General features: G+C 44.1%; 1 protein-coding gene across 4 annotated transcripts; it reads right to left on the reverse strand.

Moving 5' to 3' along the window:
* Positions 1-5,071: 5,071 nt before the first annotated feature.
* Positions 5,072-59,031, reverse strand: GUCY2F (guanylate cyclase 2F, retinal). Of its 4 annotated transcripts, XM_056329741.1 has the most exons (20): positions 58,565-59,031; positions 56,829-57,631; positions 54,789-55,090; positions 52,911-53,265; positions 48,263-48,347; positions 44,085-44,181; positions 43,153-43,287; positions 41,596-41,676; positions 40,391-40,567; positions 39,316-39,472; positions 37,811-37,960; positions 35,505-35,653; positions 34,107-34,270; positions 33,622-33,814; positions 33,307-33,481; positions 28,292-28,390; positions 25,876-25,970; positions 24,741-24,826; positions 15,140-15,231; positions 9,745-9,857 (listed from the first exon to the last, which is right to left on the reverse strand). In XM_056329741.1, exons 2-19 carry the CDS (start codon positions 57,565-57,567, stop codon positions 15,147-15,149), a joined length of 3,324 nt encoding a protein of 1,107 aa, XP_056185716.1. In that variant the 5' UTR covers positions 57,568-57,631; positions 58,565-59,031; the 3' UTR covers positions 9,745-9,857; positions 15,140-15,146. The 4 variants fall into 4 exon arrangements, with proteins under 4 accessions (XP_056185714.1, XP_056185715.1, XP_056185713.1 ...); XM_056329739.1 differs by lacking the exon at positions 15,140-15,231 and having other exon boundaries at positions 5,072-9,857; positions 56,829-57,628; XM_056329740.1 differs by lacking the exon at positions 15,140-15,231 and having other exon boundaries at positions 5,072-9,857; positions 35,517-35,653.
* Between the last annotated feature and the right edge of the window lie 13,058 nt (positions 59,032-72,089).

The raw sequence follows: 72,089 nt of genomic DNA on the forward strand, positions 1-72,089 counted from the left end.
TGAATTGCACCTTGAATCTGAGTGTTGCAGATGTGAGTAGTAGTTAACTATTCCCATTGGCTGTAGCTGGTCTTTTTAATGCTGAAGATTTTCCACCTTACTGTGTTTGTGTTAAAATTTAGCCCAGTTAAAAGAATCCAACATGAAAATAATAGGAGTATAGTTAAATCTTTGCTCCATGTTGGAGAGACCAGTGAGCTCTTCACGTGTCCTTTTCCTCTCTATAAATAAACTCTGCTGAAACTGGGTGAGCTGTACAAAATCAAGAGCAAAATGTTTTTCCAGGACCAGTTCTTACAGCAAATGCAGGACAGCATAAAAATAACTGCTGCAGTATGGATGTGCTTTTCCCTACACAATGCCGGACTGGGTCAGCAGGAGAGCACAGAGACAAAGGTGGCCTTGGGCTGAAAGCTTGGAGGAGAAATATTCCTTCAGTCCCTCAGTGGGGTTCAACATCATATTTCCACTCGTTTCCCCTTGTAGTTGCAAAAAGCGGAGGGGTTTGCCCTGCAGTCCTCCACACCTCCTGCAAACGTGTCCAGCATCTGGGCATGAGGTAGTGAGGATAAGCGTGTTCAATGTTGCAGCTCTCAGGACTTGTACAAATCTAAGAGGTGTTGCCAGAACACGGCGTTCTCAGCCTTTTCTCTTTGGATGACCTATTACAGTAGGAAAGGGCAGCAGAAGTGTCTTCTCAGGCTGTATTCGTATTGGTGGGGTTTGTCTATACCTAGAGGGAAGTGAATCAGAGAAGCGTCTCGTCTCAGCGCCTTCATGCACCACTCAGCATTTCCTAGTGAAACCACAGTCTTTCTCCTTTAGGAAAACAGCCTTCATCCCTTGGAGCCCTTGAGATCTGCAAGCCCTTCAAACAGAGCATTATCCTGATTTCCTATTTGCCTTGGACTGTGTTTTGAAGCTACGCACAGGGATGAGCACACCGTGTCCCTGGACTCGTGTAGCCTTATGCAACATGGAGGCGATGTGCATAGAGTCCAAACCCACCATTTATAGCACATTTTCCAGTGATGGTGGCAGTACTCATCTGCCTTTCTGTCTCACGGTAACTCCATCTGAACCCGTGACCAGTTCCTGGGTGGTGGATTCAACTGCTGATTCAATTGCTACCACCAGTGGTCCCTAGGCCAACAAGTACCACCCCAAACAATCTCGGGGCCAGGGATATTCCCACTATGTTTGGGTGTTTGGGAGGGGAAGGTAGATGATTAGCTAACTCCAGTGCCAGGGAAGGGTGTCATCACATGTCATCTAATCATGCAGGTATGTCCCTTGCTTTCTGAGGAGCATTCCTTTTGTGCTTTTCCTTTTCTAAGAAGCACCATGCAAGGCTGGTTGCTCTCAGTGCTCAGAGCCTCCTGTTGTTCCACATGTGGGGAATGATTTGCTGGAGACCTCTCAGGATGTGAAACCTACTGTCGAACCACAGCTGGAGGACTCCCATCTGAGGAGATTCTTCACTCAGTTCCTTTCCACCCATCCTTCTTCTGGCTGGGCACATGTGGACTACAGTGCCTGAACATACAACCAAGGCAGGTTCATCCCACCTAAATGAAGAACTTTTTGTCTTCTAACCTCACCAGGTCAGGACATTATTATTCTTATGTCCCCTGTCCCCCTCCACACACACACCACCGTTGGACAGTCTGCACCCTGCCTGGTGCTCAGCCACCAGGACAAAGCTACAGCAGCAGAGGTAGAGGAGAAGGTTTAACGCTTTCAGGCTGATCCTTCCTCTTCATAATGTGAGAAATAGCATTCACTGGGTCACCCTGCAGACTGGACCTGCAGCTTGGACCCACCATGAGTATCAGGTCATATATCCCTCTTGTCCTGACCATGTTGCAGTCCTGACAGGTGTAGTCAGCCAGAGCAACCTCCATGACATCTCTCCATGAATAAACTTCGGCACCTTACCTGGATAACAACCTGTGCTTATTCCCTCCGGTGCTTTCTGTGTGATGATGGTGTTTGGGGAGCTAGAGTCTGGCCGGGCAGACAATCACCTCTGCAGGGAGCCCACACAAGTAGGTTAAACAAAAGCTTTATTTCCACACAGTGTTCTCAGGACACGGTGCCAAGATTTCACAGACGGCTCAAAACAAGGATTGGCAAGGAATGCTCTGCTCCTGTGATGCTTTCTTATTGCAAACAGCCCTGAGAGTCACAAAATGCATGTTCAGAGCCAAGCCTGAACTTCCTTTAAAATCAGAAGTGTTCAGATTAACAATTTTCAGGTTTGTTCTTTAAAGTAATAATGTAATAATCACATGTAGAGGACTATGAGCAGCTTCTACAGCACCAGGCTCTCAATGCATGGTGAAAGCCCTCTGGTAGTACAGCAGAAGAAATATGCAATAAGCCACGGTTATTAAGGAAATTAATTGCAATACATCTGCCATCAGGTATTATTACGTGCTACGCGACGTTCAGACAGTGCATTGCTCCTGGTCAGCAAAGACATCAAGACTGGCGCTTCAGCCGTGCAGAGTCTGTTTGCTGCCTTCTCTTCCTGCCCACAGTTTTATGACTAGTGTGAAGAAAGGTCAGTTGGTTTCCTGCAGGATTTTGCTATTTTGAAATGTTATTTCAGTTCCAGCTTTTGAATGAAAAAATAAATAAAGAAGGAAATTGGATGTGGAGGTTGGATCTGAGACATCTGCCTCCAGGGTTGCTTTGCAGCGAGAGGCTGGAATCGGTGACTGAGGTAGCCCAGCAGACGGGCAGCTGAGGGGTCTGGCAAACAAACTGTTAGAGACCCAAACCATTTTCTATTTGAAAACTGCAGAACATTTTCAACTTGGCAAATTCCAACAGCAACAGCAAAAAAAGCTTCAATGCTAATAAAAGCCTTCTGTTTGAGACCAACTGGAATTTCATGCATCATATTCTGGTTTTCATTTGGACATCAGGCCTATGTAGACATCACTTATTTCAGCATTGGTCCTTGGCCCTATATTGATTTTTCCTGAGCTTCTCTGCATATGTTAATGAAAAGCATTTCAGACATCTAGCTTGGAGAAAATGAGTATATTTATTTGCAGAGTCTGTTCTACAGTTTTTTTAGCAGTGCCTGCAGTCTGTACTATCTAGTTTGGTTCCTGGACAGTCGCAAGTTGAGAAGAGATAAAGGCAAATGGGGGATTTAATTCCTTTGAATAAAATAATTTTATTGTGTCAGTGAAAGAAGTCAATAAAAGAGAACTGTCTGATATTTTTTTTCTGGACTTTCAGGAGATCCTAATCAGATCCTGTGAAGAAAAGGAGATCGTATTGCACCAGTTATTGACAAAGTGAAGGGCAAATGTCATGAATCAAGACTGATGTGGAGGCAGGAAGCAAAAAAAAAGAATTGCATGATCAGGAATCATTGTGCAACAACTTTTGTGGGTGGTCCTTGCAGTTCCCCACTGTGTCCTGTGCTGTTTAGCAGAATTTAGAGGTTTAGAGATGTTGGTCAGGGAAGGAAGGAGAATGAAGGGGTACTGACATCTGCAGATATCATGAAGTCAGGCTTGGGTGAGATTGTGAGGAAATCTAGTGAATGAGGAAAAGGATGATGAATGAAATTTAATATCAACAGCTGTAAAGTAACGAGCATCAGAGGAAAAGTGTTAGGTGCTTCTTACACTGCACAGCACACAGAGCTGGTTTCATCAGCTCAGGGAACCCTCTCCTGTTCTCATCACAAGAAGACTGGGGGAGTACCCTGGTGTGGGATGAATACCGAAAAGCTTCAGCTGCTTGCCTGTCTCAGCAGTTGCTGGCCCAGGAGCACTGCGTGCTGCTGCTGACCCACCAGCTGCAGGAGGCTGGAGGAGAGGATTGCAGTGACCCAGGGTCTGGAAATCATCCTGAATGCAATGGCTCCCAGTGCATTTTGGGATGTCTGGTCTGACTCTGCGCTAACCCAGCCTCCCCTTACATCAAGCTCTCTGTATACTACAGCATTGTCCCCACAAGCTGACCTCGCAATCCTACAGCTCTTCGTTAGGCTGAGTTTTGCCTGCCAGAGCTTTGTCTAAGTCTCTCGTTTCACACAGCTTCAGTTTGAGTGTGAAAAGCTGTAGCTCCTCTGCCTTCTCCCTCCTATTCTTTTATTCAAACAATTATTTTTTAAAGCAAATGAGGTCAGTGGTGAGTGTCACACTAGGGTTTTCTGGTACAACTGCAAGGGAAAGCAAGGATGTGTGGTTACAATGGTAGGGAATCCTTAGCCCACCTTCACCAGCAATGCCCATGGACTTGCAGCCAGCTGACAACCACTGTTACTGTGTGTGAGTGGGTGGGTAAAGGGGGCTAAGGGTCTGCCTGCGCATAGGACCTTGTGAGACCACGTTCTCGATTGCATGGATAGAAGGGAGCAGGTTGCCCTGATGGCTCCCATGCATTTGACAAAGGGGGAAATCTATTGCTGGTGTGAGGATGGAAGGTTGAGAAGGGAGTGCTCCTGCTGCACTGACCGTGGAGCAGTCCCTGACCTCACCACTGAAGGACACATCTCTACAATGCCAAGGGAAATAACCAGTGCTTCAGGGGAGGCGGACGTGCTGATGTTTTTGCATGAGGATGTCAGGACAGAGACAACATAGTTTCATGAGTTCAGAGAGGGGTAATGCTGCAGAAGACCTACCCACAGCTGAGCTCCTGCCTTCACCCAACTGCAGTCCCAAGGCCCAGAGATGCATCTTGATATTTTCCAATGAAAAATGTGCTGTGGCAAGTAGTACCACCCCCTCCCTGCTTTAGTGTCCCCATGTCATGGGAGACTTTTCCCAAACATAGATCCGTGCAGCTGCTTGGACACTCATCCATGCTGTGGAGCAACCATCTTCCTTGGGTTCTTCTGTAACTCCTGATATCTCCTTTGTCTGGCCATCCTGCTGCTGGCTTGCATATTTTGAGACCTGCCTCTAAAATACTGAATAATGGAGTGACTGTGGGAACAGGAGTCTCCATAGGTGCCTTATCTGCACAGAATGCTGAAAAGTAAGCTGAGAAGTAAGCTGAAGGTAAATATACAACCAAGAACAAGACTTTCAGGTGGAGGGATAGGTCTCCAACGATCTTTATTGGCATTTGGTTTTAATCCACTCTTAAAAATACTGTATGAAATATGAACTATATTCAGACAGTGTATATTGTGCATAAATAGTCTGATGAGGAGCAGCTGAGGGAACTGGGGTTGTTTAGCCTGGCGAGGAGCCTCAGGGGGAACCTTCTTGCTCTCTACAACTGCCTGGCAGGAAGCTGTAGTGAGCGGGGGTCGGTCTCTTCTCCCAAGTAACAAGCAATAGGACAAGAGGAAACAGCCTCAAGTTGCACCAGGGGAGTTTTTGTTTGGATATTAGGAAAAAAAATTGTTCACTGAAAGTGTTGTCAAGCATTGGAACAGGTTGCCCAGGGATGTTTTGGAGTCACCATTCCTGGAGAAATTTGAAAGATGTGTAGATGCGGTGCTTAGGGAACATGTTTTAGTGGTGGACTTGGCAGTGATAGGTTAACAGTTGGTCTTGATGATGTTAAAGGTCTTTTCCAACCTAAATGATACTATGACTCTATGATCCTATAAATACATTTTCTACAGGTCTCAATAGGTTTGAACAATTACATTAAAATTCACCTTATAACATCAGCAGTAAAACCTCCAGCAATCACGTGGTAGGTTCTTGTTGATAGTGGTTTTTGGAGTGTGTGCCTCACTATCTGAGAAGTCCACCAAGTGACTTGTCCACAATCACCTGAGAAGTCTGCTGCAGAGCTACAAAAATTTACATTTGCTGCTTCCAGCCCCCATCTTCCTCATTACAACATGCAGACACTAGTTTTAGGAGCAAAATAACAAGAAAAGAGCCTGATACAGTCACAGTTAGTATGGGAAGAAATCTCATGAGTAAACCTAAACCTGTCTAAACAGAACAATGCCAGGAAAATATAAATATATTTTCTGGCTTTCTAACAGTAGAGGTTATCACACTCAGGGATGAGTCCTTGACTTTTTCCTGTTGAAATTAAGAGCTAAAAAATACCACTGGCTTCAAAGAGAATTAAGAATTATCCTGGGATTACTAAAGTCGCCAGTGATTAGAACTTTGGTTCTCTGCTACCCTTTCCCACAGATCTACTATTTTATTTTTTTTTAAATAAATTCAAAGAATGTTGTTTATTTTAGAAGACTACAAACTGAAGAAAGAATCCAAAAACTGTGTGCAGAAGGGCAGATTGAAATCCTCTTGTTTAAAACATCTTCAGATGGAAAATTCAGGTTTTGGCTACCCAATATTTTCTTAAAATTATCTTTTCTTGGACTAACAAAAATACACATTCAAAAGATTATTTCTTAGTGAGTAAGTGTGAAACAAAAAAACTGAGTACCCCAAAACTGAAATATATATGTGTCTGTAGATATGTGTAGATTTTGAAAAGGCGAATATGTGCGTAGTGGTAGTCTGAAGAGGTGTGTTGTTTTGCAGTTTTCTTCTCCTGCATTTACTAATGTTTAATATGATATATAGCAGAAATAGAAGGTTACCATGCCTCTTGCTCACTGTCTCATTACCAGCTAAATGGATCTATGGGCAGTTTCTTGTAGCGAAAGTTGCTTCACAGATTTTATACTTTCTGCTCATATATATCTTCCTTTACCTCCATTTTGTCTGTGTGCTGGGAAGAACAAGTGTTTCAGAGAGGGTTAGCCCATCTAGAAAGACCAAGTGGCAGAGTTTCCAGACCCAGGGAAAAGGTCAGGGAGTCCAGCACCTCCTCTGAACCAGTGATGATAATCTATGTGGGAGTGAGGTTCATCCAACTTGAGTTTATTCATCCACGATGTAGGTTTCTTCACCTGAGCTGGCCATCGGAGCTACTGTTAGAGTCAATGGCAAGCACTTTTAGGGCATGGTTCATCCATCTGAATGCAGATATCCAGGATAGGATTCACTTTTGGGTTAAGGCACCCAACTTTAAAGGTGTATCTCATTAAACATACCTGTCTAGTATTATTTAGATCTTAGGGTCTGCTGTCTGGCCTCCAGCTGCCGTTGCAAAAGGATCTGGTCCTGTGTCTTATTTGTCAGCCCTGTTTGGATGCTGTAGGTACTCTAGGGCATCCTAAATGCCATTGAGCACCTGTGTTTCAGCAGGTGTCTCTATCTGGGTATCTCTGCATGCATCAGACTCCCATGGTTTGAATGGAGACCTTGCCAATAGTCAGTGAAGTTTAGGGGTGACTGTGCTAGCCAGATGTAGGCACCTATTTTAGGCTCAGCTGAGTCATGAAGCTCCTTGAACTTTTTGACCTGGTTTCCACTAAGTGCAGTGGGAGCCAAGTCACCCAGCACACACAGAGGTATTCACCTGTAGGAGCCTAAGAAACACTCCTGGGAAATGCCTGTTTCCCTTCTCTGACTGTTAGGGGACCTGTCTGGGTGACTGTCTCAGACTGCAACTTACAGGGCTATATTTAGCCAGATGATCCTCCTTTTGCACTTTGTGGGTATTTCTCTTCATTTGGAGGCCAGCCTTGACTACACATAGGCTTTTCCAAGCAAAACCCATTGATGCAAGTCTTATTTTCATGGAAATACCACACCAAGAGGAGAGGGAGAGATCACCTGTCCCCATCAGACAGGACGTGCTTTCTGTCTGCCACACTTGCAATTCTCTTTAGCCAAGTCTTAAGGTCATGTTGATTGAACCTGCACCACTACCTAACAAAGCAGCACTGATCAATGTTTTTAACATGGGAAAATAATGGAAAAGATATGAATTATGTAGAAATTGTTTGATTTTAAACTCACATTTGCGTAGACCAATCCAGATAACGTCTCTTCCTGGAACTGTATATGGATGCATATTGTGTCAGAATTGCCTGGCCCATGTCTCTTCCACAGGACTTTATTTCTAAATGAATTTGCAATCAGAGCGTGAGCACAGTGTGGAAGGTGAAAGCTTTCCTAAACCCTGTCTGACAGCTCAAGTGACAGATGTCTTTCAAAGCCCAGCTTCTCTCACCTGGAGTATCAACTCTCATCATTAAATAGGCAAAGGTTTCTTTCACAAAACCAGGTGCCACAAAGTAAAATCTCATTATACAAGAAGAATAATGAAGTTCATTTCTATTTTCACTTTTCAGATGTTCATACTCCAAACAGCTCTTACTTTGACAGTACAAGTGTTTTATACTTGCTACGGTGAATTAGTTGTGAAAATAGTATCTTCCTTAGCTTTGTGGAGTTGGGCTTGCCTCATTTCATAAATATATTTGCAATAACCAAGGAAGGTTTGGTGAGTGGTTGTTGACTCTTATTTATCATCTGAATGATGAAAATCTGCTCTGGTGGCTCTGATGAGAAGAATTCAAACTGAGCTTGAGAAAGGTCTCCCTGTTTCAAATGAGCACCTTCTGATGGCAATATTGATTAAATTACCATCTCTGCTGTTCTCTTCAGCCTTGCAGAAAAGAGAACAACAATTCCCAGAAGTCTGTTAGATGTTGAACATGAGTAAAAAAACCTGGGAGAAGAAGTGGCCAACAACAAAATTACCTGACCTTGATGAAGTGTGCTCTGTGAGAAGTGCCTACAGGCCAAATGCTGGCCCTTTGCAGAAAGGTATTTTTACCCACTGGGAGGCTTACTTTGAAGACAAGTGCCTCTGAGACCACTTGGAGATTAGAAAGGAAAAACAGTGATGTATTTTAGGCTTTGCACTGCTTAAGTGATGTACTTTTCATTCCCTTAGTCCCACTTTTGCAGGAAATAAAATTTGTATCTTATTAGTATTACTCAGCTAAAGGAACTGAAGAATGTCATTCTCTGCATCTCAATTTTACAGTATCTTGGCATTTAGGTTTTCATCCTGCTTTAGGATGAAAGCGTAAAATGTTTCAGATATGCTATATGTGTGAATGTATAAAGCTAAACAAAATGTTCTTCCAGTTTAGATCTGGAGTTGCAAAGATGACATATTTTGACATTTTAAGCAAAATCACATTTTGGCATTTGGAAACAAATATTGATTCATACCAAACTGTTTCATTTCAAAACTGCCATTTCAGTTTGAAAATAATATTAAAATGGCATTTGCAGCCGAAATGTCAAATTAAAAGAAAATGTTTCAGCTTAAATTGACATACAGGAACAAAACATTTTGCTTCAAAATTTCCCCTTGTGGGGGAGTAAAAAATATTTTTTGTTGTTGTCAGAAACATATTCTTCTGAATTGTACTGATTTTTATGAAACCAGAGTTCTCTACAACAACAGCAACACCCCACCCCACCCCCTAAATTTAATGCAAAATAGTTAAATCGGTTTAGCACTTGGCATTATTGTTCAAATCCAAGCTCAAATGCAGCTGGACATGTTTGTGCTGCCATGCAGACCTAGGTAAAATATTTTTTGGGCTTATCTTTGTGACAGATGCTGATGAAAAGCTGGTGCTACCATCAGCATCACTTTTCTCCCCAGTGGACCCCTGCCAAAAACGTACACATACAGCTCGGAGCTGGTGCCCAGTTTCACAAGAGATGATGGTCAGGATTCATCTGCCTTCTTAGGTTCACCCTCTGCAAGAGCTAAAAGGCTTCATCAATTATACTGCTTTTGGCTGGAAGGGGATTAAATGGAGGGTGAGCTCCTCTGCTGGGTGGCTTCAGGGTGTCCATCCTGATCTTACTAGTTCTTGGTTGTGATCTTCTCAGATTTCATCCTCTTCAATACTTATTCTGGCCTCCTTCATGCTCCCCAGCTCTTTAAAGGTTGCTTTTGTCAGTGTCCTCTTTGTGTCACTCAGGACAGATTTGAGTTTCCTGGTCAGTGCATCTGACCATTTGTGGCTGTAGAAGAGAAAAGAGAGGAGCAGTTAGCAACCCCACTCTCTAAGGAATAGCCTTTTTTTTTTTTTTTTTTTTTGCACCGTTTTGTCAGACAAAGCAGAAACGTTAGAAATTCTCAAAGCCATCAAGAAGCATCAGGCAAGGAGGGATGTTGGTAGAGAACTGAAGGGATGCGGTGGTCCCAGTAGACCATACAACCGGTGGAGCTGTTGCATGGGTTCATAGGTCACACACTCAAGGATATTCACTTCACAAATATAAGTTACATCTAGTTGTAAGAACAACTAGAGGGCTTCAGCTGCTCCTGAAAAAACATTCCTAACTGTGCATCACAAGCCTCATAAAGCACCTAGCTGGTAATAAAAGAGATTCCCTGATAATCATCTGTGCTTCTCTGGGTTTGAGGTCATTCACTGCCACCAAGGAGCAATCTGAAGGTCCAGTTGCTCTGACAGCCCCATGATCTCAGCAAGCCCAAGACATGATGGTCAGAGAACCAGAAAGTCCTGACATCAGTCTCAGATCCAGGTGTGGTTTTGCTGCCTTAGCCTGGCACTGTTCCTGACAGAATAAGCTTTGCTGAGTGCCAAGACTTAAAAGTTGGGCTAACTGAGAACCTGCATCTAGATCCAGGCTAGTAAACTGATGTGATGAAGCTGAAAAGGATCATCTGATATGATGATCCAAGTGTCTGTGATGTCCAGCTTCTACCATCTGTTGGTAGGCATAGATTTATTATAACATAACGGGAAGTTCAGAGACAAAACAAACATCAAGGACTTGTAGAAGGCCAGAACTTGAGTGAATCACAAGGTTTTAGGTACGTCTCAACTCTGCAGCTGTCCTGCCCAACATAAAGCATCATATGAAAGCAAATTTACTGTGCATAATAGCAGAAAATATCATTTCAGCTGTTGTAAACCGAAAAGAACCAAATGTTAACCCATACGAATAATATAATTGTGATCATGTAGATATTAAAAATAAATGGTTGAGAAATTGTTGTGTGCATATATATATATATATATATGGTTTTCAACTGTTCACAGCATTGTCGTGTACAATGAACACCCAATACTTTAGAATAGAAATATATAAAACTGACTAAATGAGGCAGCAATTCTGTAGCCGTAGGACAAGGGAGAATGGTTTAAAAATGAAAGAGGGGAGATTCACACTACATATAAGGAAGAAATTATCTGATGATGAGAGTGGTGAAACACTGGCACAGGTTGCCCAGAGAGGTGGTGGATTCCCCATCCCTGGAAAAAACATTTAAGGTCAGGTTGTAAGAGGTTCAGAGCAACCTGATCTACATGAAGGTGCCCCTGCTCATTACAGGGGGATTGGACTAGATGGCCTTTAAAGGTCCCTTCCAGCCCAAACCATTCCATGATTCTATGATTCTATCCCAAGAGTGTAAGATATGAGGCCCTGAAAGGAGGGGAACGAATATTATTAGGCCCAAGGACTATTCACACTGGTGACCAATTACTAATATAGAATTGTTAAGCAACCTAATAAAATTGCCCTTGATGACAGCGCAGGATGAGCTGTTTTTAAAGTATCTATTAGATATCTATAAATTATATAAATATACTTTAAAGTATATATAAGACTATAGAAAAGTCAACTAATAGCACTGGCACCAGAACCAGGTATGCAGGGTTGACCACTCTGACAGCCTGTACCACATATCTAATGTTTCTTTGTTATCATTCAAGGGACATACATTTTATTATTTGACCTAAGGTTCTGCAGACAGTGTTTGCTGGTCTGGTTACCTGTGCCTGAGGACTGGCAATTAAATCTGGATGCAACAAGCAAAGAGCCAGGAATTCCAAACTCAGCACACGTCATGTTCCCTTCATTCTACACTCAGTGGGAGACCAAGGGCAGCCAAGGACAACCAGGGGCAAAAAACAGGAAAGGGGTCTAAAGGCAAATTTCTGAATCTTAAGGAATCACCCAAATGTATCAACCCAATGCAACTGAGGATTCAGTGGAAGATCAACCATGAAAATTAATTCGTTGAACTTTATGAGAAAGAGCTAATGCCCTTGTCAAAGATGATCCAAAATGTATTGCAACGACCGAGGAAACAAGGAAAAGAATTTTTCTTTTTTTAGGCCTTTCTGGTGTTGGACAAAGGAGATATGCCTTCCACTGTGTTTTTGGTTTTGTTTGGTTATTGTTTATCTTTGAGATACTGCATATCAAGAGAGAAGAAGTAGCTGATACAGAGTGTAAGAAAGGGAGAAGAAAAGAGAGACACGTTGGGGAGAAAAAAATCAATAGAAGTGAGTGTTTGGTTTCTGCAGTTCTGATTTTAATCTTTGGAGAGATCACGCAGACAAAATCATCTGAGATTATCCCTACAGTGGGGCTGAAGGAGTAAGCTGTAATTGTATGGGCTTCTGTGTAGGCACCGGTTTCACCTTTGAGGACAGAGAGAACCTTTATCAAAAACCCTTTCCTGAATGAGCTTTCACATCTTAACTGCTGGTCAGCCCCACCTTGCTGATCTATGGTTTGGCCAGCAAGATGCAACGATTTGGATGCTTACGGTATTTCCTGAAGAAGAAAGAACTTCGAGGGATCTCCTGTCACTAAGCTCAGTTCATAGGACAAGAGGTCAGAATACAGGGAGAGACAGTTTTGAGGAGGGGGGTGGGGGTGGGGAGAAAGAGAGAAAATAACTTTAAAAATTGAGACTTAGTGCTTTCAGGTGATCCTGGAGTGGCCCTTTGTCCATGCAGGACTCAATACCTGTATGCTTATATGTCTAAAGGTCAGCAAAAAGCAATACAGGTGACACTAAAATTTATACAGCATGGATCCCTCCACAAATACAGCAATCGCACTGGGGTAAAATCTCCCCCCTTTGAACCCCACAAGGAACTCTGGATGACTTACATGGGGTCTAAGTCTCATCTCCAAAGTGAGGTCAATCTAGGGATCACATTGACCTCTTTGTGGGACAGTTCTCTGCTGGGCCTTGAAGGAAAGAGAGAAATCACTTTCTCCATATCAGAAGCATTGTAAGATGCTTGGGGTGGGATTCAGCTGTCTGAGGATACTGCCTAGCAGCATCTGAGATGCTATGGTTTATTCTACATGGTCTTCAGCTGCTGTTTCATCTGTCAGCCTTGCACAAGAGTCTCTGACAGCCACAATGCTCCAGGCTGAACTCCACTTGCATGAGTGGGTTAGTAGGTCCATATTAAGAGCAGAGATCCTACTGCAGGACAAAGTAAGATCACTACTGGTATAGCCAAGGGCTTTATCTTCGGGTAACTGGAGGCGCACTTTGGTGTTGCTCATGCTTTGCTGCGTATTTTTATCAAGATATAGGGAGAACCATCACTTCTCTTGGAAAACAGGTGTCCACCGAGGACAACAGAGTCCACAGTCACTCTTTGAAGTTTAAAAGATTCACTTCCTGAGCATGAGGAGCAAAGTCTTGGCCTTCCTTTAGACTCTAGGCTAGGTGAATACTCCAAAAGATATAAATACTCCAAGATGGAGATTCCTACCTTATCACAACAAGGACCCTGCGATACCATTAAGTTTACAGTCCCAGACTAATGGGACTGTAAACTGGGTGGATGGACTATAGATCACTACATCTGAGATCCTTATATTGCATTCCTTTATTGCTATCAAGGAAAAACAAGGTTATTGATGGCATTTTCCCTTTCATCATAAATGTCTAAGATAGATTAGCTGGAAACATCACTAAACCACCAAGCAGGCACGTGGGAATAAGTGGCTGTTGAGGACATAATTGCCTCCATTGAAAGCTTCATGCACACAAGAAGGATTGAACTGGGACTGTTGAAAAGCCCCAGGTATAAACGCCTTATTGATTTTTCTACTGTTTCCCATGAAATGAGCCAAGTGGGCTTACGAGGACCTTCTGTTCTCCATAATGTACTGCTAATCAGCCTTGCTTCAGTGCAGAAGTCCATGTCTGTGGGTGATATATGTACTAAATATTTTTGTATTGGTGTACATGCAGTTTTTCTCAAGCAGGGCTAATCCAACTGAGAGATCCTCTTTGTCTCTGGCCTTGGAGGATTAGCTTGTGGTCATAGGTGTAGATCAGCAGGGCAGTCTTCTGTGCCTTGGAGCTTATATTTAGCAGTGAGTGTTCATATATGGTAGTGCTTATGCAGGTCTCTGCACAGTGTGTCCCATATTTAAATCTTTTTTGTTGTTGTTTTTTAAGTGAGGAATTTTTGCCCTGCTCCTAGAATAGGGAGAGCCTCATACAAAAATTTAAAAATCTCTTAAGGGAGATAAAACAGCCTAGTAACACCCACTGAATCTTTAAAAGTTGTGGCTGTGAAAGAGGAACTCAGCCAAAAGTTCTCTGCTGGGTTTTATCATTCTGAGAAATTTGGATGGAGCTTTAGTCTTTAGGGTAATCTATGAGCTTGATACAGTGTATCTTAGGACTTAATAACCAGACTATATCTAGGCACTGTGGGCTTTCACCCACCTGCGCCTTTTTCTAAGAAAGTGGAAATTAAGTAAAAGTTAGTTCAGAGGCACTGGGCAAAAACATTATTGCTGCTTTCAGAGACATTATTAAGAAAGCCAACCATACAGCATTTTCACAGGATACCAGACCCTCTGTGTGCGTGTGTGGGTGTGTGTGCTTATATGCCAGCCTTGCTCTGGTACTTGTTTGATCAGGCACCTCAGGTCATGCTGTTATACTCCATGGAACTTCTGAATTCCAACCAAATCATCCTAAATCCACGTTTATTTCTCGTACCAGTAGGTACCATGGGGATGAATAACAAAGTTGCATCCTGTTTCACGTCATGAGGTATGGAATTACACTGGGCAGGAGATACACACTACAGGAAAGCAACAATAGGCAATTTGGATTCTTCCAGGCTTGATCTCCAGCTTCATCTCTGTGTTTACCACGGACTGGGCTCTTCCTAGCACAGTGCACATCGACATCCAGTAGGTCGATAATACCCTGCGGGTAAACACAGTAGTACTGTATGTCTTTCAGGAGTTAGTGTGATAATAGCTCACAAATTTGCTATGAAATTTCCCAACAAGGCTACTACTATCTTTAGATAGCTTTTCTGTTGTTCCAAGCACCTTCTGAATGAGACCCTTTAAAAGAATAATCCAAATTTTTTGACAAAAAGAAATAAATAAAAAAAAGCACGGCACTAAAACCAGCAAAGTGCGGACAAATAACACATAAGCAGACACTAAAGAGCAGAGCTACGCTGGGACTGTCCTACAGCTACTACCTCAGATCTAGGCCCTTTTGCCAAGGAGTTTTTCAGCTTTCCTCCTTTTGAACTCTGCAATTTCTTCTGGGGGTAACCCATGAGCTCTACACCTGCAGTGAACATGTAGGCCATTAGACAAAGAACCAGTTCAGTTTCATCTGCAATAAAGAACAGACCGTAACGGAGACCGAGTGAAAGGCGTTTTCTGGTGTGAAAAAGGAAAGCAAATTTTATGCATGGTTCTGATTTAATTTATTCCCCTCTTGTGTTGCTTCAGCTCGACTTATTGCGAAGAGTGAGGTTAGTTAATTTTGGGCGTCCCAGAGTTAAGTGCCTGCTCTGAGACAGGCATCTTTTGTAATATCTGTAGCCCGGCACATCCAGAGGGCTCATGGCACATCTTAGACACTTCTCCCAGGACAACATGAATGACTTTGTTGACTGAAGAGCACAAAATGTATATCTGTGATGGCTATATCCAGAATCTATCAGACAAGTTGAACCCTGGGAGAATTATGTCCTTGTTCCACTGATCCTCCCTTTCATTCATCAAAGGGAAGAGCAGAACTACACTGTTGTGAAGATCTTGCCTTTGGTTAGTTCAGCTCCTGCGTCAGTGCCTTTTGGTGGTCCAGGGGTGTGGCTTTCAGAAACTCAGCTCTCAAAGCTATGGGCACATTTCCAAATGGAAGCCCTATTTAGCTGACCCCGGAGACAGCCAATTTTCCCTGGAAGCTTAGCACAAATTTAACAGCCTTCACCGAGGGAGATCGGAGTCAAGTTTCAGCTCTTTTGCCAATTCTGTCCTACAAACGGAAACATCTAACCAAGCCATCCTTCCGTGCCTTACCTAAATCCTCAGCCTTGGCACCATCTTTCCTTTCTATAGAAACCTTGAGCCCTGTTTATAAACCCTCCCGTGAGTGCTGGAGCCTTTGGGGCTGGGTCCCAAGGACAGAGAAGCCAGGAGAATATAATCCTGATGCGCTGAATGAGGAATGGCTTCTTCTGGGAATCTACAGCTCAGATGGGATGCAGCTCCTGAAATTTAGCTATATGCGACAGAGGTGCCTCCATCTGAGCCAAATATCTTGGGCTCTCTTCTGAGCCTGTGGAGGGAAGCAGGCAATGCCAGACCACAGTGAGGGTTTACCCCAAAGCAGATGTCCTCTGCGCGGCAGAAAAGCAGCACCTAGAAATGCCTGTTTCTCTGCATTGACTCTAAGAGATGTGTAAGATGACCAGCTCAGATGGAAGTGTCTATGTTAGAGGTAAATAACTTTTAATAAGATTAAATCTTACCAGCTGGAGTGGGAAGAGGAATACTTTGCCTCCAGCCCCTTCATGCAAGCAGTAGCAAAATTCAGCTACACATGGGTAAGCGTGAGGGTCTTGTTCTTTGAGTCCACCCAGCAGGACTGTGTTATCCACAGGGGAGTGGAGGAGGTTGCTGCCTGTTTCTGCACAACAGTGCAGCAGGTTGTGACCCACAGAAGATGAAGACCTGACCAGAGTATCTGGGGATCAGGCACAGTGTGACATTGCCTGAACTCTGCCTCCAAGCACTGCTCACACAAGTATCAAATAGCCATTTGGTAATGACTGGACCTTCATCCACAGCACATAACGAGAAGAAAGATCCAGTGTAAACAACACTGACACATCTCCTGAACTCACTAATGTCTGAGCAAATGGAAAGAGCTGATTCTGCACCACCCATCCCAATCTCTTACAACCCCCTTCTGTTTGAAGTCAGCTGTTGTTTTTCCAAGGTCCTCTCTTACCTCCACCTTGCTTCCAAAGCCAGCAGGAGAAAAACTGTAAGGTCCTGCACCCCAGCTCCCTGGACAGTTAAGGAATTTGCCTTCTCTTTTCTGAATATGGTGTGTTACAATGATTTTCTGCTGAGCATTGAAAACACAAGCCCCTGGCTTGAACCTTGGGCAGCCAGCACAACTTCTAGTTCCCAGTCACAAGGGAAAAGGCTCAGAGCCATAGGCAGAGCATCTTTATGACATGGTCACTCCGTACCCTTCCATGAGAACAATTGCAACTCAAACCGCCTTGAGACCTGGGTCATATGGATGCAAAAATAGTCTTCTCTGTCCTTTCTCTTATCTCTGCTTTGCATAAACCTTTATGCTGTAGCAATGCAAACCCCATCACAAGGCACCTGATGTGTCCTGATGTATACTGAGCAGCCCACTACATCTCAGCTCTGAGGTCCTGCTCCAGCCAGCCCTGAAGCCCCATCATTGACTGCTTCCCACACACCTTTGCCTTTATACCATTCAAAATCATCTCTGGGGTTACTTGTTTCTGGGGTAGTTCATTTTATTTTAACCCACATTTTGTCATACTCCGTTTGTTCTTACTTTAAATGGCTGGTAACTTTGTAGAAGCAGTTGGCCGGGGAGCAGAGGAAGGCAGCTCAGATGTTTTCTCTTCGGTACTCTTCCCTCTTGTCCTCAGCACTGTTGTTCATAAAAGAGCTTTTGGGCTGATGTGCAATGAGAAAGCCTGTTTAGACGGCATGACGGAGTACTCTTGTGTACCGATCTCACTTGGCCAACCCACGCAGTGGTGCACCACCATAAAAATATCCCTAAACTCAAGCTGTCTCCTGTTCAGACAGCTCAGATCACTCATCATTGGGCTTTCCTCTGCTTCTCTTTTCAAGGAAAGTGTGGGCAGATCCAGGGAGAAACACCCTCAGATGAGCTCCCACAGCCAGGACCCACCCTAGATAGCCTCTCCTGCTGCAGAGGTGCTGATTGCTGCTCTCTCTGTCCCTCTGCAAAAACATCCTTCAAAGGGACCTTCGCCTTCCAGTTCACCTCCCAGCCTGTCTGGGTGAGACAGAAGAAAATACTGGGTACATCCAGGCACATCTGGGCACACCTCAGCTATGCCTGAGGCCATACCTGAAAGCCAGGATATGATCCACAAAGCCAGCCAGATCCTGACCACAGTTTCAGAACTACCTTTCCCTAAATCCATAGAAACATCCAGTGGAGAAAGGGTAATGCATTGAATCACATCTTCCAGCCAAACAATGCCCCTACCTGACTTTGCTTCCTTTCCAAACACATCATTTAGGATTTCTTGCTATCAGCAGCAACTCTCTAATCTAGTATTCCAGTAATTCTTCCAGAAACCTCAGTTGGCTCAAAAAGAACTTGTTTAAATATATCAACTGGAACAACCACATTCCAAGTTAGACAGCCTTGTTCAAAGGGAGATGAGTCACTGGCTTGCATTCTTTCTCCCCTCAATCAAACTTCAGAGGAAAAAATCTTCTTTCTCACCTGCATTATGCCATAGCCATGACCAGAATATTCCTTTAGCTTCATTTTGCTGTTGTGTTAAGGGTTCAAAAATAGTTTGAAAAGAAAACGTTGTGAGGCAAAAAACATCTGTCCTGACATTGGATGATCAAGCCTGAGTCAGAGGATGCTTTGATTTCCCCAAATAAGTTGTTATAGGTCGTATGAACTTTGTGAAGTGTAGTGATGCTGTTGTATAATTCCAGCTATGTAAGGAAAAGTTTTTCACTGATGTTTGCTCCACAAGCTCTTTTATTTCTGATTTAAAAGTGCATTGGGTGAAAAACAGGAGCCTAAATGGAAATGCTTTCACTTATCCCCCCAGAAAGACACATCAGCAGTAACAGCAACAGCAGAGACACTCCACTGATTGTCTCCCATCCTGCCAGGGTGCCTCAACACAGACAAAGCAATTGTGAGCCTTTTATTGGGTAGAAGAAAAAGCTATGTTGTCCTCATGGGTGTCTTTTTCCTGGCTTGTGAAAAGATGGATTTTTTGAGCATCTTTCACTGCTTCTCACCCATTTCATCTTCAAACAAGGATCTCTGTGTTTTCTCCAGGGTTGATCCTCATATATGTGAGGATGGGAAAGCCCAAAACCTCTCTCCTATCCCTGGCTGCATCTTCAATTTTTAGTGATTTTTCATGTCAGGTTGAACTTATCGTTGTGGATGGTGGTGGGCTAGATGATCTATCAGTCCTTCTGGACTTAAGACCTACTGCATGATTTCATACAAAAGAAAGGATCTGGTTTGATGATAAAAATTCAAAACTCTTGTATGTTCCTAACCCAGGCCCTGGGTTCTTGGTTCAAAATCCTTGAGATGACCCACAATCTGTACCTTTCTCAATTGTATTATTATCCCTGCCCCCCACCCCACCCCCCTCCAGTTAACTTTCCATAGCTAATTTAAAATAGTGTTAGAAAGGGAAAGTTTCTAGATACAACTGCTTCATGGGATAGAGGGCTCCTGCTGCTTGAAAGTACTGTATTCACTGCCAGAGCAAAGGATTTCTGGGATAGTAAAAGTTGGGAAGTCAGAAGACCGAATATGTCACTTATCTCCTTGGAACTGCAAACAAACAAGATCCCAGCTCTGGGATTTTTTTCCGAATTTCATTATCTATCAAATATTTCCTTGTGCTAGATATTTTTTTCAGTGCTTTGCCAAATACATCTGTGATTTAGTGCAGGTCAGGTTTGTATTTGCTAGGTCTGTGTAACCTCATATCTTTTCTGCTGTTACGGACAAGAGGAGCGCTCTACCAGTGCTGACAAGGTGCTGCCTGTCCCAGAGCATCACAGGACACCAAATTCCAATATCCCACGTTCATAAACTAGCAACTCTGTGCTTTTTCCATGGCTGCTCTTCAGCCCCAGAACTAACCTCCTGGTGTACCCTGCCTCACAGCCTTCCTTTGAACCTGATTATGAAATCTCAAAAAAAAATATTTATCCTACAGGTAGGCTGCTGCTCGACAGCTCAGCATGCTTGTTTTTGCTCTCTCACCATTTTGTTATACCTTCTCTATGTCCACCCCAATATGCTATTATTTCCTGTGGCAGTATCAGGCTTTTGTGGAAAGCTTTTTAATTTGCCTTCTGTGGCTATTGCACAATGGAGCCTACAAGATCCTAAGATGCTGCAATACAGAGCCTAACAAGCTACAAGGAAGAAGGAAAAATAATATTTATTACAAGGCAGACATCTGCCAGGGAAGGTGTAGAAATCTGGAGCAAGGAAAGGACTAAGGAGCCTATTGAATTGCCTGCCTTGTTCTATGTGATGCAAAGTTAAACTCAAGCTCCCATGTAAAGCAGATGAAACCGAAATTTTCATTTGAAAGAAGGAGGTTATCCTTCAAAAAGGAAAATTCTCTTGTGCAGGAGCCAGCACTGCAATCTGGATGTTAAACTTGCACTTTCCATGTGTCCTGGGCCCACAACTGAACCTCCATCATATTCCATAAAAAGAGCATGGGAAGGGGTTTCTTACTTGATTACATTAGGAACCTAATGAAGTTCATCAAGGGCAAGTTTAAGGTCCTGCACCTGGAGAGGAACAACCCGAGGCACCAGCTCAGGCTGGGGGTGACTTGCTGGGGGGCAGCTCTGTGAAGGACCTGGGTGTTCTGGTGGGCAGCAAGTTGCCCACGGGCCAGCAGTGTGCCCAGGTGGCCAAGCAGGCTGATGGGTTCCTGGGGGGCATCATCAGGAGGAGTGTGGCCAGCAGGCCGAGGGAGGAGATCCTCCCCCTCTGCTCTGCCCTGGTGGGGCCACGCCTGGAGTGCTGTGTCTGGTGCTGGGCTCCCCAGTTCAGGAGAGACAGGGATCTACTGGAGAGGGCTATGAAGATGATGAGGGGACTGGAGCATCTCCCTGATGAGGAAAGGCTGAGGAAGCTGGGGCTGTTCAGCCTGGAGAGGAGAAGGCTGAGAGGGGACCTCATCAATGCCTACAAATATCTTAAGGACAAGTGTCAGGGAGGACGGGGCCAGGCTCTTTCCAGCGGTGCCCAGCGACAGGACAAGGGGCAACGGGCACAGACTGCAACACGGGAACTTCCATCTGAATGTGAGGAAAAACTTTACCCTGAGGGTGACGGAGTGCTGGCACAGGCTGCCCAGAGAGGCTGTGGGGTCTCCTTCTCCAGAGACATTCAAACCTGCCTGGATGTGACTCTGTGCGACCTGCTCTAGGAGAGCCTGCTGTAGCAGGGGGTTGGGCTGGATGGGCTCCAGGGGTCCCTTCCAACCCCAACCATTCTGTGATTCTGTGATTTCCAGTAAGATTTTTGCTTCTGAAATTAGATACACAGGCCATGAACAGCTTGACCAAAGGTAATTTTAATAATAGTATTTTAGTTCATTTGTTCTTATATACGGTTTGAATGAAGTTGGGGCGCTAAGAAGCATATTAGGTCTTTTAATTGAACTGCCTTTCTTCTAATTTTTTTTTTTATCCTGTGTGAGCCATGTCACCCACAGCATTTGGGTTTTAAGAGTAAAATGCATTTATCTGAACATCCTTACACAACTGTAAAGGTATGTAAACCTGGTGCAGACAGTGGAAATCAATGGCAATGTTCCGACTAATGCTTCCAGTAAGTCTATAATTGTGATTAAACAGAGAGGTTGATGAATATCCATTTACTCAAATTATGTAGGTGCAATAATTATTCCTTTCTTAGTCATTTGGTGGCATCTTGATGTTTATTGCTAGACAATCAAATGTGTTCTCTCAGCAATTTCAGCATTACCAGGAGTTGTTATCACAGTATTTTACTGGACCATTAGTATTAACCCAATCACAGAACTAAAAATTCTTTGATGTTTTTAAGTTTGCTGAAGTTTGGTTCTAACCTGCATATAAATTCACCTTTGCAAGGTCAAGGACCATTCTCCAGGTGTAGGGTGCCAAGGCTACTGCAAGCACAGCGGGATAATGAAGCTTGATTTCTCCCTAGACATCTATGAACAGCTCTATGAGCTACTTGATCACAAATCTGCACATGACTGCCTACCAGAGCTGGAAAATTGCTTTCATGTGTCAAGAAATCCTGCTGCCAAGGATTGTGCTTGCTGCTTTAATTGGCTGATGGGGTTTATATCTCTTGAAATAATAGGAAGTTAGCATATTTTTAATGTTATCTGCTGTCTTTTCCATAAACCAGTGCACTCAAGGCCTGAAATACTCCATACCTCAAGGGCTATGCCTTGTTATGGCAGTAAGAAGCATTAACAGACTATGAGTGAAACTAAACTTATCAAGTTGTCTAGGTCTATATGAGTTCCAGGAGATAACTCATGGGGTCAGACACAGATCCAGAGGTTTATATAAGGGTGAAATATTTTTTTCTTAGGGTTACTTTGAGCCCTTCCTTCACACAGAACTCCCACCCCTAGGATCTGACCCTTAAACCCATGGCCCACAGGTTTGTATTTCCATAGTGTGGATATGAGACCAAGCACGATTTATTAACCTTCTCTTAGTAAATATCAACACTCAGCAAGACTACCACAACTACCCACCTCTAGATGTTTAGCCCACCCAAGTCACAAAATAAAGCATGAGATAAAAGCAAATGCTCCAGGACCTCATGGAGAGGACAGACCTAAATAGAAGATTAGTTCCTTCAGGAGAGAGCAAAAAGATGATTAGTAGAGGAATTCAGTACCTCCTTCTTCAGCTTAGAAGTCTACAGATGAGAAAATTCCTATGGCAGTATATAAGGCAGTGACTTGAAACCATCACACTGGCCAGCAAGAGAGAAAAATCTTTCAGCCTCTCATAAACCAGCACTAAACTGAACCATCAAGATAAGGCTGGAAAAACAGGACAAAATGTTTGATACCCCTCTGATAACAGCACAGCCTATGCATGAGCCAGTTCTCCAAATATTTGCTTTGCTTGAAACAACCAGTTACTTCTTTCTACCATTTGACATTTGACTTCTACAGGGTATAGCTTACATTTGACCCTTCACTAGGACAGTTTCAGTTTTGTGTAACTTTGCTTCTTCCTCTGATTACTTTCACATTCATTCAACTGCTGTATGATGATCCACGGGGACAGAAATACTGCAAGGGAACAGTGAAGATCACAGCCCTGGGACAAGGGCAGAAGATCTCCTCCCTCCCTGAAGTGCTACTGGTGGATTCTTCTGAGGTTACACAATGATGTTGAGGATCCCCTGATCCTGGGTAAGTGGGGAAATTTTTTACCTCCTCTTATTGTCCCCCTGGACCTGATGTATTTTCTGTCATTTACAATCCCCATGTTTAGAAACAGCTTGCGCCTGCATAAATCTGACTTTGGTACACAGAGGACAGGATCTTTGAAGGTTATGGAAAGAACCTCAACAGTCAACAGTGGCATCGCACGTGACTTTTAGATGGCAAAACCAAGATGAGAAGAACCTGCTTTCAAGGTAGAAGTCTTGGTGTGACTTTGGTTGCAATTGTAAGTCAACCAGCCTTGCTGATCTGGCAACACTCCTCCAAGTTTCACATTGCATCATTGCTATCAACACACATTACTCAATAGCTCATTTCCATCAACTATTAAACAATAAATACCTCTAAGCCTAAGAAATACTGCCTCTCAAAATTATCTTCCAGCAACCTTCTATCTTCCACACTGATTGACACCCAAATAACTTAAAAGTTATGGCCCAAAATACTGTAGTATATACTACTTGCTATTACTACTGTAATACATGCTGCTACAAGAAAGCTTTGGGAAAGCGCTGAGCATGTGGCTTGCCCTGTGTGGAACTGCCCAAGTAGGTAACCATCATCTGCAAAAGGAGATAAAACATCTTCATTTTACTAAGAGGAAACGAGGCAAAACTTAGAAGGTGATTGCTCAGGGGAAGTCAGAGTCAAAGTGAAAACAGGCCCTGTTTGCTGTCAGACATCTGCAGGACCTCTTTATAGTCAACAAAACAGGCATCTTGCAAAGGCAATTCATCTGGTAACACAGACGTCCAAGCAGGCCAGGTGAATCAGACCCCTGAGCAGGTATTTCTCTTTGCTGGCTATAAAGGGAGTCAAGGTTGACTAATGTGGGTGACTACACCATTCTTGTCAAACAAATCCTACTCCTGGTTTTTAATGTCCTGACCACAACATCCTTTCCAGGCATACACAGCATGTGACAGCTGAGCGGGGAATACTCCATTTGCAAAGGCAGGCATTGCAAAGCTACAAAAAGTCTTAATGAATGTCAAGTGCTCAGTCTCTGCTCACCATTGCTTGGATGGAGGTAACATCATGAAGTCTTAAATTACCTAATGGTGCCATATTTTACAATACAAAGTCTCCTTACTGTTCTGTTCGAATGAACAGTGCTACAGGGAAGAAACATGTTTGTACGGTGAATGAGGCTGCTGTTTTCTGCAGGAATTTGATGGAAGGAGAGAAAAGTCTGAGTGTCACCGTAACACTGATGACACCAGAGACCTGGAATTGTCCCCACCTGTGTGTCTCCCATACGCACACAGAGTAGGAAGGAGATTCAGGAAGGAACGCCCTAGTGCTCAGCCTCCAAGGGACTATGGCAGAGAAGCAGCAAGTTTCCATGCCACTTCTTGGGAACAGTGATTGAGGACAGGAGTTGAAGAAACCGAATCACTTCTGAGTCCCAGTACTACACCTGAAAATGTCAGTCACCTAAGGGAAATGATGCAGACTTTGCAGACAGGTAGCATGGGAAGACAGATACTCAGCCTGTGAACTCCAACAAGGACCTTTTAATGAATCTATTGAACAGTGATGAAGTCACACTTACCCTGGCTTTATTTCAGGAGGTTTAGGTAAGGGCTTCAGAAAGCCTTTTTTCCCAACTAGCCAATATGTGTCTTCTACTCCTTTACCCTAAAATAAAAACAAAAAAACTAGATAAAGAGCAGCTTTCTGACCACCCGCTGCTCAACCTGTAACTTCCTCACTGGGTTTCTGAGGGCTTCACGTATATGCAGAGACAGAGAGTGGCTGGAAATCTTGGGCTCATGGTTCCGGGATCGTTTCAATTTCACTATGCTAAAAGAGGATGCCTTTTCCAAACTGTCATCTGCAAATGACCCTCATTGATCTGGGTCATTGAAACTACACAGCTTAACAGAAATGGGAAACTACAGGATCTCTAATCATCTTGTTTGGCAGCACTAGCATCACTAATTGAGAGATTTTACAACTCTTGCTGGGCTGAGTGTGAGAATAATAACTTCCTCTCCCATCACTAATGATTTAGCTTTTAAGGTGAGATGCATCTGTTAAGCTGTAGGCATCTACATCAGAATCGGTCACCCTTGACTGGAGAAGTGAAGAAAAGCAGACACTTCCAGGGCAACATTCATCTTCACATTAAACTGGACCCTGAAAGTAAGTCAGGTTAATGGTTTCCTAAAGTGCCAATTTATCTCTACTAATTCTGCAAAGGTTTCTTTCCATTAGCTAAACCTGGAATAACTACCTCAGATCTCCACCTGCAGACACGTGCACTTAGGTGACATGATTCCACTTGTGAAAGATTATTGAGGGACCTGAGGCCATATTCAGACCTTATTGTAAGTGTTCAAGGCAAGCAAAGCTCATACTTATATCTATTGAATATGTAAGGGAAGAAGTGATGTTCTGAATTATATAGTGTTGTCTTGTTTGGACACTGTGAAAAGTAGCAGTTTCCATCAAGGGTGGACTAAATAGAGTCCTAAATGAATACTTAGATCCAGCACAAACAGCTGATTGCTCAGTCCCACAGTCCTTCAATAATTACCTCATGTACTGAAACAACTGATGGGGACAATTTGGGAAGGATCCAGCAGAAGAGTGGTGGATGAAGGCCAAACAAGAACTTAATAGAAAAATTCCTTAAGTAAGAAGATTCCCCTGTGAAGCATTTCACACAGCCCTGACCTTCTTACCTTCAGTTCTGTTTTTCCCCTAGGTATGATTTCATAGCCTTCATTTAGACTCCGAAGCGTATCCACTGTACTTTGGCTGACATGAATTCTGTAAGCTGGGAATGGAAAGCAAAACAGATGGATCACTGTATTGCACACCCGCTGCAAATTCCACACTGCTTCATACTAGCAAGGAAAAATGCTCCAAAGCATGCGGGCATGTAGCTGGTGTAGCTGTGTGGTGCTCCTCTATGTAGTTTGATGCTGATGTATGGATCTTTCCAGGTAGGGCTGTAATGAGGGTGAGAGGAGACCTGCACTGGGGACTTCCCGGAGAAGGATACCAAACATGCTAAGTGTAGATGTCCAGCTCTTAGTAAGGATGGCATTTTTTTCAGCAATATTGTCAGCTGGAATAAAAAAATGCCATATTTCTCTCTTGCCACAGTGTAACTAGGGAACAAGAAAGAAAAGGAAAATAACCAACTGTCCTGCTCCAGATATCCAACGTCATTTGGAAGCTGGGATGAAGACCAAAGAGATGGAATTTTTAAGGGGACATAAAAATGTGGCTGTGCATCTAGATCCATCTGGGTTTTATCAGAAATTGACTCCATCCAGAGACGCTACTAACAGTCTATGAACAAAAAGGGCAAAGATGGAGATCTTTATTAAATTCCCATCTTCCCCAGTTTGTTTTACAGCCATTACTGGAACTCACTGAATTTTGTTGTGGTTCTGCTCGTTTGAACAAGCCAGAGAATGTTTCTAAAATATTTTTCCCCAAAATAGTTGTCTTTGTTGTTCTTCTTGTTGAGCTTTTATTTCAAATGTGCCAATCACATTCCCTTCCCTCTGGAAGGGTGGGGAATAAAACAATTAATATTTTTTTCCAGAATAATCAGAAGGAAGAACAGTTCAACTATGCAGAGGAAGACCACATAGCTTTGAGCTGCACTTCCTGAGACATTGACTTACAATCTTCTTATTATTGTGGATCTATATAAATTTCTATTGATGTATAATAATGCTCTTGTATCTGCAGTGCTCCTGCTGTCTATGATCTCAGGAGACACTTTCAAGGCTCTAAACCTTGAGATTCTTCAAATATCTGTCTTGCTATTAGAAATCTGCTGTCAAAGTATTCCCTTCTTTCCACTGCTTTCCAAATGCAATGCAAGCCTTTTAAAATAAGACAGCCATTATCACAAGAAAGGCAATTTTCCTTAATTAAAGATTAGATTAATTGTTACTCCTAATTAGTCTAATCAAAACCACTGGAGCTAGGGCTGTTTGAAAAACTGAGAAAGTTCCAATGCAGCATGTATACTGCAACACATTTCTAGCCTGGCAAGACCTCAGGAGTTTCATATTAAATATCACAGACTTCATGTAGCTTGTAAACTAACTATAATAGGTAATTTCTTAGAGCCGTTGAAAATATCAAAAGGGATGTCAGAGATCAATGATTAAAATGTATGAGATGTTGCCTTTGGAAACCAACTTGTACTGACAGCATGAACATCAAAAGCAAATGCAAAACACATCCACTGCAAAACACTGTCCGCTGCATCATACGCTATAGTTTACATATATATCCTTGTCCTAGCCAAGGACAGCAACAAACAGCAGATATGTGTATACATAAGACTGAAAAGTGGGTAAATGTTCCCCACCAGCTCTTTTTACAAGTCTAGAAGTCTCCAGCCATGGGACAGTAAGAACCAGCTGAGAGGTGGTACTGTCTTATCTGCTGCAGCTATTGGCTCTGTGCATGTAGACTGTGCTTTTACAGCTGGAAGCCTCAGGAAAACAAAGGCAATACCTTGAGGGAAAAATAGCATTAACATCAACCCATCAAGAAAAAACATCAAGAAAACCTGAAGAGGAAGGGAAACCTAATGATTGTGTTAGGACCTGCCGACACTTGTTTATGGAATTGTTATTGCTGATAAATGAAACCATCACAAATAATGCCCTTCATGTTACAGGACAACATTGCATGTGGTCTGCTTTTCTCTGCCTCCAGCATGATGGAAGAAATTCCTGCATGTGCTTCTACCCTTGCTTTGTACTGGCCATGGCAGGTAGTGCATTATTTTGCTGTGCAAGAACAGCTCTGAATAAAGGGTTCTCAGCACTGACTGAAAGCAAGATCCAACCTACGCAGAAGAAATCTAGGGCAAGATTAATGTTGATTTTGGCTGATGGAATCCAAATCAGAGCACCATAGGTGGAAGGCAAGGCCTTAAAGGCTATCTTACGATGGCAAAGTCAATGCCCTCCCCTTCTGGCTGCTTTGAATTTTGTCATTTTATTTGCCCCTTTCTTCACAGTTGATTCAGTTGCAATGCTTATAAGTAAAGATATGCATTTCTTCATCCCCCCTGAGAATTTTATTCAACCACCCACTCCAGGGACTGTCCCAAATACTCACGCAGGCCTGTGGACTCCATTCGTGACGCCGTGTTCACCGTGTCTCCAAAGAGGCAGTACCGTGGCATGGTAAGCCCCACCACTCCTGCCACGCAAGGCCCTGAAAGACATGTCATCTGTATAACCCTGATGGTACTGCACAAATCAAGGGGCTCACCAGCAGACAAATCTCATCCTCTCCTCCGATATTCAAGAACCACTTGAGAATACAGGAGAAGGTTTTTTAAAGATCTCATTGTCCTTAGTGTTTGCTACAAGTGATCAAAAAGCAAGCATTGCTCTGCATTGCACATTGGTGTTTTGTGCCTGAGAAGGGTCTTGTGTCATAAGACTTCTGTTCACCATCATCTGGCAGAAATTTGTTCAGAGTTCATGGGAGCTCAAGGACTATTGCAATTCATTTTAAAAAGACCTCCTTTTCTATCCAATGAAACTCAAGTTCAGATCCTGTGATATGCCCAGTGAAACAGGGTTGAAAATCAGCTTTGGAAGTCTAGAGATGCTGGCAATAAGCTGGACCACCCTGTGACCCCTCCTCGGAAAAGAAGACATCATTAGCTCGCCTGTCTAGCCAAAAACTGTTTATTTTTCCTCTTTCTCATTCTTTAGATGAGATCCACTCCCTTCCAAAGTAGCTCCCAAGGAACCCATGCCAAGTTCTCAGAGAGAGGTATGTGTGCAAGATTCATATGAACATGCACACACAGAGAGATAAAATGCGTAATGGCCAAACAGCACAGACAACTGTCATCTGGGACATTTGGATTAGCTAATGTTTGGACTATGTTCTGAAGGCTGAGATGCTAAATTTCATCACCCACAATTTAAAATATCAGGCTTGCAAAATAAATGCAAAAAAAAAAAAAAAAGATAAAGCAAAGAAAAAAAGAGAATGCTCTCAGCAATGTAAGGAGGTGTGGGGCTTCCTGCAGAGAAAAGAGACCTCTCTGTATTTTCCATTGGATACATTTATGTCATATGTATTTGCAGGCTCTGCCTGCCTTTTCAATTTCATGATCCTTCTGGGTTAAGATTTAGCAAAAATGAAATCTAGGAAATCTTCTCCAGTGCAAAGATACAAGTGATTTGAAGTAGCGCATCATCAATATCTGAAATGATACTATAGATAAGGTTTCTCACAATATAAAAAGGTGTAAGTTAAAATGTTGTAGGTTAAAATAATGATGATGATGATCATCATCATCCAATTTAGAAGTGATCAATTACTTGTTTTAGGACGCTATTTTTACTGTGATTTTTAGCTTTCTTAGTTACAGAAACTGATTCTGCATATAGTTTTCAGATACATCTTAAAGACAATGAAACTCCATAGCTGAAAGCTATGGGGAACTTTTCAAGGACACCTCTTGCTGTGACCTCTCAAAAATTGTTGCTGCAGAGTCAAAGCAACAGGATTGTAATATAACTGACAGAGGATGCAAATTGAGAGGTAAGGCAGATTTTAACTCCTGCCTGATAAAGCACCATTTGCTTTAAGATTGAAAAAAAAAGAAAAGGAAAAATGGTTTGCACCAAAAATGTTACAAGGACTTAAGCACTATCTCTGGCTCAAACACAACGTTCAGGGACTGCTGGAGATCAGGAGAACCTGATTTAACGGTGTTTTTTTACTGCCAGTGTGCTGTGCCACCTTGGATAAGACACTTCTCCCCAGAATCTCTTCTGATTTAATTCCTGTCCTTATCAATGTTCACTAATTTTGTTCAAGCTCTTCAGGGGAGGAGCTATAACCACTAGAGGAAGGTTTTTCATGGTCTAGTCCATAGGCACTTCTATAGGACAACTACAAAGGCACTGTTGATACTACTGGGTCAAGGACCTAATGCTCACCTAACTGGTCCTTAATGTGTGCACAATGATGTGGCATGTGTATTTAAAAGGGTCTTGTTGGAGACTTTTTAATTCATGATTCAATAAGAGCTTTCCCTGAGAAAACATTGACACGGCATCACCTCTCTTCATCTTGTGGTGATGATGTGACAGCAGCACTCAGAAACCTCAGTAAGGATCAAAGCTCCTTCTGTAATAGGTGTTGCAAAGACACAAAAAAAGTGGTTCTTGTCAAAAAGCAGCCCTCAGTGAGGAGGATTTGGTTTCGTTTTAAAAGGCACAAACAGAGAAGGCTGAGCTCCTGCTGTAGTTGGTGGAGGGCAAGTCAACGCAGTCAACTGAGCCATGAGAGCCTTTCCACTCCTGCACTGAACAGCTCTCCAGGGCCTACTTATATGTCCACCAGCTTTCCACCAAGCACAAAATCAGTGCGGGTTCCCCAGCACTCCTGGAAACACCTCCACGTGGGTACCTGAATTCAGGTTTCCTACTCAGTCAGTGAGTAAGTCAACCATCCAATCACTTCTGCAAAGCTCAAAGCCTAGGATAGGCAACAATTTTGGGGTGAAGTACTACCTTTCTAGACTACTACTTTTAAGCCTTTCCTCCTGTTGCAGAAAGCTGCTAGCTCAAAACAAACCCTACAGTGTAAGCATGCCTGAAGGATTTCTCCGTGTTGAAGGCATCCAACGGTTAATTCACTCACTCTCTTAACTGCCTGTGTGTGTTCCCCTTTGTCTAGACAGCTTCAGCCAAGGGCTAACAAAAACTTCCAGCAAGAAATCTCCCACAGTAACAAGTTTCAGAGGAAACCAGATACCCTGTGATGAGAACGTTATGGCCTCGTTTAATTACACAGGTTCGCTGATTTGTTTTGAAGTGACTCTTTGCCAGGCCTTGCAGGGTCAGTTAATGAGTGATGCTGGCTAAGAGTCTGCAACAACCATCAGTGGTGCCACAGAGGTTAATAAACTTGACCAAAGTGCGGGGCTGCCTGCCAGAGAGCCTGACTCTTCTGCCTCTGTGAAAAAGCTTGTCTTCTCACCACTGCTCTCCCTGACTGCCCAGCTCCAGCCCAGACACAGATGGCGTGGAAACAGCTGAGCCAGCTGAGTTTTTCTGGACATGCAGTAAAGTCAGGAGAGCAAGCCAAGACTCCAGGGTGCATTTAAAGCAGGGCAGAAACTGCAGACTAAACACTGGTCTTCTTGTCCTCTTTGTCTTACCCATGCATTGCCACAAGTGGACCACGGGCATGGGCTAGCAGAAGTTCCAGAGGTGCGGTTCTCCATTGGTGGGATTGGAGAGGCATGGGCAGTGCATACCCAAATGCCACACACTGCTTTTTCAGAGAGGGGATCATGAGGTCTTCTTGGCACTGGTTTCCAGAGAGTGGTTGGCCTGCAAAACCGGTGGTCACACCCATTCTCCATCCTTTTCAGGACAGTGAAAGTGTTAGCCAAGCCCTCCTCTCCTTCCTCAATGTTTTCATGATGCTGGTGATTCCCTCTTCATGCTTCTTCCCTCAGGAGAAATGGGGTCTAGGGTTAATCAAACTCTGCTGTCAGCTCAGTGGCTCAGAGAGCTGGTTTGCTTTGGAGCATGCATTTCTTGCTGCTCCCGTGACAGTATGATGTTGCCAGATCTGTGCAAAACAAGATCTGGCTTCCGCTTCTTCAGGAAGAAAGCACCAATTCATCCCCCTCTTCCTCTCACACCCTACACAACAGCTCATAGAAACACCACTTTCCAGATACCCGGCGTTCATAAAAACAAGAAAATACGTAACTGACCCATGTACACTTCACCTAGGGATAGATTTTTGGCTGGGTGCATGGAAGACACGTTGCAGAACTGCTGTCAACAGGCAGCAGCAGCTGTTGCACACCAGATTCCTCTTTTCCCCAGTTGACAATACTACTGGTGCTCCAGGGACTTCTGCTCAGGGCAGGACAAGCTGGGGCCATAGTCTCATCTAATTTTTGCTGGACTATAAAACCCACAGTGCTCCTGCAATCATTCTTTAACACTTCAGATTCTGTGAGGGGCAGCTAAGACCACCAAACTGCAAAGAAAATAGTAGGGAGATGAGTTTTCAGAGATAAACCCCAAAAAGAACTTGTGTGGTCTAGCAGATACGACATACTGATTTTAGCTCTGCCTGTCACAACCCTGTTCTTAGGGTATTCTGGGTGAGATACTTCCTTTTCTCTGCTGTTGTTTCACAATGTGTACAACAGGGACCAGGATATTGACTTTGTAAAACACTTGCATGCCAGAGCTGCAAAAATGTGGGCATTATCAGATAGGCAGAAGGATAAAACACCCTGTAATACTGGGTCAGACGTCTGAACAGTCTCATTCATTGTTTGGCTTCCTGCAATGGGCAGTACCTGGCACTTTAGTGGAAGGCACAAGAAGTCTGATGATGATCAGCTGGGAAAAAATCATTAATGAATGACTACGGCATAAAATTATGGAGGCTCATATCTCTTCTAAAAATATTGATTCTATGATAACAGCAGATGTCTTTCCCTCAATTTAAAATCCAGTCATACATTCGCTTTTATGACTGCAGTCCTACTGGGGTTTTTTGTTTTGTTTTGGAGTTCATGTACACTTTGTCTAAAAAAAACCCAACTTCCTCATTTCTTTTTCAGCAAGCCACTTTTCTGTTAATTGAATACGTTATGACTTCTACATTAGAGATACTGTCTTCATAACAGAACTTTTTCTTAATAGCTGTATCACATGTTCTTCCAGTTATGTCCTATCCATGTAACTCTCCCCAACCTTTTCATTCTTACACTCTATATGCCTGTTTTTCTGTCCTTTTTCCTTTCAGGACGGTTACAAAGGCATTGCTGGATGTCTGTGTCACACCAGTGAAGAGCCTATGGCACATCAAAGAGCCACCCTTACAACAAAACCCTTGGGACTAACTTGTCTGATGTAGTCCCTGACTGTGACAGAATACACAATTTTTCCCCCCAGATTATACAGAGTCGTTTTCCTCCTTAGTGTTCGTGCTTTGCTATGGAAGACTTAAAGGCATCTTCTAAGACCACTTGTTTTGGGGTGGGCAGGGAGAAAACATTCAAAGCTGGAAATACCATTGCAAAGGAGTTCTTTGATGTTCAGGCACAGGAGAGAGTCACTGCCTACCTGTGTGCAGGCCGATTCGTATCCTGAGGGGGATGTCTGGCATGTGTCTCATTTTGAATGTTCCCACAGAGCTGAGGATGTCCAGGGACATGTTGGCTATCTCAGCTGCATGCTTGTTTCCATTGCGTTTTGGAAGCCCTGAGGCAACCATGTAGGCATCACCAATTGTCTCCACCTAGCAAATAGCATTACATTAAAAATGTACGTTAAAAAATGAACAAACAAATTGAAAAAGATGGAAAAGAGACATAGAATGAAACTACAAGAATGTCTGAACCACAGACACTTTGATCCTCATGCGCAGGTACCCCTCACCTTGTAAACGTCATGGTTTCCAAGAACAGCATCAAACAGTGTGTAAAGGTCATTTAGGAGATCAACTACTTCAATGGGTTCACTGAGGGCTGAAATAGTTGTGAAGCCCACGATGTCACTGAAGTAGATGGTCACCTGGTCAAAATACTCCGGCTCCACTGTGCCACCAGTCTTGAGGGCTTCCGCCACTGATCTGAAATAACAATGCAAACAAAGACGACAGGGCACAACCCCTTTTTGCAGTACATGCCCAAGAGCTCAGACACTCTTGTCCTCAAAAAGGACAATCTTGTGCTTGAAAAATCTTCCACTAAATAGAAGGTTCTATATAGCTGTAACAAGCATTGATTAAAGTTTCTTACTTCGATTGGAAGGTGCTTGCCAAAGTTGGAGGTCAGATCTGCAATCTTGCTCCCTTCTGGGGAAGAGTTTTGTCCCCTCTAGCTACGGGGTTTATTTTTACCACCTAAAGTACTAGTACTTACGGGGGGAGCATTTGGGACAGTAGTTTTTCTGTCTTCTGTTTTTCAATCTCTAGCTCTTCGGTCCTCTCTCTGATTAAATCTTCCAGGTTGCTTGAATACTGCTCAAGCATCCTGAGCATTGAGTCAATTATATTGGTCTTTTTCCCTTTGTTGATGGTTTTGAACTGTAAAATCAAACTGGAGAGTTATTTAACCATCTCCTTACACCATTGCAGCACTCTAAGTTTGGAAAGGGACAAAAATCAAACACTTCTTTTAAAGGGATAATGCTAAAGACTGGCTTTGTCAGTGGCAAGAGTTCAACAATAAAGGAAAAAGGCAAACTGGAGGGTGAATTTGCAGCAATAACCATGGAAGCTGCCCAGGAGCATGTTGCTCCTCTATGAACTTTCAGTGAGGGTTAAGTGAAATACCACCTTCAATGAGATGACAACATGTATGGGAGTTGTTATGGAGGCCCTCAGTGCTGCAGATTTGCACTCTTGTTTATCCCATGACCATCCTTTAGAGTAATTTGCAGCCCTTTGCATTCAGAAATGCAAGTTTCAGGGCATTAGCCACACTTAACAACCTGCTGATATGTTACTGGTGTTAAATCCATCTTTGCACACTGGCATATATGTGTATCACCATCCCCAGCACCACACTGAGTCGACCGTTCTCCTCTTGACCTGAAGCTGTGCCTCTGGATCATTTGGATAATCTGTGACTTCAGAAGCTGCCTTAGACTCAACAGTGGAGTCACATGGATGTAAATTTATTCACAGTTTCATAGAAGCAGAAGGTAAAAATTACGGATATTAGTTTACCTAGTTTGACCTTATAAGAACTTAGGAACAGTACTACTGGATCAGACAAGGAGTTTATTTTGCCAGTACCTGTCCATGAGACTGCCCGGTAACAGCTGTCTGGGAAAGCTGTTCAAACAGGACTTAGGTATGGTCATATTCCCAGGGATATGCTCCCAGCCTCCATCAATCTGCAGTTCAGAGATCTCCTGTGCCAAACGTATCTTTGTGTTTAACAGCCTTTGGTGAATTTTCCTTTTAATCACCTTTTAAATACTTCAGAAGATTAAAAAACGTATTGATCTGAAGGTGCTATCATAATTTACAGATCTCCGTGAGACCATCCGTGCAGGTACACTGCAAATGTGAAGACACCAAGCCCATGTCCAGGCTGCTTCACACCTCGCGTGGTGATGCCATGGCAGCCAAGTTCAGGACAAGGTGTCAGCCAGTCACCACGAGCCATAAAATAACCCAATAGCAAGGGCAAGACTAGAACTCTGGGATATGTTCAATCATTTTTTAAGGGCTCACTTAAAGAAAAAAAAAAAACCCACACTTTCCTGCCAAGTGCAAACACAGGATTGCACCTGCTGCTCTATTCACCAACCTTATGAAATACCTCCTCAAAGGTTGGACGACGTTCGGGGGCTTCACCCCAGCATTCCTTCATTATCTGGATACACTTCAGGGGTGCCAACTCAGGGGCTATGTTTGGGCGGCACAGGGGAGGGGGCTTCTTCACTTTCTTTATGATTTCTGTGACAAAGAGAAGAACGGGAAGCACATTGTGATATGGAGGGTCTTGATGAGGGTAAAGGACATAGACCTTTTCACCTGTCTCTTGCTCGCTCCTTCAGCTACCACCATTATTGCTCACCACCCGGTGTTTGTGTCAAATAAAGCTGGGGGTTTCTGCTTTTTTCAGCCAGGAGTCTCTTGGAGGATTTGAAAGAGAAGAGATTCATCTGCTGTTTTGTCCCTAGAGAACCAGGTTATGAGCAATAAAGTGGTTGGATGGGGGAAGGTTGTGTGGTAGATGGATGTGTGAGCCTGCAGGCTTGCATTTAATGAAATTGCCTCTGCGTCTTTCCATTAGGAACTGTGGTCCTCCAAGAGAGCAGAGGGTTATGGCCGAGCCCAGACAAGAAGGATACCAGCTTCTGATGCTTCATTGTTGACTGGGAACCAGTAGGTGGGAGGTTGATGGGAATGGAGACAGTGGAAAATATTTTAAGGGGCAGAGTTTGGGTTCAAAACAATGTCTGGAAAGTGACTCCCTATCCAGAGGTGAAACAAGATTAATAAGGAACCGGGCTTGGGCTTTCAGACCCTGATAATTCTTTAATTTGTGGGTTTTGGATAAAACAGCACTAGGCAAAGGAGCGGAGCCACAGGTTTCATTGACAGCTGAAGCACAGGCAGGGAAGCTCGGCGTCTCAACCCAACCTTGACTTCAGTTTAGGTATTTCTTAGAATATCCTGGAGGAAACACAGGTTTTTGTAAGGCAGAACTATATCTTCCTGCTTAAAAAAAAAAAAAAAAAAAAAGCCCAAAGGGATTGCATTTGAAAGTTTCATTTTGTGCAGTGCAGAGCTGTCAAATGGAGAGAAAACCACCCTCTTCCTGGCAGGAGCCCTGCATTTCCACAGCTGTTACTGTGACTACCCAAAGCTTTTAGGTGTTGACAGTTTACTTTAAATCTCTGGCTCATCCCACCAGTCTTCACCAAATGAACTAAACAAAGCACCTGGCCCAAATATTTCTAGGGGCAGCCAAGGGGAAATGCCTTCCCCAGACGATTTTAAAGTTCACGCCATGAGTGAAAGCTCCTTGAGGATTAGGATGCGATGACTAGAAATTCATCATTTTATCAGGTCAGGAAAATGGAGTGCACTAAGTTCAACATTTGCTGGAGGTTCCCTAGGGGGACTAGGTGGGGGCAACACCTGCGAATTACATCATAGGCTACATCATAGGTCCAGCTCTGAATTACAGAGCAGGTTACATCATAATCTTCATTGTCATTGCATTGTTGCAGCAGCTTGGGGTGCAGCAAGGTCAAGGCCCCAATTCTGGGGGCACTGAACTGGCAGATACTGGATAGCCATACCCCACTTGGTGACTGTCCAGCCCAAAATGTGTTGGGAATCTGCTTTCACTGAAATCAACTCTTTTTTGATTGATCCCGCTCCCTCCCTGTTTAAGTGCTTGACCCTGACCATGGTGTGTTCGCTTTTCCTATGCATGCATGACACAGTTTGGACAACTGAGAGCTGCACCATGAGCAGTTCCTAAGGAGTTTATCTATTTGCTATTTCTGATAAAAGCCAGCTTATATATGTCATATATAATATATATGTATGTATGTTATATATATAAGTATCACTTTGTCCTCTGCTGAAGAGAGAACCTCTTTAAATAGGGAAGTAATTAAGAAAAAATAGATGGGCAGATGGACAAAACAGGATGCTAGTGAGGAGTGCAGCTCAAAAACTCAGCCCCCATGACATACAAAAAAGGGTTGATGAGTGAGAAGCGAAGGCGTTTCCAAGCTATGGAAAATTCTGCTATCAGATCTCACCCCACACTTGATGAAAAGTGAAAATTTGGACAGGGAACTGGAGGTTCTGCAGTGGTCTGACCGCAGGCCAGCTCTGAAGTATCTTGGGGGTGGGGGGACTCAGTACCCCAGCCCCACTGACAGCAGTGATGAGTCACGTACTGAGGCTGAGATCGGAACTACACATTTTGATGTTTATTATGGATGTTTTGTTGAAAACAGACATATCACTGTGAAAAGTCATGAGATTGGGACATTATTTCCATACCAATGTTTTACACAAGGGGCTTGGCCAGACATTCTGTGCGCACTGTGCATAAATCCTTAAAAATGTACTGAAATAGTTGCCTACCTTCAGCTGAGAGCTCTGACATGCAGTATGGTGGACCCCGAACAACCACTTCTTGTAGGATGATTGCAAAGCTGTAAATGTCCCCTTTGAACGTGCCTTTTCTGTGCATGTCTGGGTCCCTTAGTAACTCAGGAGCTGTCCAGAGCAATTCTAAAAAATTCAAGAGCATCACTTTTCTTACATTTGAGCTCGGACTATTGCAAATTAGGTGCTTAAATAAACACTTCATTTCAGTCATTTAAAGAAATGTTGGAACATACTTCATTATTCACTGGATCAAGTATTTTGCTTCTTGTGACGTATTAGAAATATTAAACTTCCATCTTGACAAAAAAATTTGCATTTTCAAAATTTAACTCTACCTTTTAAAAAATTGTTGCTTTACAAACAATTTATATCCTCTACACCAACCCTGAACTTCAGCATAAGATGTTTTCTCACCATTGCAAAAAATTTAACACCTTTTTTTGTTTAAAAGTATCACTCAGGCAAAATGTTGGTGCTGAAGCCTGGATTTCTTGTTACAGTTGTTGCTCTTTTACAAACAACAGCTAATGAAGTATTTTCTGTAGCTCTCCTTAAATGAAAGTAGTTTGTGTAAAAGCAGGTTGTGACAGTCTGAAACATGATCAGTCTTCATAATCTGATAGTTCAAGTGATGAAAGACACAGTTGTAAAACATACCTAGCCTCATCTAGAAATGAATCTCCCTCAAACTAGGATATTGTTACCCTGGGAACAGTGCAATCTGAGTAATGGGAACAAGGAACATGTAAGCTTCTGCAATATATATATATATATAACTTTTGTAAGGGAGGAGAAGAAGGTCTTCTGGCAACTGCCCTGACACACTGGAAATGTGTAGGAACCAGATCCTGTGACCGAGGGATCAAAACACTACATACTAATTGAAACCAGGTTTTAAGAACAAACTGGGATACCAGAGGAAACCCAAGGCAATAGCAAGGTGAAAGAAATCTTGTCAGTCTCCAAACCTGGTCCCACGAGATGCTGTCCCTAAGTGGTGGGGATGCCACATGGCAGCCTTTGGTGATTGGCATGTAGATGATCTATTTCAAAGAGACCTGTATCATCTTGAGTTTCAGATGGCTCTTTGCATTTGGATTAACCTAAAACTTCAAATGTAGGGTTGGGGCTAAGGATGTTAAACCAATTCCACCGGTCACAGAAACTCAGGACTGATCAGATTTCAGGGGCACTTAAATCCTTCTTCAGCTATGACAAGCTTCAGTTCTGTCACTGCTTACAATAAAATCTTTTTTCCTTACCATGGCACTGCTACTCACCACACTTTCAGGAAGTCTGAAAAACTTTGCTTATCCTTTACTGTAACAGTGCATTGTATACAGGTAACCAGATGCGGTAAGATTGAGCACATAAATCCTTGTGTGACCACTGACCTGCACTTGCATTAGGACAAGCATCTGCTAAATCAATGGACAAACATTTTTTTAAGAAAAATAACAAAACCTTATGGCACCTACCTTCTGGGGATGGCTGAATATATGGGCATTTCTGTGCTTCTAAGAGCTCATTATAACCGTAGTCAGTGATCTTCAGCACAAATCGGCCATCCACAACACAGTTACGAGACTTGAGACGTCCATGGGCAAAATCTCGATGATGCAAATACCTAATTCCCTATGAATACATAAAAGATTGAGGCTGTTCCTTAAGAATTATACTATCCACCAGCAGAGACACCAAGTCAAATTGTCACCTTAGATGGCATTAGATACATCATTCACTCTATGTTAAATGCAGTCCTATCAACCCAAGACACTATGGGGGAAATCCAGTAACGGATTAGGAACAAGAATTAGGTTAGCTGCATCCCAAAATAATGCTGGAAAGGACTGGCAACTTTAGGAAAAGTCAAATGCCTCCCTCTGTATCCCTAGGATTCATTGTACTCTGAAGTTCTACTTTTAGACAAGGTTCAGAAGATGGGCACAAGTGGTACCCAATGGTTAGGTCAAGGGAAGCCAGTAAGAGCTGAATGCCCTTACCCAGCTCCCTCAAGGACGGTCAGAAGGTGGATGATCATGGGCTGTAAGAATAGTTCTGGCAGTCTACCTTCTGTACGTCATCTGTGCCAGACTGGTAGTTCACTGTTTGGGTGAAAACACATGGGATGTGATTGGAAGTGTGTGAACGCTCGTTTGAAGTGAACACATGCATAGCCAACCTGTGGCAAGGGATGGCTACCGTTTGGTTCTATGCTGAATGCATTTCTGATTTATGACAAGAAAGGGCCTCTGGAATGTACAAATTTGTCACCAGATTCATTGTTCTAGGTGATCAGTTCTAGCTTGATGTGTGGTTTTAACTTCTCATCCTGCTGCATGGATGTAGTCCTATTACCCCAAATAGTGCTTCTCTCGGATGGTAACAAAATAAGAATAAGAGGTCTCCATTAAAGACCTTCTATACCAGTATAACTACAGTCACATTGGTTTTCCCTGCATTACTATAAAAATCCCAAAGTCCTGAATTAAATAGCTATGTCAATATAAAAGTCACATGCATGTCACGCCTCAGCAGGAGCAATGGATTTACTTTAATTAGATCCATCACGAGAGAGGACTTAAACATCCAATCCAGTTTCATGTCTTCGTTTCTCAGCAAGTCTTCCAGGCTTCCTCTGGAGCAGTGCTCTGTCACTATGGCAAAGATGCCACAGTCAGAGAAAAAGCCCAGGAACAGATTCACATTTTCATGACGCAGATCTTTCATCTGAAACAAGACAGTGAATCACAGCAAGACCAAGTCAGGTAGACATCTGCTCAGCAGCTTCTCTATATCATTAGGTGTCCTCACCATTCTTGTAGTCCCAGTCTTTCACACAAGGATGGGGAAGAAAACAACCTCTTTGCTGCTTACCTTCAGCTGCCCTGCAATCTTTCTAAGCTTTGCTTTTCTTAATCTATCCATTAAGACAAAGAAAGCAAGATAGCAAAAGCAAACAGAACAGAAATTTGTTTTTCTTTAGACGAGCTAGATTGGATCTTTCATTGGGACAAAATGGCTTCACTGGGGTAAATTGAATTCAGCATGTGGAGTCTTACTCCAGCTCTGATCTGATCTGGAAAGCAGTTCCAAGACTGGAAGATCCAAAGTCATCCATCAATGGTGCTTTTGGAGACATGCCCTGGTAAATTTGTTATATTTATGCGCATAAAAATGCTACTTCTATGTTAGGAGTAGCTGCCAACAACTAATGGCCTTGAATTTGGAAAATAAATGTGTCAGCTTGTCATTTAGTAATACAATAATAATAATAAAATTGAAGACTAAAAGCAAACTTCTAATAGGCATCTTAGCAGGAGGCACAAAGCAAATCCCAGAGAAATGCACAACCACGTCTGTGCCACACTGTCATCAAATTATACATGAAAATAGCTGCCAGTGCATTCTCCTGCCCTGACACTGGCAGGGATTATTTCCTCCAAACTGCTCTGCCTTTGCACAAAAGGTCACTTAGAGGACTTACTGTACATTCAGCATGGCACCAGCTTTGAAGTGGCAGGTCCAGGGTGGGGTTTTGCAAGCTGCTGACTCTGCCACGTGGGTTATTGGTGGGTATGTCAGGTGCAATTGTGCATGGTCCATTCCACCAGATTTCACTAGACAAGACTCACCGACAGCCATGGCATATGATTCAACAGTTAAACAGGAGACAAGGAGAATAAAAATACCCTGCCATCGCAGAAGTGCCCCCGAGCAACCTTCCCTCCACATGCCCTGTCATCCCCTGTTCTTACCTTCCTCAAGACGTTGGTGGAGCTTTGCCGCAGATTGTGAACTGCTCCCGCCTCAAATTTTTTCAGCCACACCCAGTCTCCCTGTCCACAATACAGGTGGGTGAATGATAGAGCAAGTCTCTGAGCAGCAGATAACGTTGGGACCTAGGTCTGAATTCCACGTCCTTGACTTTGAAAGTGTTTGAGGGTTTGCAGTTGTCCTGGTTTTGGCTGGGATAAAGTTAATTTTCTTCTTAGTAGCTAGTACAGTGCTGTGTTTGGGCTCTGATGTGAGAACAAAGTTGAAAAAGCACTGAAGTTTTTAGTTGTTGTGGGGGTGATGTTTATACTAAGTCAAGGACTTTTCAGTGTCTCCGGCCCTGCCAGCAGAAGGGCTGGAGGGGCACAAGGAACTGGGAGGGGACACAGCCAGGACAGATGACCCAAACCAGCCAAAGAAGTATTCCATACCATAGGATGTCATGCTGCGTATATAAACCAGGGGAAGAAGAAGGAACTGGGGGACATCTGGCATTATGGTGTTTGTCTTCCCGGGTCCCCGTTATGTGTGACGGAGCCCGGCTGCCCTGGGGATGGCCGGACACCTGCCTGCCCAGGGGAAGCGGTGAATGAGTCCCTTGCTTTGCTTTGCTTGCGTGCGCGGCTTTTGCTTTACCAATTAAATTGTTCTTATCTCAGCCCTGGAGTTTTACATTCCTTTCCGATCCTCCTCCCCATCCCTCTCGGTGAGGGGGAGTGAGCCAGCAGCTGCATGGGGCTGGGTTGCCAGCCAGGGTTAAACCATGACAGCAATGTTCTTGGCAGTAGATGCTTTCTATACTGCACCTGAATAAGAATATCCACAGCAAACCCTCAAAAAATGGACTGAGGCAGGAGCTTCACTTGGATCAGAACTTCATGCCTGAAAAGTGTATTAGTGTCTGATAAACAACAATAAAGTGATTTAAAAAGAAAGTACTCTGCCCAGAACTTTTTTCTGGCATTAATGATCCAGTTGATTTTTATCCTTTTCAGGAAAAACTGCCATGCCATTTTTTCAAAAAGCTGTGTTTTTAGGAAAGAACTGATGAATGTCATGAGTTTTCTTGGCCATTGCTTCTGCTTAAGCTCCATACTATCCTGTCAGCACTAAGGGGAATTTGATAGCCTTTAATCTGTGTATTTGGATCCTGTCCTGTAAGAAGTGGCCTTATTAGAGATGTCACCACCTAAAGGCTGTCTTGTAAGAAACGTTCTTCATGATGCCTTTACATGGTAATGTCTCTAATATCCTGTTAGTTACTGCTAGAGTCCCAGTTGGAGACACACCTGGCAATGTTACGTATGGATGTTGAATACCACCACTCACATGACTCCAAGGGTCAGAGCGAGGGTCGGGGTAGAGCTGCCTTAGACACTGGCAAGTCCATGCTTGGGAGTAACTTATTTTCACCCTTAGGGTCTATCAGCAGTTCTCCCATCCCGGGTTCTACAGTGCTGCAGCTCAAGACTTTCCTCACTTAATCAGCTCAGTGAACAGCAAGTGGTGGGAGAACACTGCACGAGGTCCCTACCTACCTCATACAAAGCCACGCTGGAGGTTTCGTGGGTGGCAGCTGTGCTTTTCAAGGAAGAGGAGCGGGTTACAGATTTCAGGCTTTTGCTGTCGGCTCCTATGCTGTTTGCATCAACCAGACTGTCCAAGGTCAGCCTCTGGAAGGCAAGGAAAGCAGGTGCAAGACAGTTACCACCTTTGGATGTGAACCTCCACTCCAGCTCTGCCTTGGGCCATTGATTTCACCCATGCTAGCAACCTCCCAAACCTCCCAAACTTCCTATCTCACCTCTCTGAATACCTCTAAAAGACCAAGGTTGATCCTGTTTGGTACCTTTAAACACTACAGCAGCACTTGTGATGGAAATGTCATGGCTGAGAGACACCAGAGGAGGCAGGTGTTTCTCTTTGCATTGCACAAGGAAGTGTCTCCTCTGGAACAAGCAAGAAACCCGTATCTATGTGAGTGACCTATGCAAAGAGATTGCTCCACAGCAGTCCATATTATTGGCATGGTCCTGGGCATGGGGCTGGTCTATGCCAAATAACAGTCCCCCAGGAGATCCCCAGCTCTGGAAAGGAGCCAGCACAGGCCAGGAATGGTTCCCAGTAGGTGGTCTGGATGCAGACAATTTTAGAGGTTAAGATGGTTTAGCTATATGGACGTGAACTATGCTAAGCCATCCAACCTCAAGAACAAAGAATAAGCCTCGGCTGTTAGAATAAACACAGCCAAGGGTACTATTTACATAATTGTAACGGCTTTCACACTGCATGTGCATCTAATCTAAGATTCAAAAACACTCAGCCTATGGGAAATTTTCTGATATGCAGGGGAAAATGAGACATGCAGAAGTGAAGGAGCTTCCTAGAGCTTCATGGGTATGACAATATCACAGAGCAAACCTGTTTTTTAGTGTCCCACCAGATTACTTTCATGAGTCGAAGGACTTGCCTTATTATATATCTCTGGGTTGATGAAGATGACATCATCCAAGGTCAGTATTATCTTGTTAGGTCCCCTGAATAGCTGGCTGTTCAAGATACTACGCCTGCAAGAGTTGGAGAGTTACCGTTAATCATTTTTAGGTGGGTGACCAGTTTACATCACCTCTGAGCGCCCCACATCTGGCTTCCCTGCAGTATTAGGAAAGTGCAGCATGTGGTGTGGCAGTGGGGATGGACATGGGTGAAAGCAGTAGACAAGTCATGATGCCCTGGCTTAGAGTGAAATCCCCTGAGTCAAGGGTTATCCAATTCACAGATTACAAAAGCTGTAATCTCAAAGGGTCTCCATCACAAACAGATATCTTGAGTCAATCTGGTTACAAATATGAATTGGTTCTGTATATAATGCACACTTTGTTTTGCTTGGTTTTATTTTCCATATCCCAAATCATTCTCCATTAGGAGGGAATAATAGGTTTTATTAGACCAGCCAATCTGGCTGGTGAGAACACCAGCCTTTCTTAGGGACTGAAACTGAATCACGGATAATTTATAAAAGACGCCTGGACACAAATTACCATCAAAATAGGCTGGCTGAATCTCTCTGTTGTAGCATAGTGCAGTATGAAGCATACAGCAAGATACCCCCTTGCAATGACTGTCAGCTCATACAGAGGGAAAAGCTGCAGGGGATGAGCAGTTTGGCATGCGTGGTGTAGTGCAATGCGACATGGAGGTCTTGGAAGCAGTATTGATGAACCAGGGCTGTTTCTCTTGGTCAGGAATAATTAGATCAAGAAGACCATGCCGATTCAGATCTGCTTCTTCCAGGACATGAGCCAGATGGGTTGTCTATCATACAGTGTGTAACACAGAACAAATGCGCTTCTGGCCTCTCCATAGGATGCTGCTGCCTGTTTTCCAGGGGATGACTCTCTGCACTCGTTGGTAGGCTACCAGATTTGCAGAATAGCCACCAGCAAGAAAGAAAATTCAGTATACTCGTGAGAACAGCAAAGACACTATCTGTTGCTTGACTGCATCCTACTACTTGCACAGCTTCTTTTGAATTCGCAAGGCAGAAAACTCAACAAGAAATGTTGTACCATCAAGGACTATGTTCATGTTCATGGCACAGTTCAAACAGGCTTACGTCCACTTTGTGCAAATCGATATCAAACACTCCAGAGTTTCATTGTTAGTTTTTAGCTGAGATTCATCTGACAGTAATACCCAACACATGGCTGTTTTAGGGACTCAGAGAAGAGGCCGAAGTCACACCCCATCATTCTGGACCCCCTATTTCAATGGACATCAATGTCTAGCACAGAGCACAAAGCACACTGTTATCTATTAGACAGTCAAAAACTCTCAAGCAGAAACAGAGAAGGGAGAGGAAAGCTCCCCCATTGCCCTCAATGACACTTTTTGTTTAAGGAACTTTGTTTACACCACAGCAGATGTCTGATCTGCACAGACCTAAGACTTTTCCTGATGAGGTGGGCAACAGGACGCCTTTTGCTAGCTGTACTCTAGAAGGAATTCATTTCACAAAATCCCTGTACATCACCACAATTCACTTTTCCATTGCATGTATCACTCTGGGAATTTTAGAAGAACACAGACAGCTTTCTGGAGTTCAGAATGAGCCTTGGCCACACAAGCTCAGGTATCACCTGGTAGTCTTTCTCTACCACTTTGTCCCAAGCCACCCAACTCATCTTCATGCAAAAACCTCATCACATATGTACCTTTCACCCTTCCACCTGAAGAACTTGCTTGGTCAATCTCATCCTTTCACACAAGCATGGAGGAAAGCACACCTCTGCCAAAAGCAAAGCACAAAGTGTGGAGTGACTCATTTAAGCTCATGCAGAGCTAAGCCTGGAGTTCCCACATTTGAACTCAAACCATGCTGTGGTTTAAATTTAGTTCCAGACATGCCCTTCCCTAACATAAATCAGTCTGAGTCATTCTAGACCTTTTTTATTTTTTTTTCTTCCCTTGCAGATGGCCATACATCTTCACTCATGACTGAGTCTTCCCAAGCACAGTCTGGTACTTGTGGAACAGCTTACAAGTAGAGTAGGCAGAAAGACTGTCTTTTATTTACTTAATTGTAGAGGCTGGTGGCCAAGTAATAGATCAGGGTTTTAAAGTGCGGGTGGATGGAGGCAACCTCCTCAGTGCCTGCAGTTGTAAGATATTAGAAGCAGCTGTGTGTTATAAACAGGGGGGCTGTTTAGGGTGTTGCTCGCTGGGTGGCCTTATATAATCTGTGTTTGGAGGGATGATTCAGGAGTGGAGAGAAAACATGTTTTGGGATGATCTGAGAGGCAAAGCTGGATGGTGTAATCCAGGAAACTTTGCTCTGCCGAATTCATTGCTGCTGAGTAAATATGCCTTCTGATTTCAGTCACACGCTATATAGACATCAATAAGGAGAGAAAGATTATTTCAGGGGGCAGTTTGGAGCAAAAGATTACCTTAGGTTATGGCCTTAGTGTCCTTGCCAAAGAGCAACCCACAGGCCCTGGACCAACAAGTCCATGACACCTTGAGTATAGAGTCGGGACACAAGCATAACCTATGCAATTGTTGGAAACCCTCCCTTCTCCAGCAAACTACTTAATTTGCTCCAAAGATCGTATGCCCAGACCAATATATATGCAGTGTGAATGACCAGGGAGCTGGACTTGAGTTCAAAACAGGGAATAAATTAGCTTGGTAATAAAGAGGTACCCTAATTAATGGCTCTGAACCTTCTCTAGAGATATTATCTCTCTCTTTCTCTTTAGTACATGAAGAAAGAGGTTCAGCCTAGTGCTTCATAGAAAGTAGGAATATATTAGGGACAGAAATTCAGACAAGAATGATCTGGAGAAAGAAAAAGACATTTAACATGGCAGCCCACTTGGTCTCCACCCCAATGTTCTCAAAGCAGATTCCCATCTTTGGGTTTTATGGCATACTTTGAACTTCCAAAGTGATAGTCACTTTCCTAATGATTCAGAGCCATCATCCAGCTAATCCTTCCAGTAACAGACTGCAACATTCTTCCAAACCAGGACTGGATAAAGGGCAAAATGACTGCTCCTGGGACTGCAGAACCAATGTCCGCAGTGCTCAAGCCACTATCACTTTAAAAAGTTGTATTTGGTTTGCATGGCAAAGTTTTGGTAGTGAGGAGGCTACAGGGGTGGCTTCTGTGAGAAGCTGCTGAAAGCTTCCCCTGTGTCTGATGGAGCCAACACCAGCCAGCTCCAAGACGGGCCCACCGCTGTCTAAGGCTGAGCCCATCAGCAATGGTGGCAGCACCTCTGGAATAGTGTATTTAAGACGGGGGAAAATCTGCTGTGTGACAGCAACTGCAGCTGGAGAGAGGAGTGAGAACATGTGAGAGCAACAGCTTTGCAGACCCCCTGGCCGGGGCAGGAGGAGGCAGGAGGAGCTCCAAGCACTGAGCAGAAATTCCCTGGCAGCCCGCGGTGAAGCGCGTGGTGAGGCAGGCTATGCCCCTCAGCCCATGGAGGTCCATGGTGGAGCAAACTTCTATCTGCAGCCTGGGGAGGATCCCATGCCAGAGGGACCCATGCTGGAGAAGCTCATGGAGGACTGTCCCCTGTGGGAGGGACCCACACTGGAGCAGGGGACTAATGTGAGAACCTTCCCCATGAGGAGGAAGGAGCGGCAGGACAGCGTGTGAGGGACTGACCACAGCCCCCATTCCACATCCCCCTGCACCACTGCTGGGAGGAGGGAGAGAAATCAGAGAGCCTGGGAAGAAGGGAGGGGTGGGGGGAAGGTGTTTTTAATATTTGGGTTTATTTCTCATTATTCTACTCTGATTTAATTGGTAATAAATTAATCTGATTTCCCCAAGTGGAGTCTGTTTTGACTGTGATGGTAATGGCTGAATGACTTCCCTGCCCTTACCTCAACCCTCCTCTCATTATATTTCCTCTCCCCTGCCCAGCTAAGGACAGTGACAGAGTGGCTGTGGTGAGCATCTGGCAGCCAGCCAGGGTCAACCCACCACAGAAGTGAAGAGATATGTGGCTGGAGAGCAAAAACCACAATCAAACCTTCTATGTGTTCACTCATTGTCTAAACTGCTGGCTGAAGTGCAAGTCTCCCACCAAAGCTAAAAGTAGCACTGAACCAAATACGTGATGCAACTCTCACCTGATCAGGGAACCCAGGCTCACAGCACCAAGCACCAGAGCAAATAACAGCATCACCCCCAAAATCATGACTGTAGGCTCAATCCCTGTGCAAAGAGGGGGAAAGAATTAGTGAACTAGAAAACCCTTTGATTTAGGAAATAACATTAAAAATATCAATATCAGATCATTAGACTACAAAGTTAAATATTCAGCCAGGAGAATGCTAGAAGGCAATTTTTATGCCACGTTAATCTGTGAATACACAATACTTACTGACTTTATTTACATGAGACTGCAACTACTTTATCTGCGTACTTTTTTTCTATACCAGACCCAGAGCCCTGAATCAGTGGAAAACCAGTTTTTCTTCAAGCAAATAAAGACTGGATTCATGGGGAAATATTAAGTTTTAGAGGCAGTTTCTGAAAAGTTCATAACTTTTTAACATTTGACCCTCTGCTTTCCAGGAACTGAAATGCTGAAAAAGCTTTATCATGTGGTACCAAACTGACGGCCAGTGTGAGTCACCAGCCTATCTGGGGTTCTTCATCCCCTGCTACAGATTTCTAATGCTGAAAAGAGCAGAAGAGAAGGAGAAGGCAGCAGTTGTTTTCCTCAACGAACCCACCGACACAAAGTACTGGAGACGGATACATTGCTCAAGAGCTAAGGAAAGCCAACATGAAGGGATGAGCTAAATTCCGGTGGGAACTGTCTGCTGTCTGTGTCTCTTCTGTCTTCTGTTTTTTTTTTTTTCTATTTTATTCTGTCTGTATTCAGCAATCCTTAATCACAAACAAGCACAGAGAGATCTGGGTTGATAAAAGGTTTGTAACTCTACGTTACACTTCCACCTAAATCACAGGGTTTTTGCAAGCACTGAAACCTAGAGCTTCCCAGTGAAAGATGCAGGCATTTTTGTAAATCGATGTCCTTTCCTGGAGAAGGAAGAGCATTTTAGCTGAAATTTTCCTGCCAGGTTTGGACTTCCTTTCTGCTTCAGCCCAGAGCCCCAGTCCCTGATTGTCCTCACACATACACCGGCCCAGGCTGCCCAGAGCAGCTGTGGGTGCCCCATCCCTGGCAGGGCTCAAGGCCAGGCTGGACGGGGCTGGGAGCAGCCTGGGCTGGGGGGTGGTTGGACCAGATGATCTTGAAGGGTTCCTTCCAACTCGAACTGGTCTATGATTCTATGATACTAATTAAAGATGTCCCTAACCATGGTGGTGTGTCTGTACCTGGTTATCTTTGAAGATCCCATCCAACCCCAACCATTCTGTGATTCTATGAAACTGTGTTGCTATATTAGAAGTCACTCTACTTTCATGCTCCAGTCTTGTATTATCCCTGTGTACCTCCACTTGAAAAGAAATCTGGCCACAGTAGAATAGATACTTTACACCCATTTCTCCACCTCACAGACAATGTAGATGCAGACCAAGGTTTCACTTCATCAATGGGTAAAGGAGACACAGCCAGCTTTCTCCAGGAGGTGGTCAACTTTAACACAGGGACAAACAAGACCACACCAAGCTGGCCTGAAGGGCACAGTTTGCTCTTCATGCACAAAGTCAGAGTGTTGTGGTCCCCACAAGAGCAGGTAACAGCCACCTAACGTTCATCCCCAGGAGGAAAGGGAGCTGCCAAAGATGTGCTCCCCTCCAGAAGGACAGGTGTGAGTGTGAAGCCAGAACACATCCAATAAAGGTCTTGCATAACGCTAAATCCATGGAAAAGGAGGGACTGGATCAGCTTAGAGGCAGACTTGCAGGAGACCTAGTGCTCTGGGGTTGTGGTCATCTTCTAGGAGACTTGTTACTAAAGAGTGAATGAGCTCTGAATAGCCCAGTCACAGTAGCATGATTTGGTTTTCTGGCTGGACAAAGGGTCAAATGCCTTCTGGACAAACAAGTGATGAAGTGTAGGGGTATGAGTGTCCCATGTCACACCTCTGCATGGCCTGCTAACATTTTCAGAAAGGATCTGCAACGCAGACCACAATGTGGTAGGAATAATGTGGAGTTTGCTAATGCTCTCTTCTGTATTCAGTCAGGGTTTTTTTGCTGGTTGTGTCTCCTAAGCTTCCCCAGGTAACCCCCAGAGACACTGCTCTCTAAACAAATCTCCTTTGAGAAAGAGTCAGAGAAATTATTTTGCTTATTACCATTGTGTATTACAACCCACAAGTGCTTGGCCACACTTTAAAGGACTCTAAGGCAACACGGTACTTGAAAGGCAGTGTAGAAAGCCAAGGAATAGCCAAGGATCTCTCCCTGATCATGTCCTTTGCTGAAGTAGGGGCACAGTTACACATCATAACATGAGGACTCTTTCACAGCTGGAAAACATTCGAAGTCCATCCAATTTCATTCACAGAAGCAGCATCTGATAAGCTGAGGGTGAGAGCTGGTTGGAACACAACATTCACAAGGGTAAACAAGAGACAGTAAAAGGACAAGAGAAGTAAAAAATAAACACCCAGATAAACAAACCCTAAGGAACAGGAGATAGCAAAGGCAATACCAAAGACCAGAGAGTTCATGGCAATGATGGATGGGCCATTGCAGTGACCATGCAAAGCCTTGAGGAAGCTCAACCAGAACTTTACAACTAATCAGAAGTGAAAGCAAGGTTATCATGGGCTCATGGGAAAGAGCAAACTTACAGGATACTTGAGGGAATTTGTGGGATTGTGTTAAACTCATTAGGGGATGTTTTAAGAGGACTGTGAGAGTATGTGAAAGTTCTTATGGAATGTTTAGAGGAAAGGACAAAAACGGGGAAAGGGAGGGATGAGGATGTTTAAGTGTGGGGTACTGGAGAGGATGGGGATGCTGGTCACATGTAAGAATGTTGTGCATTTTTCCAGCCAAACCCTGCACCTGGTCATCACAATCTGTACTACCTTCTTCTTCTTCCCTGTTCCTAATTTTTTACCTGGGAGTGTGCTCTCTGCCTGTGTGTGACATTTGTAGTCTTCAACCTAAGCAACAAGTAAGATAAGTCCTGGAGCCAGCTACACATGAAAGGCCACAGATGTGGAGACGTCCGCTTGCACAAACCACCGGGTTTGATAGCTGGCTTTTTTGTTTTGTTTAAGTTTTTTTGGGTTTGCTTTTTTTTTTTTTTTCCTTTCTTTTTTTTTTTTTTTTCTTGGGGAATTACAGGTTTGGACCATCTACCAGAGGATGAATTTGTATGTGTGTAGGAGTTGGGGTGGTGAGATCTGGCAGCAAGTCTGTGGCACGATCTAGTGATGCATAAGAATGGGATCTGGCCATTTGTGTTGTCCATGTCTCAGCAATGCTGGTTGTGGGTGCTGGTGCCTGTATGTGTTACACCGTCGGTGACTGGCTCTGTCTGCAGGGCGTGTGTGTGCGCACGTACATGTACTGGGAGCACCTGCTCACCCTGCTCCCGGTGGATATGGGGTCAGGAACCACAGCAGCCCGGCAGCATCACATCCAACCCCCCCTCCAACCCTGACTCCATACAAAAGCCAGACTGAGACCTGGATTTAATTCTAGTCATAAAATTCAGTCTCTGAAACATTAGGAATAATAATAAATTACTATTTCACTGACAAATGCCTAGAGCTTTATGCTTTTGTAAAGGTGTGAACATAAAACCTGATCTCTCTCAAAATCAGTGGGATTTTTCCATAGACTGCAATGGGATGCTAAATTGCTATGCTGTTCCTAGTGGCAGTGCAAAATTAGATACATGGTAGCATTATATTTGTCTTTTCTGTAGCTTGCCAGCTGCTGTAAGATCAGTATATCTCCAGTTTTTATGGAGTGACACTGATTTAAACCAGCTATGGCTGAGCCAAGGGGAATGTTTTTCTCAGCTGCTGAATGAAATATTCTGTAGATGTGGTTAATTTTGTCTGTTTAAGTCATATCCTGGAGCAGTAGGAGTAAATGCTTAGTATTATAAGTAAATATGTCAAGTGGCAGCTAAGTATCGTACCCTGAGATTTTGGCTTCCCTGTGGACTTCAAAACTGCACCACAGTTGCCTCAAATTAAAAACAATAAGTAAAACTAGGGCCCAGACTCACAAACCTAGGAAGCAGCACGGATACCTCTGCCCCTAAGTCTTCGATTACCACCGGTGTTGTTTACAGTAACTCATTATTTTGCGTAATGATTACAATCTTTTCTTGCTGAGGTGAGCTGTGATGATCCCTAAAGCTGCGTAGCTAACTGGGTAAAGAAGCTGGGGTTAACTAGGAGAGATCGTGAGAGCATCTGCTGTTGTGCAGCTCTTCTAGGCTGTCCTCCATGCAAATCCTCTTAGTGCCTTGTCCCCAGAAGGACGGGGACACAGTGCTGGGTGGAGCCTCTGACATCACTTGGTTGTTGTCAAAATAGGCAGATGTTGACTGTCAGACCTGGAAAACCCTTCCCAGCACACAACAGTGGCAACAACCTTATTGAGCTAAGAAGCAATAAAAGAGTCTTGTGGATCAATAGTGGGATCTCTGCATAGGACTCCCATTATGAACAGCATGATGACTGGTTATCTATATATTCATTTCTTGAGTTTAGACTTTTCTCTGTGGGGAGCTCTAACTTAAAGGAGCAATCACCTAGGGTAAGAGAAAAGATAAAAGAAAGATGCAGCATGGACCCAACACCATTTGACCCTGTTTTTCTGTCTTACCTGCAGTGCAGGGAATATCTGGGTCAAACCAGCAGCTGGAGTCTGGCTTGGGTGGAACTCCACTGGGAAAGTGGATAGCCCGGTTTAGGGATTCCACAGAGCCTGAAGACATGTCCAGCAAGTGGGTTGGGAAGAGCTGGTTCCCATGACCATCTGTGTCTAGTATCACGTAGTTGCTCAGCCCCTTCCCATGGTTGTCTGTCTCTACCCGGTGACTAAATCCAGGGAAACTGAAGTTTTTTGTGTGCCCAGCTATGTTAGCTCCTGAGACTCCAGCTCCTTTCCTCCGAGCACTGTCTATAGCCATCGCCATGAAGTATATAGCGTCATAGATTGTTCCAAAGAGTGGAGAAACCTAAAAACACGGGAGAAATTCAGGTCAAGATAGACTATTTCCAACCTCCGGTTTGAGATTTTTGGCAAAAAAGTGTCCCACTGGCTAAGCTGTAAACTCAATATTGAGACACCTGAGCATTAAGGCCCACAGAGTAATGGTTTTGAAGAATCTTAGGTTGAAGGTAGCTCTGGATTGGCCCAATATATGCATGACTTTGAATATATGTCTTTTCTTATGGTTGCTGCCCAAAATAGAACTTGAAAATATTGCTTTATCATGGGAAGAGCCAAGACTCTGAGCCTGATGTGCAGCTGGCATTTTATCACAACTTGCCTCAAAGCACTGTGCTAAAACATCTTCCACAATCGATCAAAATCAAAGGCTTGCCTCCCAACACAGGTGGGAAAAAAGTGTCATGCCCAAAGGATCAGTCCCCTCTGTCAGAACATTGTTTGTTCCTAAGATGTAAAAATCACAAAGCAGAGCCACAGCAAACTTGTTCTCTGGAGTACCAGAATTTTTTCTCCTTGCATTCCTCCCTTCCATACCATACTTGATTTAGGAACCTGTAACTTTTGCCTCCCCTAAAACCACACACAGTGGCTTTTGCAATCACATGTCTATTCACAGTTGGTAGGTGAAGTGAGAGTATAGCCATATACCTGTGATAAAAACAAGAGTGCTATTGGGAGCCATAGAATTTGATATGTGTGATGAGATTCATTGATCAGATGTAGACACCTTCAGTGAAGAACCCTACCGTTAACATAGGCAACCTGCGTTCTCATTATAGCGAAGGGAAAGAAATGAAAGCTTTCAAGGCTTGATTCATCTCCTCCTAAAGCAGACATCCATGTAGATCTGATAAATCGTGCCTTAAAAGTACTTAAACTTTTTTGAAAGACCATAGTGAGATTGGAAGATTGACTCAGCTGAATCCTGCTTCACAGTGTGACTGATTCCCCAATTCTTCTTGTAATGTCTATAGCAACCAACTTGGGGTTTTTTTATGGGCTACTGGTGAAATTTAGATAATTGTGCTGACAAAGAATAACTTTGAATATAATGCTAAGTAGAATGAGGCAGCAAAGATCCTAAGCATTTCCCTCTAGAAGCATCCAGTATTTTGTTTGCCTGTTGCACCCCCACCCCCCACCCCCCAATTCTAAGGCATGTGGACATCTTATTTTGGTGCTTTACAAACTCCATGGAATTTATCTGCCTTAGGAGACACCTCTTCAGCTTGTGCCTGCTGCTGTTAGCACATAGCAAATCAAATCTGAGAGCCTCAGTGACAACCCCATTCTCTTGAATTCCCAGCATGGCCTTGCAGTTGAACCAACTGAGTTAGATTGCCCAGCATCCAGGAGAAATATTCTTTCCAAACATATGCAGGCCACATCTAACTTTCACTTTACCTTTCTCAAAACAAAAGCATGCAGTCTGGGTTGTCTCTCCTCTGTGCTTTCTCTATAACTATTGCTTGTCCCATGGCTCCTGTTGCCAGGTCCCACAAAAAATCTAAGAGAAAGAATATTTACCTGGGTGGCTTCCAATTCCCTGCTTATTTCGTCACTTTCTTTAGCTTCCCTGAATGCATCATAGAAAGTGCTTTCTCCAGGCTCCAGTGTGATAGTCAGCACAGCATCGTATGCTTCCTGGAGCTTGCTGTCATTATCAAAGACACTGAATGAGTTGTTTCTGTAAGGAAGACTGTACAGTAAAGTGTCATATGGAACAAAGACGTATCTTCCATCTGCTAGTCCCATTTCCAGAGCTTTTGTGAGTAAGATGGCTTGTTCCTTCCCTCCAATGAGCACAGAATGCATGCACAGGAGTATAACTGAAACACAAGGGTTGCAGGCAGCATTGGCAATCTGTTTGGGATTTTCAACACAAAATATCCCCCCCACCCCCGCACCCACAATTAAAGAGCTGTCTGAACTGCTGTTTCAGGTCAGACCCTAATGGTCCCCCACCAATGCTATATGCTGAGGAAGCTGGAAGCTACACTAATTTTGTTCAGCCTTTGAAGGTCTGCAACGTCTAGCAAAGATGGCTGTGAGCATTACCCATTACCCATTCCTGGAGCTATACAGAAGGAGGAACGGAGAGAAGTTATGACAAAAGTAAGACATGAGCTAACATGATGGGTAGTTGTGGTCATTGCTGTCACTGACTGACTGACATGAGCTTTCCGTCTGTGTGCCCTGAGCTGACAGACACCACAGTCATTAGCAGTGCCCAAGCTCCACCCATTCACCCTGTCATCATATCTGCAGATTTTAGGTTGGGCACCCTGTTGTGTTTCAACATCTGGTCTGTGCTAGGCCATCCCACAGTCTGTGTCTTTGCCTGCAAAATGCCATGCAGCCGATGTCCCCATGTCTGGTGGTGGGAGATCTGAAATACATGTGTAACTGTTTAACAGGCTTTTGATGGTGCTCACTGACCTTTCATGAAAGGAAGCACTCCTGATCTTCCATCCAAGACAGTATTTCAAAACTCAGTCAGTGAGAAAAGCAAAGTAGGGCAATGATAGGAAAGAAAATTCCAAAGGAGACCTGCCAGCTACTAAACCAGGAGGGAGCAGGATCTCTAGAGTAGCTGTGGTGTCTCCTTAGAAGTATACTTGGCAAAGTAGAAGCTGAAGTGAACAACAGCATTTTCAGGCTGCTGAATTACAGGAAAGAAAAGGGTACTTCTAGGCAGTGATCATCCCATACTATAGCAGAGGGCTTAAGCTGGTGAGGTGAATCATGTTTGAAGAGGGATTGGTTCTCTCCATTGGTTGTGAAAGGAGCCCATCAACTCTTAACTCACATAGAGAGCTGTGATGGTAATGAGATGAATCAGCCCAAGGCAGCTTTGGTCTCGAGCATTGATTTGAGCACTGATAAAACTCCAAGTTAGACAGCCCCTTGCTACCCTTGTTACTCTTTGACACAGAAGTCAAAGTCTTAGCTAAAATGCATCCTCGTCTGGATCCACAGTGTTGACTGCAGAGGTGTATGTTCAGGATCAGAGCTCCATCACAGACTTCCTAACAAGGCTCTGAACCAGGAAAACATGACTTTTTTTCCTGCATTTTCTCAAAAGAAAAAGGATCATTCTTTACTACGCCCTGTACATCGACAAGGGCCCTTCTGCTGTTTTAGTATGTGGTGCGTAACACTGGATTTCACTTCTGATGCCTTCAATGAACACAGGTAGCAAGGACACAGCATCAAAGCGTGAGATTTTTGATAACCATAAATATAAAACCTTCCTATAAACCCCTCTTTAGATTTGACAGGGTCAAGCACAGACACCCGCCTACTAAATATTATTGTTTCGGAGAAGCTGGACCCAGTCTTTCCCATTGTAAAAGGCTGTTTTGCCTTATCTCCATTACATACAAAATGCCCAGCATTTTTTTACGTGAAGCCCTGGATCCATTAAGGTCAGAGACAAAATTCTGTTTGACTTAAATGACTTCAAAATTCCATTCTCTAAGCTATGCCCATTGCATAACAATGCAGTCCTGCCCTGGAGAAAATAAAATCAAAATTAAATAAGGTAATGAGACTCAAAGCACTTACTTCTAATGTCACCAACTCCTTTAATCTCATTCCAGGTGTCTTCAATGCCTTTTTCCCCTTTATGGATGGATGTAACAATGCGTACAGGAAGCCCCTGGCTCCTGAGTGCACTCGCTAACTTGTTGGCTGTGTCCATCCAAATATCCTCGTTGGAAGCGATGATGCCAACACGAGCCCAGTTAAAGTACTTCATTATTGTAAACAAAACTTGGGTTGGAGAGGGCAGGGTTCTTGCAAATGTAGGGTGGTGGATGGTGGAATCCAGTTTATAATTGACACACATCCATGAGAAGATGGCTTTATTCCAGTTTTCCCCCAAAAGTGTAGCCACCTCACAGAATCCAGGGTTCAGAGGGCCTATGAAAGCTGAGTAAAGCTTTCCAAAGCCAATGAATCTAACCAGAGCTCTTGATGTCTCACATTCTTCTTCTAAAACCACATAATCCAGCCTGTGACCAAGATCTAGAGAAGGATCTTTGCTTATTCGTCCCACTGCTAACCTGGCAGCCACGTGGGGAAAGGCTTTGGAAAAGAAGGGGTCACAGTTCCAGGGTCCAAGCAGTCCAATTTTAAAAACAGAACAATGTGCTGGAGAGCAAAGTAGGTTTATTCCCAAGAGCAGCCACCAGAGAGCCTGGAAAAATGTCTTGAATACGTTTCCCTTGTTGAACTGATACAATCTAATGTGCCTTGACAGCACCCAGAAGAAGCTGTTAGGGCACAGCAGGAGAAATGACATTGTTTTACAGGTGGGTAGATCTGTGCTGAGTTCTTCAGGAAGCCAGGCAGTGCATTACCAGCTGCTGGAAGAAAAGTAGATCACATTTGTCTTCCCATTACATGTATTTGTCCAGCGCATGTAGATATAGCTGAGTCAGCCCAAATTACACAAGAGTTCTCAGGGCGCGAGTCTTATGAGCTGCCAAAACCCTGCACAGGCATGTGGACAGGCACCACACAAGCCACTGCACCACACAGACGAGCGTCCAACCAGGTCAGATGTACCATAGTCCTTAAATGCACACTTATATAGACATTTTAAAATGCTTTGCAATGTATTCTGAAACCCAGCAATGAAGATTTGAGTCTGCCTGCAGCAGTAAACGCAAACTATCGATACACAATGTTTCAGCTTCTTCAGAAGGATAATTCCCAAATCACACAGAAAACCACGCATATAAGAAAACAGAAAGGTGAAATGTATTAAACCGGTAACTTTTGCCAATCCAAAATCCTCAGTGAGTTTTGAATATGAATCAGAACCCATACAAACATAAATGTACATACACATGCACACACACATATAGAGACCCATATATACGTACACTTAGAGATATGTATGTATGTGCATATGATTTTAAAACTTTCTGGAAAGGTTTTTCAAGGACAACTCATAGCAGAGTCTCTTGAACCTGACAAAATGCAAGGTGGATAAACAGGTAATTACAAAATGAGGAGGAAGGAGGATTACGGTTTGAATTTAGATAAAAAACTATTAAATAACTGTCAGAGCAAAAGCTTTGTGTTCACTCTTGGCTTAAAATATTCTTGGTTAAAAGCTAGGAGCCATAGGGGTTTTTTTGGGAATAACAACCTCGCCCTTCACAGCCAGGCACAGAAATCGCAAACCCACAACAGTCCGCCCGCCGTCTGCAGTGTCACCCTGTGGCGTATAAAACTGGCTGATTCAAGCAAGTTTGTGCTCTAAAAATAGCAGCCCCATTACACCAGCTTACCTGTTCATTACTGAAGAAGTATTTTTATCCTGGATCCTCAGCCACCGAGACATGCAATGCAGAGCACCGCAGTGCAGTGTGTGTGCTGTAAATGTACCCACTGGTCCTCTAGCCTGATGGAGAGAGACCTCCAGAAGGAGCCACCCACCAGCACAGCAGCTTCTCACTGGTGGCAGTCGCTATCCTTGAACATGGATCCCGCCTCAAGGACAGGCAATGCATGGTAAACCTCCCCTGTAAGCGTGCCTGGGTGCCCACCTCCTTCAACTTCTTGCTTGCATGGGCCTCTCCAACTGGGCGAGTGCTCTGAGACCCTCCACACTGTATCAAAAGCTTCCCATGTCCCTTTTGGTGAAGGCCATCCTTCTCCAGGGTTTCATGACTTGGTGTACATTCCCCCAAGCCTTTAGTTCCTCGATGAAGGCCTTGCAGAGTTCCAAGGCTGTCTTGCTCTGAACTGCTTCAGTGCAGAGACATACTCATATCTAATTTAGTAATTGTAGGGATGGCATCTTAAAGCTCTGCCCTTGGATTAGTGGGATTTAGCTCCTAGGATCTGCCCCTGCAGAACAGCTCCTTAAGTCTCCCTGCACCACAGCAGGGATAGCTCCTCTTCTGCCCTGTAAGCAGCAGTGACAAGAGCTATTTTAGGTCTGAGGTAAGCAGAACATTTGATTTTGGGCTTTACCATCCTGCTGATGCATTACATTCTTCTTTTCCCCATTTCTTTCTTGTACCCATCATGATGCACACAGAGCTTTCTACACTTGCATCAAAGTCTTCTTGGTTATTTGTCTGAGCCCTCTAGATATCTCCCTGCAGCTGAGCCCTCCAATAACCCTCCCTGCAATCCCAGATAGCTTCCTTCCCCAGTGAACCTGGCAATACAACTGTCATCCTGGAAAGACCTCGAATGTCTCATGCCTGTCCTAGCTAGGAAGCCCCTTGCAATAATTTAGCTGAGGTCACAGGACCTTGTGGTCTAGAGGGTCTTGTGGTCTAGCTTGTGGTCTAGAGGGAGCCATTTGTAATTCAACCTTTTAGTGGTATTAACTTCAAATACATCATATAAATTTTACATATCTCATTGGTGTGTGTTCAGGAGCAGTTCTTAATGACTAATGATTGAGGGAAGCCACAATCCACTTCAGATGCAGTGGAGAGAGCAGCTCTCCAGTCATTTCATTCATTCCCTCCTATTCATTCATCTCCTTGTGTGGCCCAGACCTGGGAATGTTTCTGGACACGTGCTTCATTGAAGATGGGTATAACTCAAGACAGTTATCAAGAATTACCAAATAGCTTTGCATTTGGAAAGTGCCTAAAGGACACACTAAGGTCAAGCTTAAACTAAGAACACTGCTGTGTATGCTACTAGTGCATTAGGTCTGGACACCAGGTTTTAATCAAAGAATGAAATTAAATAAAGTTTTTGAAGGTAGGAATCTGATTTTTTTTAACTGAACTTAAAAGTTTGATTTATCCATATACAAATATACCTACATATCTATCCTTATGTCATATGCTCACTGCTATCTTGGTTTTTTCAGTGTTGGCAATGGTGCTGCAGAGTTAATTCCGCTCAGGGTTAGGAGTCTCAAAATCTCCAGGAGCAGCTGCAAAACTCCAATGACTTACTTCTAGGGGAGTTAGTGTTAGTTCTCTAGCTAGTGTTCATAGCACTCAAATCTCCTATGTTGAAAAAAATGTGGGTCAGGCACCCAACAATGAAAGATTAAAAACCAATTGACTTGGAGGTCAATTACTCTGACCCTCAACAAGTTATATTTTCCCACAGCCGAAGTGGTTGAAACCTTTATGACATTCCCCCTCTTCTTCTGCTTCTTGTCTGCCAGTGAAAGACAAGACGCTCCTGCAAACAGGTAATAACAGTGGCAGGAATCCACCCTCCACAGGAAAATCTGCTTATCCCAAATAGCTCTGCCACAGCTGTCCCATGTTTACAGTATCCAGAACTGGGGATAACACACTTACTTTTGCAAAACAAGCTCAGGTGCTGGCACTACCTGATTTGCCTCACAAATAAACAAAGGAAGTAAATCAAGCAGCGGAGGAAAAAAAACAAAAGTGTTTTTCAGATCATTTATCTGGCTGGAATTAACATTAAGATTCAAAACCTTGTGAATGTCTCCGAACCTGTTTGTTTTTTCTCACGTCTTAAACTCATCATTACTGCAACAACCACATCACAGAGCAAGGATTTCTTTGTAATGCTGCGTTATTTGCCCACCATCAGATCAATTCCCAACACTCCGCCACACTCACTGAAGTGAGCGAGAGATGTGCTCGTCTGTACAGAACATTTCCCATGGGAAGGTTAAGCCACAGCTGTATCGCTTTGCTTTAAATTTTCAGAGCAGAAGAGGGTGCTCTAATCTCTCGGTCTGACCTCCCACGTCAGCCTGGCCAAACCGCCTCCCAGGAGCTGCTGCTGCTCTCAGCTCTTCAAGCATCCTGGAAATAAAATACATTTTGTAATGAATTATACCAGAGGGCACTGCTGAATAAAGCTGATTTCCCTGGAAACCCTCCGCAGCCAGCAGCCAGCGAAAAGGCTTGGCTCCTCTTCTGACTCTCTCTGCAGAAAAGTCTCGTATCTCCACCGATTATAGAGAAAAACGAGGGAGAGCAGCATGGTAACACTGGCATTAGCCTTTCTTCTCGTCCTCTGAGCCTTAATTAAAAGCTCCAGCCTTAGAGGATCTACCAGGGTCCCATGTCTATTATTCCAACTGTTAATTACCCTCAACACTAAAAATACCCACTTAACATCTAGTGTGCCTGTCTTCAGCTTCCTGCAACCGGCTCTTACTCTGCCTTTGCCTGAGGATCAAAAAAGCAGGAATCACAATGAATATCACCTCCCTGTAGACATTTGCACACCATAATTAGCTCACATCCTAGTCGTCCTCTGAGTAAAATAAACAACTCCTTAAGGCTTTTGCCATAGAGCATGCTTTCAGGATTTTATCCTTGCAACGCTCTTGACATTCATTTTTAGTTTTCCTTCTTTTTGCTAAATTTAAAAGAGTACCCATTAGTGAGCCTTACTCCTTAATGCTGAATATAGAGGTGATGGCATCTTCTATCACCTATTTGATTTTTCTACACTTTAATTCTATAGCTTAGATGATCACAGTTGCAGCATCACTGTTTTCAGGCCCATCTCTGCTTTCTTTAATGCAAGTATCTGTCTTGGAAGTGTGGTGTGAATTCTTTGTCCCCAGCTGTGTACAAACCCGTCTGGTTTTAGTTTAGTGGATACTTTTCAAGTACATCCATTTAATGAGACGTCCAGACCAATACGCAAGTTTTATGAATAATGATTTTACTGTTTCTTCCAGATAATATAACATAGTTATTGAACCACACCAGAAAAAAATGAGATCCCAGAGGGTCCATTAGAAAACACTACCAAAGGAGGCTCCTCATCTACTATTTTATTTCAAAATACCAATTAATAATTTTTTATTTTCTTTATGACATGGACACACTGACTATGTAGCACTAATTTTCTCTCTCAGTATCACTTTTCAGCAGGATGACAACTCATCGGCATTTAAGAAAACAACATCACCACTTGAATTTACATGCCAGACTTGACTCAATCACAAAAATTATGTAAAGTCAGACTGACAAGATCTATTATTGTTCCAGCCTCACTGCCTGACATTATTGAACCTCTATCCTTTAATTCTTTACAAGTTCCTCTTCATTTTGTCATTTCCATGACTTTGAGTTGGCTTGATGTCAATCCAATCTGGCGTCAGCTTCTTGGCCATGCAGCATAGGAAGGGTGTGATGTTCCATGGTTTTGGTGGGGCTGTTTTTGGGGGAGGGAGTCTCCTGCTGCATCTTATTGCCCTGTTTTCAAGTTGCCGTTTGGCCTGTGAAATCTGTTTTTCTCCAGTTTATCTGGTTTGCATCAGAGCAGCTCTATGTCAGCCCTGAAGAGTCCTGTAGAGTCAAGTTCAAGTAAGTCCACTTCTTTCCCAAAATGGCAAGATTTATTTGATTTTCTTGGAAGCTGATGTTGTAGCCTATGAGATCTGAAGTCTCTGGCCCTGGCATTAGCGTCATATATGACATTGCAGGTAGTTTGGATAGTCAATATTAGAGCTGGCAGGAAATAGTTTCATAGCACTGGATGAGGTTTTTATACATGTATTTATTTAGGCATCAAAACCTGACTGTTTAATTTGACAGCCTTGTCTCTGTAAGCTCGTTATATAGCAATACATAGAGAAATGGCCCTCCTCCAGGGGACATTTCCAGACCTCTTACAATCCAGCTATGATTCAACCTAAGAAGTTGCTACTGTTCATCATTCTCTTTACATGAGGCTTAGAAAGGCTGGACTTTTAATGAGCAAGTTAAAGCCAGGTGCTGAAGGAGATGGCGTGTCTCGTGGTGTTAACCGAAAAAGCATTTGCCCAACGTGCCTAAAATGTTTTTCTTGAAATATGTCAGATTCAAAAAACTCTCAGACATATCTGGATCTATGTCTGGAGACCTTAGAAATTTCCAGGTGTCTTATCGGGGAATAAAGCTATCAAGAAGGTCTGTCTCATAGGCAGGGAAGCCGAAAGTGGATGAGTGTTTGATACATGCTTTGCAAGCCTGGCCCGCATAGAAAAGCCTGGAAACCAGCCACAGCAGCTCAGTGACAATGACGATTTCATTGATGGCCTTAACAGAAAACCTGAGGGGAATAGCAAACCCACCCAGCACTTGTAAAGTTCAGGAAGCTTGTAGCTCCTTGGACAGTTAAAAAATAAATCACTTCATCGCAGGATGGCGAAAAAAAAACCCCAAAAATAAAATAAAATATCGCAGTAAATCTTCTGGCAGACAAAGAATGATGGGATCTGGCCAACTCTGTTCACAGTGAATGGTAACAAGGCTTCCAAATGCGTCAGTGGACTCATGAATGGCTGGCTGACGTCTTGCATGATGTCTTACCCTGTGCTATGTTGCAAACTTTCCCGCAACCACATAACCTCGCTAGAGCATTCATCCGATCCTGCCAGATCTGATAAATGGTGTTTATCCCTAAAATAAAGCTTGAACATGCCACTGAGTTGCATTTTCTTTACACCAAGGCTTTACAACCCCCATGGAGGAAATAATCCCAGAACATCTTCTGTCCCAGTAGGTCTCTCCTAGCCTCTGGCATCTTTGGCAGCTTGAAGAAAATAGCCAGTTTTACAACCTTATCTAAATGTCTGAGCCTTCAAACGTATACTGGAGGGACTTTAACTTGGATACTGAGCCACAGCACAGTCCATACAGTGCTGGCGTTCTGTCTTCCTCTAGCTCTCACCTTGCCTATCACAGTATATACCTTTGTGCCCCATTATTAGGCTACCCAAACTTCTAGACAGTATTTGGTGGTAGAACAGCATCATTAGCATCATTTAAAGGTTTAGAAACTGAGGACATAAAAAGTTTAGCTGTCTAGCCCAAGCTGCATAGGAAATGCATATACTAGACCCAAAGCTTTATGTTCTTTTTAGTGTGGCATGAAACAAGACCCAAGAAGTATGTTGCCTCTGTTGTAACTGTAGACTACTGTACCATGTAGGACTTAGGCCAGCATTTTCAAGACAAAGTCTCTGCACGACCTGCCAGATGTTACACAGAAGACCATACAGGAGCAGAGAAAGAAGCCACCCCAAGCTGAGCTGCATGTCCATGCAGCCCTAAATCACTTCTCTGAGAGCATCTCAGCTCCCTGACACCCAGCTTCTACTGCAGAAGAGCTCTCCTGCCGCAACACACTTTATTAATTTATCAGCAGCATAAGAAATAATTTCTTATATCCCTATTTTCTAACACCACTTCACCCATAATGAGGAGTTACAGAAAACAAATAAATTAATTAACTAATTAATTAATATGAAGCATGAGTTAGGGATGAACTTTCCTGGGTAGGTGGAAGTTCTTAGCAAGCAGCAGCCTCCAGCAACTTGATGGCTTCATCTCTCCTGCTTCAGTTACAAACATACATATTTATATATGTATATATATAGTCAGTGTTTATATATTTTTTTTTCTCTGGCGATGTCTGGCAGCTGCTTTGCATTGCAGCATAGCAGGGGAGTCACCGCCTGGCTGCAGTCTGGCTCCGCTGACTCCCTGCAAAGCCCTCTCCCATGGAAAGCCCATGGTCTGCCCAAGCTTCCCACTAATCCTCTCTGTCCCCACAGCAATGGGCAAGTGCCTGCTCAATTCACTGGAAAGTAACTGGCCCTATTTCCCTATTTCAGCCTGGCAGAAAGGCTCATCTGTTAGCATTTAAAGCCTTTCTGAGGACCCTCTCTGAAGGAAATAATTTGATTTCACTGCATTTCCAGAGCCTGCACAAAACTTAATGAGCATCACTGTCCCCAGTTTCAGAGCACACCTACTTTTTAGTGCTCTTTAATTGTCATTCATAAAGACAACCCTTGAGATGACTGTTTCCAAGGGACATTCGAAGCACACGGACTGTTGCAGATGGTTGTTTTGTAGTGCCGCTCAAATTCAGTTAACTCAGCTAGAGTGAAACATCTGCTAAACACATGCTTTAACTCTTCAGTAAAGCTAAGACCAGAGATAACAGAGAAAAACACCCTCAATGTCTCTTTTTCTTTGCCTCCTGGGGGTATAGAAACAGTCAGTCTTAACTGCCACCCAGCCATCAAATAACCAGCAATACCTGCAATTAAATAACCACAGAAGGGGTGGGTGTGTGTAAAATAATCAATTGCTCTTATCTATCTTCATGCCAACCATATGATTTGTATTATTTTTTTTTAAGGAATTACAATGTAATGAAGATGTTGACAGAAACAAGACAAAGGATAAAACCCAGTGCAATCATTGCCGTATTTCAAACCTGGAGTCTGCAGGAGTCCCAAACAAGCCCCCAGATATTAATCCCTTCATCTGAAACACGCACACCCAGGCTAACACCTCGCTAAGTCCCCATTATCTGTTGCTGCACAGCATGGTACGTTACAGCAGGGCAAGTGCTGCGTGCCCTCAGAGAGACGGAGAGAAAAAACAGATCAAAACTACTGGTGAAAATAAGCACTGACCCAGAATACAGCCAGGCATTTTTATATAGCAGCAGCCTGCTGTGTCCTGGTACAGCTTTTTTTCAGGGTGGCCATCACGAAGGGTCCCTTCCAGAGCAGTGAAAGAAATAAACAGCATGCTCTTCATGGAAAAGCAAATCCTTCAGAGAAATTTAACTTTCAAAGAGCAACTGTGGCTGAAAAGCCGGAGCATCGGCAGCTGGGAATCAGCACGGCATCACTGCAGTTCATGGGGCAACTTATTTCAGCTGGGATGAACAGAGGAAGAGTCCCAAGAGCTGTAGCTCAGCTCTACTGGTGCCCATTTAAGGGAATTGACAATATCTCTGTCTCTTTGGGTGTGAAAATGTCTCCGCTGATTAAAATTCCCTAAAGACCTACATCTCCTAAGCTGATAATGATAAGCCTCTCAGGCTGACTGCGTGTTGCTCTGGTACTTGCAGCACTGCTGTGGATGGGCAGCAGGCACAAGGCACAGGTAGTCGCTGCTGAGAGCTCTGCAAGCCAGAATGGGAATCTTGGGTGCTCAGAACCATGGGAGACACAGGCAAGAGCAATATCCATGTCTGGGGAAGCAGTGAACCTGCTGCCCTAGGAACCACCTGGCTTGTCTATGGCCAGGCTGGGTCCATGAGTGTCTGTAGAGATCTGTAGAGAGGGCTGCAGGGTGATTTATCAGGGGTGGGTCAGGAAAGCCCCTTCCTAAACTGTCCTTGGCTCTGATGGGCTGGTCCTCTCTTTCCATAGTTCCAGCTCCTCATCAGACACCAACAAGTTCCACATCTGTTCTGAGCCCAGACTCCAACCCTGGCTGGGCCAGTTCTCATTTGACCTTTCAAATCGATCTCAGAGTGTCTCTGTGGGGCTTGCAATGCTCAAAGGTGAGCCAAAGAGAGCAGTCTTGTGTGAAAACACTTCCCCAGGTTCTAGGACTTTTTCCTCAGGTGGATTTAGTAGAGAAAAGGCAACGGGGAGGGCAGCTTGCCTTTCACTACTAGCACTGCCAGCTTCATACTGTGAAGATGGGGCACAGTCATTGCCTTCTTTCTTCTATCACTTTACCTTCTGCAGCTGTCTCTAGAGCAGACCACGTAGTCTTATACAAGAAGACGCTGCACCCTGGATTACCTTTTCTTGTCTTTTAAAGAGCACAAAGTGCTTCCAAGCCTGCAATCTGGATCAGCATCACTGTGAATGGCTGCGATAACGAGTAGATAATGCAGCAGGTGCAGCAAAGAGCTGTCACTTCTGCTTCTTCCCTATGACCGTAGACACATGTGCAAGCCATGTTTTACCTCATATTGAACAATTTGTGCTGTTTTTCCTGAGCACTAGACTGTTTATGTAAGGATCTGCCAAAAGAATTCATATCTGGCTGACTGGCAGGGAGAATCTCAAGGAGCAGTTTGAATATACCATCAGGTATTCAGCTGATGGAGTGAAGATGCTCATCCACAGCAGTATCAAACTCTGGTTCTAGTCCTATCCCGAACTCCAAGCATTATCCTTGGAGTGGAAAGGCCAAAGTGGAGTTGTCCTGGCTGGGAGGAACCTCAGTAAAGTTCATAAGGATATGCTTTATAGAGTATGGAGACAGTAGTTTTGACGTTGATAATGTGCAGCCGTGACCTTGCTTTAATGATGTGCAGCTATTATCCTGCAGCAAAGAAGTAAATAACTTTGAAGGACTGTGAGAAGAAAGTCGGAGGGAACAGAAACAAAGGAGGAATATGATCTCACCTCTGGAAGATAAGGAGACAGCATGAACAGCTGAGAATAGCCTATGTGAACAGCAGCTGGGTGCGTGGACAGTAGACTTTGGCCAATAATAAAGCTTTTAGCAGCGCACGTACAAAGTATAAACTTATAAAAGCTGTAACTAACTAACAATAAATGTCTTTGCTTCACTACCCTTGCAAAGTCCGTGCCTCAGTCTGTAAGAATCAACATTCCACACATTAGCTGAGGTCCATGTGTTGGATCCATGCTGGAAAAGGCTCCAGCTGTCTCCCGAGGGTTTTCTGGTAGTTTCTGAAAGCTCCTGTGCCATGAGAAGCCACAGAGATGGGTATGTAGGTGCGATGAGAGAGGAGCAATTTGCATGTTCTTCACAGTGTACTAAGGCAGGTCCAAAGAGGTGGAGGGTACTCCAGGAGGTAGGAGAACCAGTTTCAGGGTTTCCTGCTTTGTCACAGGCTTTTATGTAAGACCAGAGGCAAATCATTTCACCCACACAGCAAAGATAAGAAGCCTGGCTGCAAGGCTTTAAAAGGAGACATATGAGTCAGCCTTGAGCAAACCATCCTGTACCAATTAACTGGTTCTTCTTCCCATCCATCATCTTCATTTCTTCTTCCTTCTGTTCACCACCTTCTCACCACTGTGAGCAGAACACCCACCCAACATTTCCTGGCCCTGCTGCCATCCTCAGGTGCTGGCTGCTTTGCCAAAGCCCTGACACAGGGGAAGTTAGAGCAAACCCAGCACGAGTATGCCTTGCAGTGAACTGTCCTACAGGCTTCTGCAGCTCGCAGCCCCCAGCCAGGGGGATGTGACATGTTGGACGTTTCATCTCAGCCGGCCTTGAGCAGCACAGCGGGTGCCAAAAGTGGCTGTGACACCGGGGCGGGGGGGGGGGGGGGGGGGGGGGGGGGGTGGTGGCTTATTTGCCTTCCCTCTTCCTTGGTTCTTCAAGGAGAAGATCAAAAACAACCTGACATCTGGCTGCACTTTACTGGCGTGCTGGCTTATGTCAATTCTTTCTTCCACAGTCTTTATTTTCTTTGTTAAGCACCTCTGAGCTGATGTCGCTGACTCAGGCTCTGCTTATGCCCCCCACAGCCCACGAGAAAGCACTCCCTCGCTGGTGGACTGCACATTTTTCCAACTGGTTAGGCTGGAAAGCAACTCAGCTGGGGTAGCTTGGTCCCTGGGCTGCTCTCTAATCCCCCACTCACACCCAAATCCCACCAAAGTCAGCTCCCTGGGAATCAGACATGATGTATCAGCATCTGGTCTGTCAGAGGGTGGTTTTTTTCCCGGAAAGAGATTTCTGCAGGGCACAAGTGCTTGCAAGCACGAGAGCTCAACAATGGAAGGGGTTTCTGTTCTCCCAGCCACACACGTCCTGCCAAGGGCAGGTGTGATTTGCCAGTTCATCATCCGGACTAAACTGTCATCAGCAGGATTTTTATCCTTAGAGCAAGCTGGAATCAGTGCAGGCAAAATATATATCACTGCCCTCAGCCTTTCTTTTCCTATTCAGGGACCAAAAAAGCCTCGGTTGTTCCACTAAGCCACTGAGCACAGTTTGTTTCTCCAATTAAGCAGTGAGCTGCTCTGGAAAGAAGAGTGGCAAACCTCTCTCAACGCCTCATTTTAATTAAGTTTCCCTCGTAGTGACTGTCTGAGGATGACAGGCAGTTCAGAGGACTCCCCAAATGCCAGACTTATAACCACTCCTGAATTTACGTTATGCCGAGTTTTTTTCCTGTTCAGATGATCACTAGGTCTCATCAAGCCATGTGTGTAAGAGTCCTCGCGCTAATCAGAGAGTCAGAGCTGCAGCCCCACACTTACCGCACCCTGCAGCTGCAAAGTAGTGCTATAAAAACACTTAATGAAGCGTGATGCCTGAAAAACACCCAGCTCATTCCTCCAGGGAACAGGAATGCCCTCAGCCATGATTAAAGTGATGCTCAAACCCAGTGGCTGGGGGGAGGATGGTGTTGCCTGCCTGGTGTGCTGCGTCCCTCACACATTGCTCTGTGTTGGACAGCAGTGGAGCCTGTGGCTGATCCACCATCCTGCTGCACCGGGAGAGGGGAAGAAAGGCTGTCCTCTCCAGAGCAAGGGGCCCAAGGCACTTCAGATGGCAAGGGGAAGCTCCTGCTTTAAAACTGGGGGAACTGAGCGGCTCAATACCCTAGCAGTAGGACTGGGGCTGGCCCAGGGAACGGTCTCTTTGGAGGAACAGCAATGAACATCAGTTGAGAAGCTGGGTCCTCCAAAAATGCCTTGGATGTTGAGTTTGTCCCTCCTTTCCTGACACCCTTTGAAACTTTCTTGCCTCCCAGCACAGCCCTTCAGCTGTAAGAAATCCCTTCCCAGCTGTGCCTTGTGGGAAGTGCATCCCTGCAGCAGCACTGGTGTGGGTTTGAGCCCTCCAGCTGATACCAGGATATGTTTCCATGCCTGCAAGGGTCCCTGATCTCCCATGGTGGATAGTGTTATTGGAGCCATCAGGGAGCCTGGAAAGTAACTCAGCTTCCCCTAAAGCATTGGAGCAGCTGAATAGCTCCATTCAGCTGCACCCCCAGGTATATAGTGGCATATGTGGTATCCTCTGGGTCCAACACATCCGTGTGGTGTCAGACATGCCTCAGGTAGGAGTTGCATGTTTTGTTGGAGCCACAATGCCCTAGGCCATCTCCTGTTCCACGAAATACCCGAGTGTGGTCACACAGATCAACCCTACCTGGTTCCCTAATTCCCCCTCCAAGGTCCCCAAAGTGTCTCACCAGTCTCCTATTGACTTTTCAAAAAATGCAATGGTCTCCCATAGGTTGTGTCATACCTGACGTCAGCACCATGCAAACATCTCAGATACTCCAGGGCATCTCAAGTTGAAAAAAGTGTCCCTGCATGGATGGCTGGTCGGAACCCAGATGTGCTCCTTCCCCTCTTCCAGACTTGTTAAGAGGCAAGATCCAGGCCAATGGCTAAGATGCCTACACCTCTTGGGAGCCTGGAAGTGCCCTGTGGCCTGTGAACTTATGGTCAAGTGGCACATCAGCTCAGTGTGAAATAAACAGCACCAGCAGATGACAGCCTCTGCAGACCAGACTGGTGGTCTCCACCAAACTGCCAGTGGACAGATGTCCACGTCGTTAGCATTGTAATTGGCATCCCCAGGAAACTGCCGAGCAGACTGCAGAGATGAGCTGTCTGCTTGCCACTCTTCATTAGTTAGGGCAGGAAGGGGGGAACAGGCATTTTATCCCGTCACTGGTCCCGGTTGGTAGGAGGGCAGGGAGCACTGATCTGCCCAACCAAAGGCTGCCTGCTACCATTGCTCTGTTTTGCATGCACCAGCAACACAGCAGTGACCAAAGAGCACCCATGTGGACTGGGACTGGGAAGGATGTGATGGGAGAGAAACTGGTCAGAGAGGAAAACCACCTAGAAGCAGTGTGGTCAAATGCAGAAAACAAGCATGAAGACGCAAGAAGGGGGCAGACAAGACCTCAAAGGTGGAAAACAGAGAGAGGTGGCTCCGCCTTGGATGGTACTCCCTGCGCTGTGGCCATAGTGCAGATGGGATGTAGCAAAGCCTGGGGGTCCCTATCCTTGAGATGTTCAGCCTGCCATCCTGCCAGGGAGAGTGGCCAGCCACAGTCCTCATACCCCAACATAAAATCTAAATTCCCAGGACCAGGGGTATAAATGAGAGGTTCCTTCCACAAATTACATCCACAAAACCCAGGGTATGTTTCAGAGGGATCATCTTCAGATTTTATCAAAATGACTTTGGGCTGGGGGGGTGGTGGTGTGTGTGAAGGTGGATAAAGCTAATTGCTGTGTTTGGGATGACACGGGGTTGGACACTGAGGAAATCAGTTTGATTTCCTGCTTGTACAGTGCTTATCTTCTCCTTTCAAAGCCAAGAGCCCTGTGTGTGCAAGGTAATGGGCGTTGTTACTGCTCTACGGCAAGAGGCTGAGATGGGATAGCACAGAAAGAGAGGGTTATAAAGGAAGCTCCCACCACACCCCAGCTTGAGTGGATGGGAGCTAACAGGAGGATGTCACCAGAAGTTAATCCCCCTGAGACGGTGCCTCCAGGTCCAAGCATACACAGGCATGTGCGTAACACTGTCTCTGAGCAATTGGGAATGTGGCAAAAGGGATTGCTTTGGATCAGTATTCAGATTTGTGATCTTCCAGAGACCTCCTAGCATCCTCTGGCCAAGCTTTGTTGTCTCTCAGCACTGTACTTAGACTCCCTTTAACTGGTAAAACACCTTACATATGCAATTCCCCCTCCTCCCAAGCAGGGAACACTAGGACATGTTAGGGATGGGGTGCTGGTGTCTGGCTCCCTCCTTGCCATGAGCCGGGGTGTCAAAATGAGCTCACCACTTCAAATCAGTGACCAAAGAAATGGGGGTCAAAACACTTGTGCCTTGTGTCTCCATCTGTAACGTGTAGACAATACCTCCTCCACTCACAGGGGTGTTGTGAAGAAAAAAACATTAAAATGGTGAGGCACTCCATTGCTATGGCAACAGGAGCCATTGAATTATAGGTGGATGGAGTCAAATCAAAATGATAATGGAAATGCATTTGTGTCTCCTACTCTCTGTTTATATGTACATCCTTATTCACTGGCGTTCTCACCGCACATTCATCCAGGAGCAGAGC

This window comes from Falco biarmicus, chromosome 2, assembly GCF_023638135.1.
Source record: "Falco biarmicus isolate bFalBia1 chromosome 2, bFalBia1.pri, whole genome shotgun sequence".
In the NCBI taxonomy this organism is placed as follows: domain Eukaryota; kingdom Metazoa; phylum Chordata; class Aves; order Falconiformes; family Falconidae; genus Falco; species Falco biarmicus.

Bases quoted from the DNA above. Each gene is read 5' to 3' on its own strand.
- GUCY2F (XM_056329739.1), bottom strand. From the start codon at position 57,567: ATGTCATTTCTCCTGCTGTGCCCTAACAGCTTCTTCTGGGTGCTGTCA. The intron at 34,271-35,504 runs GTTGGTGAATAG...TTGATTTTACAG, and splicing joins TTGAGGAGGTATTTCATAAG to TTCAAAACCATCAACAAAGG. The intron at 9,858-24,740 runs GTAAGTGTGACT...TCTCTTCTACAG, and splicing joins CCTCCTGAAATAAAGCCAGG to CCACAAATGGTCAGATGCAC.